The sequence below is a fragment of the Mercurialis annua genome, linkage group LG1-X (genome assembly GCF_937616625.2).
Source record: "Mercurialis annua linkage group LG1-X, ddMerAnnu1.2, whole genome shotgun sequence".
NCBI lineage: Eukaryota > Viridiplantae > Streptophyta > Magnoliopsida > Malpighiales > Euphorbiaceae > Mercurialis > Mercurialis annua.
Genome location: NC_065570.1, coordinates 46,954,991 through 47,026,146, shown reverse-complemented (window position 1 = coordinate 47,026,146; position 71,156 = coordinate 46,954,991). Strand labels below are relative to the sequence as shown.

The 71,156-nt window shown below is 36.3% G+C and overlaps 6 protein-coding genes across 8 annotated transcripts; 5 read left to right on the top strand and 1 right to left on the bottom strand.

Annotated features, from left to right (window-relative positions):
- Positions 1-14,535: 14,535 nt before the first annotated feature.
- LOC126671737 (uncharacterized) lies at positions 14,536-27,947 on the top strand. Its single transcript, XM_050365529.2, has 5 exons — positions 14,536-14,855; positions 24,495-25,029; positions 25,076-25,291; positions 25,349-25,975; positions 26,055-27,947. The coding sequence occupies exons 1-5, from the start codon at positions 14,536-14,538 to the stop codon at positions 27,945-27,947; spliced, it is 3,591 nt and encodes a 1,196-aa protein (XP_050221486.2).
- A 916-nt stretch (positions 27,948-28,863) lies between these two features.
- On the top strand, positions 28,864-35,063 carry LOC126685687 (GTPase-activating protein GYP1). The gene is made up of 10 exons (XM_050379617.2): positions 28,864-29,044; positions 29,781-29,937; positions 30,038-30,227; positions 31,531-31,601; positions 31,973-32,110; positions 32,193-32,284; positions 33,043-33,314; positions 33,727-33,812; positions 33,989-34,090; positions 34,680-35,063. Exons 1-10 carry the CDS (start codon positions 28,962-28,964, stop codon positions 34,839-34,841), a joined length of 1,353 nt encoding a protein of 450 aa, XP_050235574.1. The 5' UTR covers positions 28,864-28,961; the 3' UTR covers positions 34,842-35,063.
- Positions 35,064-35,873: 810 nt separating this feature from the next.
- On the bottom strand, positions 35,874-39,648 carry LOC126685697 (protein GAMETE CELL DEFECTIVE 1, mitochondrial). Its single transcript, XM_050379627.2, has 4 exons — positions 39,532-39,648; positions 38,478-39,258; positions 37,230-37,419; positions 35,874-36,516 (listed from the first exon to the last, which is right to left on the bottom strand). The coding sequence occupies exons 2-4, from the start codon at positions 39,221-39,223 to the stop codon at positions 36,298-36,300; spliced, it is 1,155 nt and encodes a 384-aa protein (XP_050235584.1). The 5' UTR covers positions 39,224-39,258; positions 39,532-39,648; the 3' UTR covers positions 35,874-36,297.
- Positions 39,649-42,163: 2,515 nt separating this feature from the next.
- On the top strand, positions 42,164-47,446 carry LOC126685674 (uncharacterized GPI-anchored protein At1g61900). 2 transcript variants are annotated; one of them, XM_050379596.1, is made up of 8 exons: positions 42,164-42,406; positions 43,169-43,304; positions 43,443-44,297; positions 45,514-45,759; positions 45,876-45,890; positions 46,257-46,397; positions 46,496-46,543; positions 47,166-47,446. In XM_050379596.1, the coding sequence occupies exons 2-8, from the start codon at positions 43,271-43,273 to the stop codon at positions 47,237-47,239; spliced, it is 1,413 nt and encodes a 470-aa protein (XP_050235553.1). In that variant the 5' UTR covers positions 42,164-42,406; positions 43,169-43,270; the 3' UTR covers positions 47,240-47,446. The 2 variants fall into 2 exon arrangements, with proteins under 2 accessions (XP_050235553.1, XP_050235562.1); XM_050379605.1 differs by having other exon boundaries at positions 42,164-42,461.
- Positions 47,447-56,350: 8,904 nt separating this feature from the next.
- LOC126671723 (uncharacterized) lies at positions 56,351-57,849 on the top strand. The gene is made up of 2 exons (XM_050365511.1): positions 56,351-56,449; positions 56,494-57,849. The coding sequence occupies exons 1-2, from the start codon at positions 56,351-56,353 to the stop codon at positions 57,847-57,849; spliced, it is 1,455 nt and encodes a 484-aa protein (XP_050221468.1).
- A 9,133-nt stretch (positions 57,850-66,982) lies between these two features.
- LOC126685655 (uncharacterized) lies at positions 66,983-70,690 on the top strand. 2 transcript variants are annotated; one of them, XM_050379583.2, is made up of 6 exons: positions 66,983-67,186; positions 67,430-67,486; positions 67,580-67,613; positions 68,001-69,621; positions 70,071-70,151; positions 70,267-70,690. In XM_050379583.2, exons 1-5 carry the CDS (start codon positions 67,092-67,094, stop codon positions 70,130-70,132), a joined length of 1,869 nt encoding a protein of 622 aa, XP_050235540.1. In that variant the 5' UTR covers positions 66,983-67,091; the 3' UTR covers positions 70,133-70,151; positions 70,267-70,690. The 2 variants fall into 2 exon arrangements, with proteins under 2 accessions (XP_050235540.1, XP_050235538.1); XM_050379581.1 differs by having other exon boundaries at positions 66,985-67,186; positions 70,064-70,151.
- The last annotated feature ends 466 nt before the right edge of the window (positions 70,691-71,156 follow it).

The window sequence follows — 71,156 nt, the reverse complement described above, 5'->3', positions numbered from 1 at the left end:
TAATCTAGTCGTCAAGTCAATTTTTGTAGCCAAACTATCCCTATTTACCTACCCCTTAACCCCTAGCCAAGTTAGAACCCATACAAAATTCCATATGATAGCAATTGATTACCGAACTGAGTAGTGGAGAATCGGACTAAGAGCAAGCCTATGGTGAATTAGCGTATTCTTGAGTCTAAATTTGTTCACCCCAAACACTTGTGTGTTAGAGTGAATCTTGTGAGAATTAATATGCTTTTAATTGATGCCTATGTTTGCTATGCCTTGATTGCCCTCTTATCACTTGACCAAGTAGTGCATGTCCCATAGATGAGCTTAGTGACTTGATTTGTTCAACAAGAACCTTAAGCCAATGCAAGTGTAGTCTAATTGTCATCAAAGTTTGTCATTGAAATTGCATTCATCTTTTGTGTGCATCATTAGCGGTTGTTGATTTTAGACTATAGCATTTGAGCCATTGTTGATTGGGAGTTCGTTTGTTGATACTTGTTCAAGATCGCCATGATTAGTTATCGTTTAATATGCTTTAGTTCATTTCTTGCTTGAGGACAAGCAAAGATTTAGTGTGAGGAGGTTTGATAGGAGTAAAATACTCCTATATTATAGAGTGTTTGTGATGGATTTTAATGTCTTTTGTTATGCACTTTGAGGTGTTTTTATATCTTATTTGTGTGCTTAAGCGTTTCAGGATAACGGAGCGTTATGATGCATCTTTGGTGTAAAAAGAGGAAGATTCAAGGAAAGGAAGCAAAGAGCAAAGCCGGAAGTGAAAGAAGCGGAGCTTTCGTGAAGACAGAAGGCTGCACGAATCGTGCAAGCTCCATTCAAGCCTTGCACGATTCGTGCATGACAAATAGAGAGGCAGATTGTTTTCCAACATTCTGCACGGATCGTGCAAACAGGGATAAGTAGGGTTTCACGATTCGTGCAAAGAGTTAATTGAAGAATCGAAAATCTGAAGGAAAAAAGGACAAGGCTTTTGCACATTTCCTCTTTTGGCCCAACACTCATTTGTAGGATGTTTTATTTCCTTTTTGAGAATACTATAAAACTACTTTATGATTCAAATTAGGGTATGCAACATTCATTACTTTTATTCCTTGTGTTGCCTCCTAGAATAGCTTAGAATCTCTTTAGAATTTAGTGCTCCATCTTTTCCATCATTGTTGGTGAAGTTGAAGCTTTTAAGTTTGATTAAACAATATCTCTTATTAATTAATGCAAGTTTATTTATTGTGGAATCTTCATTATCTTGTATGAGTTATTGTTCTTCCATTTTACTTAAGGTAACCTTTCTCTACTTTTTAATGCTATATTGTTTTTATTCATTGTTTGCTTGTGTTGCTTCAAGCATGAGTGGCTAAAACCCCCTTGTTTGAGGGTTGATATGAATCCTAGTTACTGCATGATTGGGTTAGGGTTAGGGTTTGTGTGGATGTTCTAATTAATAATCCTAAAGCTTGCTTAGATTAGCTACCTAAGTATTGTTGTTAGATTAAGATTCACCTTGAGAGAGGGTTTGTTAATTGGAAAGAATTGATTAGATGCTTAAGTAGTGACACCATGAGAGTGGGTTAGTAATTAAGTGGCCTTTGAGTTATGATTATTGCAATTACCCTAATTGTGTTTAGTGCTACGAGAGTAGGTTAAGCTTGATTAGTTGTGATTTTGTAGCTCCTTGAGGCTCGAGAGAGCGGGAGTTATGATTTAGGAACGCTCGGCCCTCGTTTTATGACTCTAATCCCGAAACCCGTGAATGGATGACCTAGGTGGATTGTTGACCTCCAAACCTCTTTTATCATTTGAATTCTCGTTTGTAGTTAATTGCTTTTAGTCTTTCAAAATTGTTAAATTAATTGTCAATTCTATTTGTTAGTTGCACATTAGTGATTAGTTGAATTGTTAGTGTTAATTTGACTCTTGAATCTAAAACCAATTGTTTGTTGCGCTAAACGAATTGAAATACAACTATAATTCATTCTCGTCAATCGCTCTAAGATTCACTCCTCGTGGGATCGATATCCGACTTCCGGATTATTACAAGTTGGGTTAATTCTCAACACGTAACAGTTCTGAAATCAGGACAGCCCAAGTTAATAAGTTAAGGGCTAGTTTTCGACACCTTCGGGTGCTAGAATTAGTCCGTGACCTAAACAGAAATCGAAGATGAAATTTTGAACTATTAAGATGTCAATTTCGTTTAGAGGTCGGACTATTTTACGGTTAGCAAACGTAGTCGATTACGGGGTCGATAGTACGACAAGTTATGTATTTGTTTATTTTTAAGTCTTATACGACTATCAACTTCAATCCTAACTCGATATCTATATGATTTGTCCTAAGTTTGACAAGGCGACCTATTAGCAGACAAGGAGCTCGGGGAGCTCAAGGCGACATATTAGCAGACAAGAAGTTCGGGGAGCTTACGTTATAAATCAAAGATTATGGATAAGCAAGCCGTGAATTTATAAATGTTTACATTTGACTTATTAAATGTGCATTACTTTTAAATGCAAACTATTTATATGAACTGCATAATCATTGTTCTGTGCCAAAATGTTTATGTAAAATGCATACATCATTGGTTTCAAACCAATATAGATCTGATGAAACGAGCTTTCCTATTTAGCGGCAATAGGAACTGAGTGATCACCAATTAAGCTTAACGAATTTGAAGTACTTCAATTGTACAAGGGTTTGGCGGAGTGTGGAGTGATATGAAATTGACGTTGTATTGATTGACCTAGCATGAGATAACCCGGTTGAATTACCTCGGGACTCATGACTAGAATGTAACTCGATGGATTTATCTCAAGTTTAAATGTGGAGTGTTGAAGTTCCATGGGATATAAGGAAATGTGTTATATGGTTAGAGAACTCGGTAGAATTTTCCCGAGACTGAACCATAATGATTATGATAAGGGCAACAGGAAGTTACGAAACAGCAAGTTGGCATCATCAGGATCCAATTTCAGGATTAAGGTTTCATTTGCAGACTTGTATTTGGGATGCATGTGTAAAACTGTTTATGCATAGTTTTATTTTGTATACTCATATGTAAATTATGAACTCGCTCAGTATCAACTGATTCCCCTATAATGTTTCATTTCAGGTGAAAGTATCTGAAGTGCCAGACTTCCATTCGTGTTCCGGAAGTCTTTAAGTTCAGTAAAGCAGAGTTGATCAGTAGTGCTGCAGGTAGTCAAGTCCTAGTTTAGATGATATGGATAGTCCGTCAAACGTTTTTTAAAGATGTTGCGTAAACTCTGTTATATGGTATATGTATTTTCATAGTTTATAAAAACTATGTTTTAACCGTTTGAATGTTTTACCAATTCCTTATGAATGGAATTGGTTTTGATATGTTTTGTATAAGTTGAAACAGGGCGTTGCTGGATATGAGATATCACTTTATAAAACCCTGGTTTCCAGAAAGTGTGTTTGGTATCAGATTTGAAAACACATTGGTATACATCAAACCTTGAAAGGTTTTATGAAAGGTTTTATGTTTTGACTGATGGAAAGTTTACAAAAAAATTATACGTGTTTTTAAAGGCTTGCTACGGGTTTTGGAACTACCATTCCCATTCCCTAGCGCCGGTCGCGGCCCGAGATTTTGGATCGTGACAAAGTTGGTGTCAGAGCAATGTTTAGATTCATAAGCCATTGCTCATTTGTGATTGAGGTTTGTCCATACCTAGGTTTGACATTGTCACCAGGATTAAACTAGGAACTACTGCAACTATAGGATTCGAGTCATGTCTCCCCACATATTCTTAGGTTTCATAGGTTCTCAGCCATCCCTTTTTGGATATAAGACTGTGATATACGCGTGCTTGTGGTCTAGAAGATTCGATATTGATGCTTGCTATTCAAGCATGAAACAAAGTGAAGTACTGTTGATGTCATTTGACAGTAATACGAGGCAACTTGCAGAAGAAGTGAAGTAGTACAGAGGATTCTTACTGTATACGGAGTTTAGGATCCGGAAGAAACTTACAAAACTGAATGGTATGACTTGTTATGGCTATTCATTCAAATGGTTTTAAAAGTATATTTGTGCTTAGACATGGAATATACGCGTATAAATGTCATGGCATTGACAGGGAATGCATCACTACATATGTATGATACACGCATTAGTAGAACATGCATCATTCACAGAAATATGATAGGTTGTGACAACTCTTTGGGGATGAGAGGTATCATCACCCTATGCACAATTATACATTTATTTGTACAATAAGTTTTAAATAAATTGTTTTGAAAGTGATCACAAAAGATTGAAATGTTTTAAACAAATTTATTTTATTGTTAGTATACCTAGACCGGAACTCTGTAACGACAGTAAATACTCGAGATCAAGTAGTAAGCGATTCGAGGGGGCAACTTTAGGGTTTTTGATTTTAGAGAAAGGAATTTGGGGATTTTAGAATGTAAATGAAAAAAAATAGATAGGTGGTGATGTCAAATATATTAATTGTTTGTGTGTCTAAATATATCGCCACATCACTAATTTAACAGCAACTATGTGACACCGTTAATTTGATGTGTTTTTTTTGATACGTTTTTAAGACTTCAGGATCATATTTGAGATTCGAAAAACATTAAGTGCCAACAAGAGATACGAGGTATACATAAGGGTCATTTTTGCACCTTTTCCCAATTTTTTATAATACATAAAAGGGAAAAGGGTCATTTATACCCTTATGGTTTGTCTATAAGATCAAATGAGCCCTTAACGTCCGAAAAGGTTCAAATATGCCCCTAACGTCTTACAAAATGAACAAGCAGGCCCCTATTTTAACTTATAAATAAGACGTTGGGGGTCTGGTTGTCAACATCGGAGGGCCTGAATGTTCACTTTTTAAGACGTTAGGGGCATATTTGAACCTTTTTAGACGTTAAGGGGTCACTTGATCCTTGAGTCGAACCATAGGGGCATAAATGACCCTTTTCCCTAAATAAAATAAACTGAACGCAAACTAACTAAGATTTAGATAAAAGTAAACTAATTAAGTTTGATTGAAAATAAGCGGAATGTAAAACCTTACTTGGTTCACGTTTACTTTTTGTTATTATAAAAATTTGCTAAATTTAATTTAATTTCAATTTAATTTTAGTTTAGTTTAGTTTAAGTGTTTTCAGTTTTAAGGGGTAATGTAATAAAAATTCACCAACTTTGTACGTTTTGTCATTTTAATCACGTCGTTTAAAAATCGTCATTTTCATACACCAACTACCAATTATTTTCAAATCGATACACCGTTTCAAAATCAGGTGAAGATCGCTAAAGTATCATGATGGAAACCGAACTCCAGAATAATACAATGGACCGAGTCGTATAGGATCCGCTCGCTAGAGCAAATCCAAGGACTCGCCCAAAGCTAACGATATTTGAGTCATAGAGGCCCTGCCGTGACTAAAAACAACTCAAGAGGATTCGCTTGAATCTCTAGAAAGGCCAAATCCCGTAGGATTCAGTGAAACTAGGAATCACATCCAAAGCGTGTTGCCAACGGATTTGATTACCTAAGTATTTTAACTGCTAAAAAGATTCTAGAAGATCAGATCTTGTGAAATCACTTTCTTACTTGAAAACATATTCGTATATGGAAAAGCTAATCCTATTTAGGAAAACATTCTTAAATATGACTTTTGCTAGATAGGAATCCTTCATACAACTAAATAGAAATTCGTTTCCTATTCCAAACTCTAAAAGGTATTCATCATGCTCACTATATAAAGGACTTAAGGTATGCCTACAACACATAATTACATTCAATACAATTCCCTTAAGTTTAAAGATGACTTATGCATCAGAGTGCTAATCGGACAACTACTGTCTGATAAACCATCTATTGTATTTTGCAGGTTTAAACTACGTTGAGAAGGCAGACTCCATCATATCATTATCCGGCTCGTTCTGACATGTAACTATATGGTTTCCAACTCAGCAATTTTCATCGGACTTTCACTTGGTGTATCAATTTGAATAAAATTGGTAGTTGGTGTATGAAAACGACGATTTTTAAATGACGTAATTAAAATGACAAAACGTGTAAAGTTTGTGATTTTTTATGATATTAATCCTTTTTTTAATGCAATAATTTTGTAAATATAACTTTTGTAGTATTTAAAAAAAAATTCCATGCCTATACTTTTGTAATTTGTTCTGCAGTTATGTAAAAATCCCTATTTCATTCAAAGAAAGCAAGTAAATAAGAACTCAAATGGTATAAGTGTTGGGGAGCAACTACTGGATTGTAGATTCAATTCCTCCCAAAAGCGCCCCCCCCCCCCCCCTCTCAATTATCAGAAAAATAACACTTATGCAATGCAATAAGAATGAGAGGTTGTTCTGCCCCTTGTCCGCGAAGATGGGTAATATGTTCTCAAACGTCGGATATCAGCTATGCGAAAAACATAAACTGAAGCGGAAGGTGATTTGGATTTTTATAAGTTAAGTTTTGAGCCCTTAACTCGTTTTCAATTGATCTGGATGTTGCCGCGTAGTTCCAAACTAATTTAGCCTTATTCTAGATCTGACTAGTTTTAGGTCAATTTCGGCCCGATCCATGGGTCAAATAGGTTCGTGACCACCTCTAGTACAAATGATATTGAGAAATAACACTTTCACCTTTATAGCGTTTTTAATACGCTTTGCGAAATGTATAGTAGAAAGATTCTACCTTTTATTTTCTAGGTAATAAAAAATATAAAAGTGAAATTATAAATAAAATATAAAAATAATTTTTTTAAATAATATATAATCTTTTTATTAGCAAAAAAAATAAAGAGAACATTAAAATTCAATGTCAAAGTCATTAAACGCGCTAGTGAGGCCTAATCTAAGTGATTAAGGCTCTTCAATACATTTTTGAAGTTTCGATTTTAAGTGTTAGTATGACCAGTGATTTATTTGAAAAATCTAAAAATTTATCTACTAAATACTAATGTAATTAGATTCTACCTTTATCAAAAAAGTCATTGATTAATACTAAAATTGAAACAAATACAAAGTTAAGTATTTAGTCCCGGTTTCAAGTCTTAATGTGACCGGTGATTTATTTAAAAAATCTGAAAATCTAACTACTAAATACTAATGTAATTAGATTCTACCTTTATCAAAAAAAATTCATTGAACAGAATAACTGATACTAAAATTGAAACAAATACAAAGTTAAGTATTTATTTGGCAATTGAGCCAATTTATGAGAAAATTACAAGAAAATTTCAAACATGGGAATTCTTTTCTCAAATGCCAACTCTCTAAAAATATTGCATTCACTCTCTTTTTCTCTTTATAGTTTTTGCCCTTCCAATAAAAAATGACAGTGTCGTGTAGTGCCAGTCATGTCAAACGCTTCATTGCATCAGACGAGTTAGTTCGTCGCGTTAGCACGCCATCTCATTAGTAATGATACCTCAATGAAATTAGAGATACATTTTAAATACCTATTTGATACATATATGATATGAAATACTTTATGGGTTACAAGGCAAACCGGTTTTTGAGTTGTGAATCGGAAATTTAAATTCTTTAAAGCGGAAAAGAGAATTTAAAAGACACAAGATATTTAGAGTGGTTCGGATCACAAATCGATCCTACTCCACTACTCAATCTAAGATTGAGATTTTAGAATCCACTAAATGGGATTGTGCTTTATAGATAAGCACCAACTTTACAAAGAGATTTCTTAGAGATAATCTCAAACTCACAATTGATTTTTCAAGGATAATCAAGAACCTATAAGGATTGAGTTTTTTCAAAGCTAAACTCTAACTCACAATGATTAGGAGTTTCCAAGATTACTCCAAAACTATAATAAAACTAAGTGATTTGAAAATGTGTGTTTGTTGTTTCAAGGTGTGTAGATCATTAACCTTGAAACATTGTAAATGGGTTTATATTTATACCCAAAGCAATCCCCAAACAAAGCACTAACAAACAAAACAAATTTTGCTTTCAGCAAAAATATCACCCCCGAGATGGATGGATCACGGGCGAGATATTTGAATATGCCAAAAACCTTCAATGGCTAGTGCCACGTGTCAATGCTTCATTGGGTCTTCAAAAATATATCTGTTGGATCTTCAACGGTCAGATTTATCGCGCCCGAGATGCATTCGTCGCGCCCGTGATTCGTTCCAACGGTCGACTAGGGTTTTGTCAGCTCAAATATCTCCCCCGTGATATATGTATCACCCCCGAGATATATATCTCCCCCGAAATGGAAATCCATCACGGGCGAGATATGCTACTGGACAGCTTTCTACTCAAAAACTCTATTTTTGCTAGAGAGCTCCGAATTGACTTCCGATTGTTCATATGAGTTCCTATACACTAATAAACAAGATTAGATCACTCATAGTTGATTGTCAAAGTCAAAACAAAGGAGTTTGAAAGGACAAGGGTCCAACATGATACCTATTTGATACATCTCAGATATGTCTCGTATACATCACAAATACATATAAGAAACTATCTTTTTCTCTTTATATTTTTTACCCTTCTGGTAAAAAATGACACGTGTCACGTTTGTATCAGTCATGTTAGACATGTTAATGCCTCGGATGCGGTAGCGCGTCAGCTAGCTAGCTTCTTCAGCACGCCATCTCGTTAACAATAATACCTCAATGCGTTAGAGATACATCTCAAACACATATCTGATACATCTCAGATATGTCTCTCATACATCACACATTCATATCAAAAACAACTTAAATACATTCTCTTTCATATATATATATATATATATATATATATATATATATATATATATATATATATATTAATTTTATGAACATGTCTAAGATGTTATTTTAGATTTATCGATACGTTCTCGATATATGATTTATATATGATAAATATATCCTTGATCCATAAATACAATTAATACATAATTTACGCATTTTTGGAGCATGCGACACATATATTTTGGTTTGAGATATGCTATAAATATATTACTGATACATATAATGGTTTAATCACCAACCCCCCCCCCTTCCCCCACCTTTTAGCCCCTTTTCAATTTCACCCTGACGTTTTTTCAGCTGCACCCTAATAGAACACTGACACAAATTAGCTAAAGGTGGCACCAGACAATAATTAAACACTAGAAAAAGAATACAACCCTGGAATTAGGGGAGCTAGGAAAAATTATCGCAGACACACATAAAATTAGTCAATTCCAGTCTTGAAAACAAGCTAAACGCTTTAATTACTCAAGAACAAGGTACTATGCATTGATCTGAAGATAGATACCATATTTGGATTACTAAAAAACGAGCCAAGGACTCAGAACAGGTTTTCTGAGGACCATATCTTTATCATTTTTTATGCCATACTGTTCATAATTGCTTAATAATTGTGATCAGGATGCATATTTAGTCTATTTTACCAATATTTTCCATAGCTGCTAATTTTAATATTTTTGCTATAATTACAATAAAAACTTATTAGAAGCATGTTTAGGGCTTTTTTAATGCATTATAAAACTCAATTCCCGATTTCATTCGATTCTGATGTGTAGAAAGCATGTTAGGATTGTTTCATGCATTTCTTGCCATAAGTGTATTCTAGCTTAGATCTTCGTGATTTCATGTCTAAATGGTGTCTTTTAAGCTGATTGAGGATGTTTTATTAGCTTTATATTGATTATAGTGCATGCCAATGTGTTTCTTGTACGTTTTTATAAATTTGTTGAGTGATTTTTCATGAATTCCCGAGCCAAATGACAGACTGCTGCCTTTCCGGCGGTGGCAGTATAGAGTGGCACTGAGTTCTTCATTCCTCTAATCCATATTTTGACTCCTAAATCATTTCGGACCCGATCTGACCTAGTTTTTGTATTTATAGGCTCGTTTGAGCTCGAAATTGGGCCCCATTTGAGCCCACGTGTACTGTTTATTTATAGATCTATATTATGTATTATAAAGACCAGCAACTTCCAGGAGGGATTTTAGGTTCATTTGAACTCGGAATCGACTGCGGTTCAAGCCATTGGAACTGTATCGACGAGACAAATAACTTTTGTATCTAACCAAAACCTAGTTCCGAGCACATCGACGGTCAAAACACATTGAGTGCTAGACACTCTAGTTGACGAGGTTAAAAGGTATTCCTAACCTTTTATGTTTACCAACTGCACAAGGGTACGCTGATACTGTTAAAACTGCTTTCCAAAAGCATGGCAAATCCGATAGGCTAAAGAACTAACCACATTAAATTGACAATCAATCAAATCAAATCCAACAAATCACCTACATATCTTAGGGTTTGCACGAAAAAGTAACTAGAGGTTGTATAGGCTATTCAAGATGACTTGATAAAATCAATCACACCTAGAAATCCAGTTTTAGGCTTTATGCATGTAAACTGCCAGACCTTCCATTTATCCGACTACTTGATAGAAACCGCCAGGTTTAGATGTATGCTTAGAAGTAAGTGCTACTTGACTCAAATGCCAGAATCGAGTCATATGCGCGTCTTATATGGGTCCTTTACCGCTTTCATACGTGTTTAATTTCCAGAAAATTATACCATGAACTGCACGAATGTTGAGATGAGATAACCAAATATGTCTAGTAAATAAACTAGTAATTGATAAGCCAAACACACAAGTCTCGGGGAGGTCCACGAACCCAGTTTTTTTGGTGCGGCGTATGATAATCTTACCCATAAGCGAGTAAGGTTTTTCAATCAGTATAAAAGACATTTTCTAGTTGAACTAGGAGGTGACTCCATTATTTCAAACTTTTCTAGATCCGAAATCAGCCATAAGTTTGAGCGAGCGGCCCATGAACCCTGCTCCGCTCACAATGCGTTTTTCCATGACTGACGTGTCTGACCCATGCGTTGTCCCATGCCTGACGCGTTGATGCACGTGTTGTCCCATGACTGATGCGTCCGAGGTGTTCTGATGTCAAATGATGTGTCATCAGTTTATTGTTAGAGTAAAAATGTAAACTTTTCGCATTTTTTGGTATGGTGTAATATTTGGAGAACAAAGGATTGCTTTCACCCCCGAACTTCTGTCAAAGTATCAAAAAAATCCAAAGCTGGAAAATAGGATCACTTATACCCTGAACTTGTGTAAATTTGGTCAAAAAACCCCTCCCCACTCTCACCCTAGAAAGTGGGGTACACTTTCCGGTTTTTTATGGTGGTTTTTTTTGGAAAGTGGGTTTTAATGGTAAAAAGTTTAAAAAGGTACTTGATATTTTTTAATTTTTTAGAATAACACATAATATCAATAATATAATCTTTTTTATTTTTAAACTTTATATATTAAATCAATTTTAATTAAAAATAAAGAGGACTTATTTGTACTTTTTATAAAAAATATTAATTTTTTAAGAGATAAGCAACTGCCGGACTTCTTCTCCGGCAGCTGCCCATCAGAGACGACGAGCTTCGTCTCTGAAGCTCGTCGTCTAGTCTCTGTAACAGAGACGAACCCAGATGGATTCGTCTCTGATATAGAGACCATCTTTGTCTTTGTTCGTCTCCAACAGAGACGATGATGGTCTCTATAAGAAGATGAACCCAGATAGGTTCATCTCTATCATAGAGACCAGTTGGTCTCCATTGGAGTTGGATAGAAAAATCGATAGGTATGTGGGTTTAGAGTTTTAGGTTAATTTGATTAGGTTAATTATGATTAAGTGTTTAATTAGGATGTTTAATTTAATTAGATTAGGTTAATTAGGATTAAGTATTTAATTAACATGTTTAATTAAATTAGACTTAAGTATAATTAAGTAAAGTTAATTTTGAAATTGAAATCTCACTCTCTAATTAAGGCGCCAAATCATCTAAGGAGCCTTTTAATCCGGTTTACGCAAGTTCAAGGTATAAGTGATCCGGTTTTTCAGTTTTGGACTTTTTTGATATTTTGATGCAAGTTTGGGGGTGAAAGTAATCCTTTGTTCAATATTTGGACCTAGTACGTACTTTGGTAAAATAGAGAATGAACGAAGGATCACTTTACCCCCTGAACTTGGCACAAAGTATCAAAAACGTCCAAATTAGCAAAACTGGATCACTTTTACCCTAAACTTGGCAAAACCGAATCAAAACCCCCCCTATGCTAATGTGGCACCTTAATTGGAGAGTGGATTTCTAATTAATCTTAATTTACTCTAATTAATTATACTTAAACACTAATTAATCACAACTAAATTCTAATTAAATTAGGGCTCTTTTAAAGCCTTTTTTAACTTTTTTTAAATTTTTTATTCTGGCGAGGAGGAGTCTGCTCGCCGGAGAAGCGGAGCTGCTACTCCTCTTCATAGAGTAGCAACAGCTCCTCAAAAATTTATTTCTCGAGAAGCAGATATGCTCTTCGAAGAGCGAATCTGAACAGACCCAGATGGGTCTATTTATCACTTTCATTAGGAAGTAAAGAAAATTAATTCTTCACTTCCATTAGGAAGTAAGGAAGAGACTCATAACAAATTTATACGATGGCAGGTAAGTCTCCAAAGAACCCTAACCCTAACTACAAGGACAACCGGACTCCGGCAACTAGTTATGTCAGGCCTGCATCTTCCATCAACGTGGGTATTAACAGGATTGATGTGGTGGATAATCCAACCAATTCAGTTATTTACTTTGAGAATTTTTCTAAACAATGGAAAAACTTTGATCTCGAGAATGTTTTTGCTCGATACGGAGTGATCGGACGGGTATCGCTTGCTACAAAGGTTACAAAACGAAACGCCAGTTTTGGTTTTCTGAGACCGGAAACCAGTAACCAAACGTCTTGAATTATTAAACGACTGGACATGATCTGTATTGGACAATTCAGGCTTAGGGCTTATGATTCTAGGTTTCCTGAGAAGAAAACTCCTGCCATGATTGCCAAGCGACCTATGCCTGAACGACCTGTGCCTGAACAACCAAAGAGGATTTCTTCGCCCGCTCTCAGAGATAATCGTTCTTTTAAAGAGGTGACTTCAGGAGAACAAATGTGGTGGAAAATTCTCTTCAGCAGACGAAGTACCAGACCAAACGTATCTCTATTCATCAAGAGATGGAACCAGCTAAGATGGAATGGGTTAATCGGTCTGTGATAGCTAGGGTTTCTGACATTGCAATGGTACTGAGATCGAAGAAGTACCTTATAGAACAGCAGATTCAATTCGAAAAACTTGCGCTTCTAGGCAGTAACTCAGTTATTATCACATTCAGTTCTATGTCTATGGCTGGAAGGTTTATATTGCATATTAGCCCAACATTATTAGGGTTTTTTCAATCCTTTTCTTGGGTTGAAGACTACAACTAAGCATACACGCGCTTAGTTTGGGTTTCTTTATCCAGAATACCCATCACTCTTTGGTCTCCAAAGACTTTCAGGGAGATCGGTAATTCTATTGGGGAAACGATTATGGTACATCCGAGTGTGACTCAGGGGGAACGCATGGATATGGGTCTCGTTCTTATATCCAGTACGTGCCATTATATTAATCACCCGCTGGGATTACAGTTGGGAGGGAAATCTGTCTCCATATTTGCAATGGAATCCACATTGCCGGTGATTTTCGATAACCTGGAGGAGGATAGTTACTTGTATACATCGGGTTTTGTCAAAGATCTATCATTGATGGAGGGCGTTGTCAAGTCTCCGTTGATCTTAAATTCTAAGGGCAAAGAGATTATTGGAAAAGTCTGATTCTTTGATGGTTTGTAATAGGTTGATGTATTGAGTTGTAAGGACATTAACAACTCAACTAGGGGACTTGAAGATGAGGGTTTTTTGACAGGAAATCATCTTCAACTTCAGTTCCCTTCTCCTATTATAGGACAGACCTCTGAGAAGCCTCAAAAGCAAATTTGTGTTGAGGCTAAAACCAACCAGGCGAGGACATACTCAGACCAAGGAATAATGCAGCAGCAGGTACGAACTGAGGTAACCAGCAGTTTGAGCTCACACATGACAGTAGCAGGAACAATTCAGCAGCAGGTACGAGTAGGAGATGACAGCAGTTTGAATTCGTATAATGCAGTAGCAGCAATAGTTTAGCAGAATCAGCAATTTCCTTTGGCAGAAGTTGGTATTGACAAGAGGTTGAAACGGAATCAGTTCAGCAGTTTCTTTGATTGATTTCGGCACTGATATGAGGGTTGAGTACTTAGGAGTTCGCAGTCCAGTAAAGAAAATGGATTATTTGAGCATTATTCATTCTTGCTCGACTAGTCAAGTTGAAGAGATCAATGAATTATCTGATTGCGATATAGAAAACATGAATAGGCAGAATGGGTCTATTATTGAGGTTGATGATACTCCAAATGTTGAGGATGAAGTTAGCAAGACTTGGAGGATTGGGTTCGATCTAGGAATCTTCAAAGAAGGAAACAAGGCAACCACAATGTCGGAGTTGGCTAAAAAGGTTTACGCTAATTTACAGCAAGTCTGAGCTCTGTTGTATCGAGGTTTTTAAATTTTTTATGCTGATGCCTCTTGTCTTTGTTTCATGGAATTGTAGAGGAGGACTTTCCAATATCAGGAAGCAAAAATTCATTAAAAAATGGTTGCTACTAATAATTTAGCGTTCATTGGTTTGGTGGAGTCGAAAAAGGAAATTGTTGATTATTTTGTTGTTAAAAAGATTTGGCCTAACTTGGATTTTTCTTTTGATTGGGTTCCATCTATTGGAGCTTCGGGTGGTTTACTTCTTATTTGGAATACTATTTTATTGAATAATATTTCAGTATCAAAAGGTGCGAGATGGATTTGCTTGGATTTTGTTCATAATAATGCCTACAATCGTCATATCCTTATTTATGCTAGCAACTTGGCTTCAGAAAGATTATTATTGTGGCATGAGTTGAGTTTACTTGCAGCTGGGTTTGTGTCACGACCCAATCTCAGAGCCGAGACCGGCGCTAGGGAATGGGAGTGGTTGCTCCGAAACCCATAGCAAGCCTAAAAACGTAAAATAATTTTTCGCAAAACACAAACGTCATGCATGACATAAGCAAACACGTGTCATGCAGAAGCACACATGCCAGGTACACATATCCTCTGGCAGCCACAATATATATAACGCAGCAAGCGTAAAACGTTTAAAACTTTAAAACGTTAAAGTTATATTTACAGAAAACTATACATACAAGCTGACTTACAAAACACTTATCTACTGCAGCTCTAAGAGTAAAGTACTGTTTCTTTACATACTCAAAAATACAGACTTCTGGAAGTAGGATAGAAGTCCGTTGCTTCAAAGCGTCTTTATCCTGAAAGGAAATCTGTGAGGGGTCAGTATATGGGAATATACTGAGTGAGTTCATACATTTACTAATAAGTATTCAAATAAAACATAAAGTCGTAATCAATCATATGCAGCCAAGTACAAGATCCGATTGAAACCCTAATCCTCAAATATGTTAACCGTATATACTCAGAGGAAGACTTATCCAATAGTCCGACCCGGGAGTATTCACACTCTACCACGTCAGTCGCGACACTTCTCTTAATCCCAGTGGTGGGTCTAACCCACTAGATACGGGGCTCAGGTTACACTGTAACCGAGTTCACTCTCGTATCACCATCATACATCTACCTTCAGAATTCATGTACTTAATCATATTCACAGCTGTATCAAATCAAAACTGGTGATCACACAGTCCTATTGCCGCTCAATAGGTAGCACGTTCCATCGGATCAATACTGGTTTCAAATCAAGCATATGTGCAACTCACTTAAAGATTTAATATATAAATCATGCAATTCAAATATAAAGCAATATAAAATAATTGCTTAATTAAATACTTTAAAAGCAAATCGTATAAACTCACTGAAAACGCTTATCCAAAAATACGTCGGGGCTTTAGAAACGTCAAGCTTCCCGAGCTCCTGGTCCAGCTCCTTCTTGCCTCGCTGGATCTAGAAAAATTTCAAAACATTTGACTCACATCAGAATCCTATTCTAAGATTGATTCTAGACTCGAGACTCGACACATTGAACTCTTATTAATCGTCATGCTTCTCATGCATATCCCATTAAACGATATCAAACTCGTTTACGGATCGCAAATTACTTCCAATTCAATCTTCTTATAACCTCATTAGGTTAACTACTATTCGATTTCCGATTCAATACGTGAATTCCATTAATTCAGTCGAGGTACGAAGATTCAGGGTGCGAGAATCGAAGGGTGCACGCTCGTGCAGGGAGGTACACGTTCGTGTACATTGGTACACGTTCGTGTACCATATGATGGTACACGTTCGTGTACATTAGTACACGTTCGTGTACCATTGATGGTACACGTTCGTGTACCTCAAGTACACGTTCGTGTACCACAGTACACGATCGTGTACTGTCGTGCACGATCCCCCGGAATCGATTTCCGGGGTTTCCGACCTGCTATATATGTAAAAACGCTCCAAACTCAGCCAAAACGCGTATTCTAAGCTCAAAACGCTATATATCAATCCTATACTCGATAAAACGATAAAATCGTTTCGTGGCCTAAAACTTTGAATCGATATAACTCAAAATATAATCAACGAAACGGTAAAACATCAAGCTTACCGTGATTCGCCTCGAGAGTACGATCGATTCGAGCTATTAAACGTCGAAAATGGACAAGAAACTGAATCGAGCGACGGAACCGTAAGGAACGAGCGAGAGAATGAAAGAAGTGAAGGAAGAGAGAATGAAGTATCTGGATCCTTCATCTGAAGGAAATGTTATATATATAACGGCTAATTTGCACTTTGGTCCTTGAAACTTTTCAAAAGTTTCAATTTAGTCCAAAACCTATTCAATTAATCTTTCTATTAATTCAAATACGTATTATTTATATCCGAATAAATAATACCAACTCAAAATACATATTTCCATCGAAAATCCTCAAATCTCTATTTTCGGGCTTAATTGGCTAATTTGCACTTTAGCCCCTAAACTTTTCAAAATTTACAATTTAGCCCTAAAATGCTTCCACATCCAACTTTTCATAATAACTCCTTTAATCCCGCTAATTGACTCATCAAATTTTTATTCTAAATTTCCGATATAATCAAATTAAATTCTCCTTAATTTAATTTATCGGAAATCTCGACACGTGGCACGACTTAATTACCTTAAAATATTTTGGGGTATAACATTCACCCCCCCTTAAAATAAATTCGTCCTCGAATTTAAAATTTAGCCACGTACCTTGAGTGAATAGATATGGATACTTCTGCCTCATATCCTCTTCTGTCTCCCACGTGCACTCTTCTACGGATTGACTCCTCCATAGAACTTTCACCATCGGAATTCTCTTTGTCCGTAGTTGTCGTATTTGCGTATCGACAATCTGTACTGGCCGTTCTTCGTAAGTCAGTTCTTCGCTCACGTCCACCACTTGCGGTTGAATTATTCGAGAAGGGTCTGGTACATATTTCCTAAGCATGGAAATATGAAAGACAGGATGAACTTGCGACATCTCCTGTGGCAAGTCTAGCTTATAGGCAACTGAGCCTATACGCTCCACGATCTGATATGGTCCGACATATCTCGGAGCCAATTTACCCTTCTTTCCGAAACGAATAACTCCCTTCATCGGTGATACTTTAAGAAACACGTAATCTCCGATCTGAAATTCGATATCTTTCCTCTTGGGGTCCGCGTAATTCTTCTGTCGACTAGAAGCAGTATTCAAACGCTGCTTTATCAACGGAACTTTTTCTGACGTAATCTGGATAATCTCTGCTCCAGTGAGCTTTCGCTCACCGACTTCGTCCCAACAAATAGGAGATCGACATTTTTGCCCGTACAATGCTTCGTAAGGAGCCATCTCGATGCTTGAATGATAGCTGTTGTTGTAGGCAAACTCGACTAGAGGTAGGTACGTATCCCAACTACCTCCGAAGTCTAATACGCAAAGTCGAAGCATATCTTCTAACGTTTGAATCGTCCGTTCAGACTGACCGTCTGTCTGAGGGTGAAACGCAGTGCTGAAATTCAATCGCGTTCCTAATGCGTCTTGGAAGCTCTTCCAAAAATGAGAGGTAAATACGGAACCTCTGTCTGAGACGATTGATACGGGAACTCCGTGTAGGCTTACGATCTTATCGATATAAATCTCCGCCAACTTTGCTGCAGAATAAATTGTCTTGATAGGAATGAAGTGCGCTGACTTCGTCAAACGATCCACGATTACCCAAATAGAATCAAAACTTTTCTGCGTCTTGGGCAATCCGATTACGAAATCCATCATAATTTGCTCCCACTTCCACTCTGGAATGGGTAAGGGCTGAAGAAAACCGTAAGGTCGCTGATGCTCTAATTTGACTTGCTGACAAGTCGGGCATTTCGCCACGAACTCTGCGATGTCTTTCTTCATTCCGCTCCACCAGTACGTTGCCTTGATATCGTGGTACATCTTCGTGGAACCAGGATGAACGCTATACATCGTTCCATGAGTCTCCTCCATGATCTTATGTCTTAAGTCTTCCACATCTGGAACGCACATTCGACTGCCGTATTTCAGCATTCCGTTGACGATACTGAAATCTTGACTCTTTCCTTGTTGAACTTCCTCAATTAGATGCTTCAATTGAGGGTCGTCTGCTTGCAATTCTTTGATCTAATCGATCAACGTCGATCGTATCGTTAACTGAGCCATTAGGTTTCCGAGAGATGAAATCTCAAACTCAACCCCTTGGCTAAACATCGTATGAATCTCGTTAATTAATGGCCTCCGCCATGTTGTTGTAACGTGCACGAGACTTCCTGCCGACTTCCTGCTTAAGGCATCTGCCACTACGTTGGCCTTGCCTGGATGGTATTGTATCGTACAATCGTAGTCTTTCAGTAGCTCCATCCATCTCCGCTGTCTGAGGTTTAACTCTCGTTGGTCAAAAATGTACTTCAAGCTTTTATGATCTGTAAAGATCTCGCACGTAGCGCCGTATAAATAATGTCTCCAGATCTTTAGCGCAAATATCATTGCTGCTAGCTCCAGATCATGCGTTGGGTAGTTCGTCTCGTGCTTCTTAAGCTGTCGCGAAGCGTATGCAATCACTCGACCGTGTTGCATAAGGACACATCCTAGTCCAATTCTTGATGCATCACAGTAAACTGTTAATCCTTCCGTTCCTTCTGGTAGCGCTAAGACTGGTGCCGTCGTCAGACACTCTTTCAGTTTCAGAAAACTGAGTTCACATTGGTCCGTCCAATTGAATTTCGCGTTCTTTTGAGTTAACTTCGTCAAAGGTACAGCGATCTTCGAAAAGTTCTGTACAAATCGTCTGTAATATCCCGCTAAACCAAGGAAACTTCTAACTTCCGTAACTGATTCAGGCCGCTTCCATTCTATCACAGCTTCGATCTTCTTTGGGTCAACCTTAATGCCGCTTTGTGAAACCACATGACCTAAGAAAGCCACTTCCGTTAGCCAAAATTCACATTTAGAGAATTTGGCGTAAAGCTGATGCTCTCTTAGCGTCTGTAGTACTATACGCAAATGTTGAGCGTGCTCTTCTTCTGAACGTGAATAGATCAAAATATCGTCAATGAACACGATCACGAACTGATCCAAGTACGGTTTGAATATCCTATTCATCAAATCCATGAAGGCTGCTGGGGCGTTCGTCAATCCGAATGACATAACGAGGAACTCATAATGTCCATATCGAGTTCGGAAAGCAGTCTTTTGTATGTCATCGTTACGAATCTTCAATTGATGATAGCCTGATCTTAGATCAATCTTGGAGAAAAACTTCGCTCCTTGTAACTGATCAAACAAATCATCGATTCTAGGTAACGGATACTTATTCTTAATCGTCACCTTATTCAGCTGTCGATAATCGATACATAGTCGAAGCGATCCATCCTTCTTTTTCACGAACAACACTGGTGCACCCCACGGGGATACACTCGGTCTAATAAAACCGCGATCAAACAATTCTTCTAACTGATCCTTAAGTTCTTTGAGCTCTGCTGGCGCCATTCGATAAGGAGGTATCGATATTGGCTTCGTGTCAGGAGACAATTCGATACAAAATTCAATCTCGCGATCTGGGGGTAATCCAGGTAATTCCTCTGGAAAAACGTCTGGATATTCCGACACAACTGGCACGTTACTTAAATTTATACTTTTCTTCTCCACGTCTCGTACTACTGCTAAGAATCCTTGACATCCCTTCTTCAACATACTACAAGCTTTAATAGCTGAAATAATACTCGTAGAAGAATTCCATCTTATCACCCTGAATTGAAACCGCTTCAATTCCAGGCGTGTTAAACGTCACCGTCTTCTTCCGACAATCCACGTTGGCATAGTGCTGAGCTAGCCAATCCATTCCTAATATAACGTCAAAAGCTAATACTTCGAGTAAAATTAAGTTGACTAACAAATCTCGTCCTTGAACTTTCACAGGACAAGACGGGTAAACGATACTAACTTCCACACTTTCACCAACTGGAGTAGCTACAGATAAGGGATTCCTAAGATACGCTGGTTGCACTCCTAATTTACTAGCAAAACTAGGCGAAACAAACAAATGCGTAGCGCCCGGATCAAATAAAATTAGTGTGTCTTGAGAAGTGATAGAAAAGGTACCTTGCACCACCGCATTGGAAGCCTGAGCCTCCTGAGGATTCAGTGCAAAGACCCTAGCTTGACTTCCGCCAGCCTGCGAAGTCTGGCCAGTACCACGACCTCCGCCATTTCTGCCTCCTCGATTCGCATAACCACGGCCTCTCTGGCCAGTAAAGGTACTTCCTGTTTGATCATATCCTGACGCTATCTGCTGCGCAGTTCTCTGCTGCTGATAGGAAGGCTGTACTACAGTAGTCATTGAACCTTGGGGCATCTGCCTTGGACAATCTCTAGCAAAGTGACCTCGTTGACCACAGTTAAAACATGCTCCATTAGCAGTGTAACACGCGCCATAGTGCCTCCTATTACAGTTCAAACATAAAGGAACTCCGCCTCCCATGTCACTCATTGATCTGGCACTAAATCCGGTGCCTGAGGTACTAACTCGTGTTCCGCGTCGAGGTCTTTTGCGTTCTCGCTGACGTTGTGTGTATCGAGAATAATTCCCAACATATGACTGAGTAGGCGCACTCTGTACGCTACGAAACGTATTATCTCTCACAGGTGCAACATTAGAAAGGTCAGGAATTCTTCCAAAACGGATCAGAGAAACTTCCATTTGCCTAGCGCTATCAATCAATTGCACTAGGGTTCTTCCGATATCAGACGTCAGACTCACAAATTCAGCTCCTAGACCCTCTACAAACCTTGAGTTCACTCTAACTGGGTCTGTAGTCAGGTCTGATGCAAACCTACTCACTCTGGTGAACTCCGTTACATACTCTTGCACAGACCGATTGCCTCTACTCAGGGTCAACCACTGACTACGATAATTCTCCGTCACCGCATATGGTAAAAAGTACTCCCTAAAGTGGTTTGCAAATTCAGCCCAGGTCATAGTATCCATGGTTGGCTGAATATGCTGCTGAAACCAATCTTTCGCAGGTCCTTTCAATGACATTTCCACCATAATGATGGTCTGTCTCTCATTAGCTTGCAGGCGTCGAGCATTACGTTCTACTTCTTCGAGGAAATCGAGAGCATCGCCTGTACTGTCAAACTTAGTTGGCTTGAGGCGCATATAAGCCAAAACGATATCTCGATCAGTGAAAGCCACATTACGCAACTGTTGCTGCTGTAGTTGTTCACGATGCATATTCTGCACTTCTGCCTGATTGGCTTGCATAGCCGCAATTCCCGTAAGGAACTGATTCAGATCAAAACCCACAACATTAGGTTGTTGGGCTTGCGCTTGCACTCCAGGTGCCTGCGCCTGGGCCTCTTGGCCACCTCCTCCTCCCTGAACAGAAGACTCATCTTGAGCTTCTGGATGGACGTCATGCGCCCCTTCTATAACATTTCGTGCTGCAGCGGCAGCTCGCTCTACTACTTGTCGTTGGTCAGACATCCTGACCAAGACAAACAGCGTTACTTAGCCACATAATCGCATACTATCGCAAACGCATACCGTATTAAACGCGCATCTCATCACATGCGAACACACACGTATAACAGACTCACATCCTAGAGGGAAAGCTGAAAGTTTGAAAATCAATGAATACGTAACAAAGACAAGACTCGAGTCCTATGTGCTGCAGTAGAACCCTAAGAAAATCAATCACTCTTCTAACATAAGCAATGGTAACTGGACCATGCTCTGATACCAACATTGTCACGACCCAATCTCAGAGCCGAGACCGGCGCTAGGGAATGGGAGTGGTTGCTCCGAAACCCATAGCAAGCCTAAAAACGTAAAATAATTTTTCGTAAAACACAAACGTCATGCATGACATAAGCAAACACGTGTCATGCAGAAGCACACATGCCAGGTACACATATCCTCTGGCAGCCACAATATATATAACGCAGCAAGCGTAAAACGTTTAAAACTTTAAAACGTTAAAGTTATATTTACAGAAAACTATACATACAAGCTGACTTACAAAACACTTATCTACTGCAGCTCTAAGAGTAAAGTACTGTTTTTTACATACTCAAAAATACAGACTTCTGGAAGTAGGATAGAAGTCCGTTGCTTCAAAGCGTCTTTATCCTGAAAGGAAATCTGTGAGGGGTCAGTATATGGGAATATACTGAGTGAGTTCATACATTTACTAATAAGTATTCAAATAAAACATAAAGTCGTAATCAATCATATGCAGCCAAGTACAAGATCCGATTGAAACCCTAATCCTCAAATATGTTAACCGTATATACTCAGAGGAAGACTTATCCAATAGTCCGACCCGGGAGTATTCACACTCTACCACGTCAGTCGCGACACTTCTCTTAATCCCAGTGGTGGGTCTAACCCACTAGATACGGGGCTCAGGTTACACTGTAACCGAGTTCACTCTCGTATCACCATCATACATCTACCTTCAGAATTCATGTACTTAATCATATTCACAGCTGTATCAAATCAAAACTGGTGATCACACAGTCCTATTGCCGCTCAATAGGTAGCACGTTCCATCGGATCAATACTGGTTTCAAATCAAGCATATGTGCAACTCACTTAAAGATTTAATATATAAATCATGCAATTCAAATATAAAGCAATATAAAATAATTGCTTAATTAAATACTTTAAAAGCAAATCGTATAAACTCACTGAAAACGCTTATCCAAAAATACGTCGGGGCTTTAGAAACGTCAAGCTTCCCGAGCTCCTGGTCCAGCTCCTTCTTGCCTCGCTGGATCTAGAAAAATTTCAAAACATTTGACTCACATCAGAATCCTATTCTAAGATTGATTCTAGACTCGAGACTCGACACATTGAACTCTTATTAATCGTCGTGCTTCTCATGCATATCCCATTAAACGATATCAAACTCGTTTACGGATCGCAAATTACTTCCAATTCAATCTTCTTATAACCTCATTAGGTTAACTACTATTCGATTTCCGATTCAATACGTGAATTCCATTAATTCAGTCGAGGTACGAAGATTCAGGGTGCGAGAATCGAAGGGTGCACGCTCGTGCAGGGAGGTACACGTTCGTGTACCTTGGTACACGTTCGTGTACCATATGATGGTACACGTTCGTGTACATTAGTACACGTTCGTGTACCATTGATGGTACACGTTCGTGTACCTCAAGTACACGTTCGTGTACCACAGTACACGATCGTGTACTGTCGTGCACGATCCCCCGGAATCGATTTCCGGGGTTTCCGACCTGCTATATATGTAAAAACGCTCCAAACTCAGCCAAAACGCGTATTCTAAGCTCAAAACGCTATATATCAATCCTATACTCGATAAAACGATAAAATCGTTTCGTGGCCTAAAACTTTGAATCGATATAACTCAAAATATAATCAACGAAACGGTAAAACATCAAGCTTACCGTGATTCGCCTCGAGAGTACGATCGATTCGAGCTATTAAACGTCGAAAATGGACAAGAAACGGAATCGAGCGACGGAACCGTAAGGAACGAGCGAGAGAATGAAAGAAGTGAAGGAAGAGAGAATGAAGTATCTGGATCCTTCATCTGAAGGAAATGTTATATATATAACGGCTAATTTGCACTTTGGTCCTTGAAACTTTTCAAAAGTTTCAATTTAGTCCAAAACCTATTCAATTAATCTTTCTATTAATTCAAATACGTATTATTTATATCCGAATAAATAATACTAACTCAAAATACATATTTCCATCGAAAATCCTCAAATCTCTATTTTCGGGCTTAATTGGCTAATTTGCACTTTAGCCCCTAAACTTTTCAAAATTTACAATTTAGCCCTAAAATGCTTCCACATCCAACTTTTCATAATAACTCCTTTAATCCCGCTAATTGACTCATCAAATTTTTATTCTAAATTTCCGATATAATCAAATTAAATTCTCCTTAATTTAATTTATCGGAAATCTCGACACGTGGCACGACTTAATTACCTTAAAATATTTTGGGGTATAACAGTTTGTTGGCTATGTTTTTATTAGTGAAGATTTTAATGAAACCATGACTCCAGAGGAGAGATGGAATGGTTCGGATTATACGGCTTCTATGTTGGCACTTAGAGATTTTGTTAATAATTCGGAGTTACTGAACTTACCCTTACATGGAAGGCTTTTCACTTGGCAGAACTCAGTTTCTAAATCAAGAATTGACAGATGTTTGGTTTCGGCAATCGCAGGTACTCTCTGGCCAGACATGTCTTTAATTGCACTTCTTAATGGTCAATCAGACCATATTTCTATTTGTTTTCGCTCTGCAAATGGTTTTGATTGGGGTCCAAAGCCTTTCCGCTCGGTGGATGCTTGGTGGGATCATAGTGAGTTTGCTGACTTTGTGAAGAACAGCTGGGATGTAGCTTGTGGCAACTCAACAAATCTTATTCAGAGACTCAAGGACATTCGGCAAACAATAAAATGCTGGAACTCTGAGGTCTTTGGGGATCAGAAAAAGATTATTCAGGATCTCTCTCAGAAGATTCAGGAGAAGGATTTAGCAACAGAGTCGCGAATATTGTCAGAGGTTGAGAAGACTGAATTGAGCAACTTAAAAGTTTCTTTTATGGGAGGCTGAAAAGAGAATTGAATCTCTTTGGATTCAGAAATTCAGAGTAAAGTGGAACTTGGAGGGAGACAAGAACACTAAATTTTTCCACAGCATAGCTTCTAGCCACTATAGAAACAACTACATTTCTTCAGTGGTAGTGGATGGTACAATTTTTTCAGAGCCTAAGGATATCCGCCTACACATCAGAGAATTTTATAGTAAGCTTTACAGCCTACAGGTGGGTGTGGATTTTGATATTCCAGGCCTTAACTTTGCTTAGATCAGTAATCTGCAGGCAGATGCGTTGGTTAAGTCGTTTCAGGAGGCTGAAATTTTCAATGCTCTCTGTTCTTGTGCAGTTAAGAAAGAGCCAGGACCAGATGGTTTTAATTTTTATTTCTACAGGAAAGCTTGGCCTGTGATGAAGAATGCTATTATGGAATTGTTTTTGAATTTTCACAGATTTAATATCTTGCCCGGAGGTATTAACTCTTCTTTTATGGTGTTGACTCCTAAGGTGGCAGGTTCAACTAATATAAAGGATTACTGTCCTATTAGCTTATTCAATGGCATCTACAAGCTACTTTCTAAGGTGCTTTCTCAAAGGCTAGCGCCTATGCTTTCATCGGTGATCTCAGATAATCAGCATGCTTTCCTTAAGGGTCGAAGCATTTTAGAGTGTTCTATGATAGCAAATGAGCTAATTCATATTGCTACTAGGAGGAAGGAGAAACTACTTGTTCTAAAGCTTGACTTTCATAAGGCATTTGACAATATAAACTGGGAGTATCTGTTCTCGATAATGCGTTGTATGAATTTTTCAGCTAAGTGGATTGAGTGGATATCATGTGGTTTATCTACAACAACTACGGCGGTGCTAGTTAACGGTAGTCCTGTTGATCCTATTCCACTTAAGAGAGGTGTGCGTCAAGGTGACCCAATTTCGCCTTATCTGTTTCTCATTGCTGTGGAAGGTCTGAAATGTTTATTGTGTAAATCAGAGGAGCTTGGGTTCACTAAGGGGTTTTCTTTCGGAGGATCATGATCCGTCCTCTTTGCTGCAGTTTGCAGATGACACCATTCTTTATCTTCCTTATGATATTGAACAGCTTAGGAACTTGACTCGGTTTATTCACTGTTTTGAGTTGATCTCTAGGTTGACAATTAATTACCATAAAAGTTTTATTATGGGAATTAATGTACCGGAGGCTGGTTTGTTAATTGCGGCACAAGTAGTTGGGTGCAAAATTGATTTCTTTCCTGTCAAATACCTGGGTTTGCCTTTGTCGAATAGAAAGCTCTATGCTCGTTCTTGGAACTCTGTGGTTGAACGCTTCAAATCCCGCATGGCTCTGTGGAAGGGCTCTCTGCTTTCTCCTGCAGGACGGTTAGTTCTCATTAAATCGGTCCTCTTTAGCATTCCGGTTTATTTCATGTCTTTGTTTAGAATGCCTGGCTCAGTTCAGAATCAGCTTGAGTCGTATATGATACGTTTTTTGTGGAAGGGTGATATTTCCTCTCGAGTGTTGAGTAAAGTTTCTTGGAAAGTGATTTGTAATGACTTTCAGAGTGGCGGTTTGGGTTTCCATAATTTAAAAATTAGAAATCAAAGTCTTCTTTTTAAATGGGTTTGGAAAGTAAGAATTAACAATAGAGCCTCTCTTTGGTTTAATATTGCTTCAACTTGTTCCAATGTTGTGGATTGGAATTCTTTGCTGAATGGTGATGTAAAGAGAATGTCCTTTATATGGAAAGGCATTAAGAAAGCTTGTTGTGATGATAAACGTGCTTGGGGTGTTTTAATTAGTAATTTGAATTATAATGTTGGTGAAGGCACTTCAATTTCTCTTTGGAATGATAATTGGAGCGGTATTAGTACGGCAAGTATTTTATTTCCTCGGTTCTATAAACTGTCGAATCAAAAGCAAAGTACTATTAGTGTTATTTGGCGGGAGGGATGGTGTTGGAGGAGGCGTTTGAGAAATGATAAATTATTATTGTATAATAATTTATTATCTCTTTTTAACATGATTTCCTGTCGTGTGGGTCAAGTTGACATAGTTTCGTGGAATGGTAAATCGGGACTGTATACGCCATCTTCTTTTTATAGGGCCTTAACTGCTTTTATTAATTTAGAGGGAGGTGTTCAAGCTGCTGGGTATTCTTTTGAAGCTGCCACTGTCAACCGGAATTCTACTGTCAATGTTCTATCTATTTCTGGCCGACATTTTTTGGCAACTGGTGTTGTTTCTGCTGTTCCTGCTGCCTCTGACCGGAACTCATCTACTGTTTCTGCTGTTCAACTACGTCATGCTGCTGTTTCTGTCCGGAATTCTCCTGCTGTTGTTTCTGGCCAGAACTCTCCTGCTGCTTTTGATCTTAAAATTCAACCTGCTGCTGCTCTAATGGAAGCTGTTGCTGCTGTTCCTGGCCGAGCTGATGTCCCTGTTGCTGCTTTCATGGAGGACGTTGCTTTTGTTCCTGACCCTGCTGATGTTATTGAGTCCAGCAATCATTCTTCAAGTGTTGCAGCTGGTCCTTCGAATTTTATTACAGAAGAAAGACGTGTTGAGGCAGCCGCTAGTGAGGTAACTGTGAATATGTTTTTAGAAGTGTGGAAATCCAAAGCGCCGCCACGAGTCAAGTTTTTTATTTGGTTAGCTCTGCATAATAGAGTCCCTTCTTTGGAGTTTTTGTCTCGTCGCTCAATCATAACGATTGATAACTCCTTATGCATTCTATGCGGGTTAGTGGAAACTCAAGACCACATCTTTATTCATTGTTCTTTTGCGAGAGGCATTTGGTGCGATATATTACAGAAATTTGACGTGGTATGGACTTTCCCCTCTACTTTTGTTTTATTTTATGGTACAATGGCAGTTTATTATTCCTAGAGGTCCCTACTGGCATTTGTGGAGGATTTTATGGTTTCTTGTGGTTTGGGATATCTGAAAGTGTCGCAACGGGAGAGTTTTTCAGAGTGCGTCGAATGATAGGGAGAGTGTGCTTTTTAATTGTTTCTCTAAGGCAGTTTTTCTTTACAAGCTTTGTAATAAGGAGTTTTCCTATTCGGGTTCGGATTTCTTTCGGAATCCTCATTGTATTCTTTTCTTAGGTCCGTGATCGTTTTTTTTAGCCTTTCTCTTAGTCGTAGCCTATAGTGAGCCACCTTGAGTGTGCCACTTTTGTGCGAAAGCTTTGAACTGACTTTGCCACTTCTTGTGGCCTAATATATATATTATTCATCAAAAAAAAAAAAGACTCATCTGGGTCTCTTCTTCACTTCCATAAGGAAGTGAGGAAGTGAAGAATTTTTCTTCACATCCTTAATGAAAGTGATGAAAAGACCCACGGGGTAGTTATTGAGCAAGAACAGATCGGTGGGTTTATTCTTTAAATTTTGAAAAAAAAAGTTATTAAATTATAAAAAGTTGTTGAGTTAATTTATTATATATGTAAAATTTGAAGGGGTAATTTGTTATTTTAGGTTTTTAATTAGAGGGATTAATTTATTTATTTTATGTTTTTAGGTATTGATTTAAAATGTTTTAAAAAAATTATGACTACTTTTTTTATTAAAAACCACCTCGGTAAAATAAAACTACTCTCAAAATCAGAGAGTGTATCTCACTCTCTTAGATAAGAGTGGTGAAAGGGTTGACGTTTCTGATATTTTGTGCCAAGTTTGGGGTAAAGTGATCCTTCATTCCATAGAGAATATTTTAGGATTTTCCAATTTTTTTTTTTAGAAAACATAATTCATAGTAATATTGAGTTTAATTAGAATTTAATTTAAATCGTCACTAAAAAGTTAGAAGAAAAAAAAAGTCCGAATAGAAGCTCAAATAAAATCATTGTGTTTCTCTTTTTAGCAAAAATCAGTGAAGAGAAGAGAAATCAGGGAAAAGATGAAGAACATGAACAACCACGACAACAATAACAGTTCGACCCTGGATTCAAGATTCAATCAAACTCTCAAAAATGTCCAAGGGTACGCTTTCCAATTTTCTAATTTTGTATTTTTGATTCAGAATGAAAATAAAATAAGCTTCAGATCTCTTTAATTCTTGAGAATTTCAACTCTCAGCTTCTTGGTAAGTGAATTGGATTTGTTAAGAATTCGTTTGTTTGCTTTTTTTGAATTTTGAATTACATATATTTGTGTGCTGTAAGATGCAGATCTCTTAATGTAGATGCAAATTCCTTAATCATTACATTTGGATCTCCCAAACAATCGAAATTGTATTCAATAGACATTAATCATAGCTATTGTGGAAGCCAATTTTTAATCTTTATGCTCTCCAAATGATGTTACTGCATTTGATTTTTTATATAAACATGTAAAAAAATGTAGGTTTTAGACTAGAATTTGATAAACTGTCATGTCTTAAAGAGTCCGAAAGCGCAATAGTTCAATCCAATTCAATTTATTTAATTTTCATGTTTAATGATCGAGGTTGTTATAATTCAAGACATTTTTGAAAGAAATGAATTTATGCCGCAAAGGACATGATTATGCAAGATTGTATAATTAATTCCAAATAAGGTCTTAAGCATTTGGTTGAAGTGACATTGATGATCTTTGTACTTGAAAAGTGTTATCTTGTATTAGTTCTAGTGGTTAGGCAATATTTCGTGACATTTGTATAGCTGAAGAAGGTGCTTTTCTGACTGATAGTAGGGATAAAAATGTTGTCTTTAAAGAAAAATTGATTTTCTTTATAAAGGTTGCTTAAAGGTCGCAGTATTCCTGGTAAAGTACTATTGACTAGAAAAAACGATCCACCAGAGGATCCAAGCTTACAAGAAAGATCTCCTAGTTTTGGAAGAAGCTTTTCAGAAAATGATGCCGGCACAAGTGATCGAATGGACATGTCAAAGCAAGTAAGATATATGATTGTTATCTACTTTTTGTAGAAATGTTTTCTTAATTGCGTTAAGTCACGCTAATAAAGATTTAAGTAGCATCCTATTTCTTTTATAGGCAGAAACTTGGGGTTCAGGAAAGAAAAATGATAATGCAGCAACAAACAAGCTGAAACCTTCAATGTCTAATATTGAGTTTGAATCAAAACCCAAAGACATTCACAAGTCCCCTATTGGTGCTAGAGCTACAGATTCTGCAAGAATTATGAAGTTTACCAAGGAATTATCAGAAACAACAGTAATATTAGGTACGTTTCTATGCAGTTATTTATACGTCAGTGTTTACTTTATATTAAAATTCTCGAGATGTCTTCTCCATAAAAGTTTGTACACAAGTCCTCAAGTCTCCTTTGCACCGTCTTCCTCTTAAAATCATCCGGTTTGACCCCAAATGCCAAAGATCATCTCGTATCACGTCAATGGACACGAAGATAGACACGTGTGATGCTTAGGCATAAGATGAATATAACCCATTATAAACGTAAATGGCACCACAATTACACATGGAAAGAGTTATGTTCTTTAGTGTCAGTCAATTAAACCATTACATAAATATTCAGGAAGTCATTCGACGCCTCACATGAACATTCTGAGATGATTTTTAAAGAAAGTTACATGTGGGATTTTAAAATATATGTGGCGTTGTCAGCTTATACTTTTAACCATGAACTTAACCTCCCAATGATCCCCATTTTTACTGCTTAATAGTGTGCAAACCTTTAATACTAGGTGTTGTTGGTCATGCGAACTTTGCATAATTTAATGATTAGTCTACAAGTGCTTATGAACTGTGTGATTTTCAAGCACATCTCTGTGCATTTAGAAATCAGTTATGAGGCTTAAACTTGTTTATTTGTTGTGGGGTTTCTGTAGTATTCTTAATTCTATTCTTACATTAGCTTGCCGCCTCCTCCTTTTTTTTTTCTTCTTATTATTCATTTAATGTAATATGTTCATCGCAGTGGCTTGTGTGGCTGTTTTGGTTGATAATTTAAATTTCTATTTTCTCGTGGATGATTTTCAAGTATGTTTGTGGTTGTTAAAATAATAAAACTATTGTTGAAGCCTCACCCTACAACTTGAGCTATTGGGTGAATTGGTTATTTAACATGGCATCAGAGCCTCTATGATCGAAAATTCTACAGTTCGATCATTGGCAGTCCCTATTTGGTTAATTAAAATATTTGAGTATACGGTGAGGTAGGCATGATTGCTTGTTTGTTCGCGCTTCAAACCAATGGGCATTTGCTTACAGGGTGTGTTAAGTTAATAATACTATAATTGAAGCTTCACCCAACAGCTTGAGCTATTGGGTGAATTGGTGGCACGCCTGATGGGACATTCGCGTGCGCGGGTGTGTCAAGATAATAAAACTACTGTTCAAACTTCACCGAACACTTGAAGTATTGTGTGAATTAATTATTTAACTTGGTTTAGATTGTTTTTCTCCATCATTACCTGTTTTAATCTTACTTCAATATTTTTATTTGAAATAGTAAAGCTATTCATCTGCTAAAATACTGTCATTTTCTTTGAAATTTTATTGTTCAGAGAGATTGCGGGAGTTAGCTTGGAGTGGTGTACCACCATATATGCGCCCCAATGTTTGGAGGCTTCTCTTGGTAAGCTTGGTTATCATGAAATTGTTCTCTATTTCAAAACCTGATATTCTTCAATTCTTTACTTGGATCTCATTTTGTTTTTGTATTAAATATCCGACAATCACATGTACAACATTTTGAAGGATAATATTATTAGGCGTTGATATTATTGATATAAGGCCATGAACATTCTCCTCTTTTTTGTGTTTCTACTAAATTCCAAAATCCAGTGATTTTGCTAATATTCAATCATGGGACTACTAGCACATATACGGAATTATTACTTCGGACTTGTTTTGCATAGCCTAATACTGCCTCTTTATAGTTGTAAATATTTCTTCTATGGATATTTTATGTTACTTGTTTTGCATTTAAATATGAGCTGACAACAGGGATATGCACCGCCTAATTCAGATAGAAGGGAAGGCATTTTGAGAAGGAAGCGGCTTGAGTATCTTGATTGTGTTGCTCAGTTTTATGATATTCCAGATACAGAACGTTCAGATGATGAGATCAATATGCTTCGCCAGGTTTTCCTTTTGAATAAACATAATTATTGTTGTCAATCATACGTTTCTTGTTCTTTACACTTGTCTTCATTTTGGTTTTTAGATATCTGTTGATTGCCCAAGAACTGTACCTGATGTGACCTTTTTTCAGCAAGAACAAGTTCAGAAATCCTTGGAGCGTATTTTGTATACATGGTCAGATATTAATTTTGTCTTTCCATTTCTTGTATTTGAATGTGGTTTTGCATGCAATAGAATAATTAGATGATTCGAGGCCTTGCCGATGATGGTTCAATTAAATATAAGAGCTATTTTGACATGTTCTATATTTTACTATACATGATCAGATCCTCTATTATTTATGAAAGAACTTCCGTTTTGATACCTCTGTGGGATAGAAACACATGCACCACAAACATCTGCTAGTCTTTTTTGATGGGAATTGATTTAGAATTTGTCAAGTTCCCACTGTTAACATAAAAGGTAGAACTTGGATGAGATAAATATGTTTAACTGAATCTTAAGATAAGTTTTGAAGTATATGTTACTAGTGAGCTCAATCCTAAATTTCAAACAGGGTGGGAAATCAAAGAACACTTGAGAAAAAGCAAAGTCCAATCCCTCTGAAAATGCATCCCCATCCAATTATTGGTAGATGAGTTCATTTCATATAAATTCCTAACATATAACTGATGACGATATTGAGAAATTTTGCTGTACAATTATCATGTATGGCATGCATCACCTGCATTTTCATTTTAACTTGCATTAAACATTCATCTTTCTATTCCAAAATCTTGATTTTCCTGTTGCTGGCTGTTAGATGGCAATTTTCAACAGTTGAAAAAGTGTGGTTCTGATGTGATGTATGTGAGCGTCCCTAGTCTAGTGTTTCATTGTTGTTCTAGTGGTAATCTGTTTCTCTTCAGTTATGTTTCTTGATTTCTTTCCAGGGCAATTCGGCATCCTGCAAGCGGATATGTGCAGGGAATAAATGATCTTGCTACACCTTTCCTGGTTGTTTTCTTGTCAGAACATTTACAAGGAAACATCAATAAATGGTCCATAACTGATCTATCTCAGGATAAAATCTCCAATATAGAGGCTGATTGTTATGGGTGCCTATCAAAGTTATTAGATGGCATGCAAGACCATTACACGTTTGCTCAACCTGGAATTCAGAGACTTGTGTTCAAGTTGAAGGAACTGGTTAGGCGGATTGATGGTAAATACTGCCTCTTTTCTTTTCTTTTTTGAGAAATAGTCTTCATTGGAACCTGAGTCCCCATTTTTACATCATGCCTATGGGTATCAACTGGGTCTTGCGCAAATAATTTTTTACTTTCTGAGAAGCACCTCCGATTTTCATGGTTGAGGAACAAACATCCTTTGATTCTGCAGGAAATTAAAATAACTTCTCGGTTTCTTCATGCCATCTGGAAGTGTAATCATTTTTCAGGAGTTTGTCAGCATTAGTAGTAGTAAGCTGATGTGTCACTAGGCATGCATTTGATGCAGACAATTATTACAAAATGTCGCTAAAATTCATAAACCCGCCTTATTTTTGCAATTATTTTATGCTTCCTATGGTCAAGAATTCATGTTATATCTAATATGCTTCTTTTAATTTGCACTAGAACCTGTTTCGAGGCACATGGAAGAACAAGGGCTTGAATTTCTTCAATTTGCTTTTCGCTGGTTCAACTGTCTTTTAATACGTGAGGTATAATTTCTCACTTTCACTGCTATTAAATGCTACTTTTTAGAAAAAATCACGCTAAGTTCACGTTTTTTTGAATGTTGTGAACATTTCAGTTTTAATGTCCAACTCAGATAATTTGCAATATCTGTACTTTCATTTTCTGATTTTGAAGCAACCTGACATTTTTGTGTCACTAGATCCCTTTTCATCTTGTTACCCGCCTGTGGGACACCTACCTTGCTGAAGGAGATGCATTGCCAGATTTCCTTGTGTACATATATGCCAGTTTTCTTTTAACGGTTAGTATTACGATTGCCTCCTCTGTGCTGATGTAATATACTTGTTCATTTTTCATGTTTGAAAATTGAAATGCACCAACTGCTGCAACATTTTATGCTCCCTTTCAATGCCTGCATGAACAGGAACAGCAAGAGATGCCATTTATTATTCCACACAACATTTTTGTTTGCTCGAATTGCTTACTAGCATACAACTGATTACCACTTTCTTACATTTTAGAAGTACTCCCTCTGTCCCAACCTAATTGACAAGATTCTTTATGCATGGCTGCATGCTATTAAAAGTAAATCAATATTTCCAGTTATATTTCCCAAAAAATATTCTCAAAATATATTAATTGAAGAGGATAAAAAAGGAAGAATTAAGTAAAAAATATTTTTATAAATGAAATGTTGTCAATTAGAATGGGATATCAAAAGATGAAAATTTTGTCAATTTGATTGGAAGATAGTCAGTTGCGATTTCTTTGTCCGTTGAAACTACGAAATCATTAACTTACTCTTTTCATTTTCAATCATGAAGAAATTCTATGCATTTTTTATTTGTTTTGAGCTCTAATATCTATGTTGTACCATGGTTTATCTCCAGTGGTCAGACAAGCTTCAGAAACTTGAATTTCAAGAAATGGTGATGTTTCTACAACATCTTCCAACTCAGAACTGGACACACCAAGAGCTGGAGATGGTACTTTCTAGAGCATATATGTGGCACAGTATGTTCAACAGCTCCCCCAGCCACTTAGCTAGCTAGATACTCTCAAGTCTCAACCTTTAACAGGTCTTTTCGTATCCTCGTCGACGTCTTTTTTATTTATTTTTTCCGAATTCCTTGAAGCGGCTATGTATCCCATTTTTCTGGAGGTGATTAACCGTGTTGTGGCTTGTAATATTTGTGTATACCATAGATTGAAGACGAAACAGAGAATTTTTGTGTAATGATTTTATTGGAATTAATGAATGGAGGTTAATAGCATGCAACAATACCTAAATAGCTTTCGATATTTAATACCTGCAAATCCCTTGGAAGTTGTAACACTCTAGTCTGGCATGTCTCTTTCTATTCTGTATGAGGATTATTCAATGATTGTGGATGTTACATCTTTTCTTCCACCTGAATTGTGAGCTTTGCTAAAATTTTACTTGTTGAATGGTGCTGCATACTCCGACGTTACCGATTAATGGTAACCTTCATATGATTGAATTGTGGATGAACGGTGAAGTGGAAGTGCATGGTATCATGAAGTAGCTAGTTAGTTATGCTTGCAATAGCGTCATGGAATGCGGTGGAACGAAAACCTGAGCCATCGAGTATCAAGTTGATGCAGACTATCATTTAATATAGTTTTGTCGTCTTGGATAGAGTTTAAAAGAATTTGAGTATTAGCATTCGAATTGATTGACGTGTATCAGTAAACCGATCTTGAATTGGATAATTATGCATTTGATAATTTAGAAGTGGTAATGAAAAGATTGGGTATGAAGTCATAGCTTTTGGATTAGAAATTCTTCTTTGACTGTTCATCGGAGCTGACTGTAGTAGCTGCATCTTTCAGTGATCTCAAATATCACAGATACATATAGGAGCAGATACCAAAATTAGTAGTTTAATGATATACTTTTTAATTTTTTTACAACTTCAGGCATAATATCAAAAATTTGGTGACCGAATTCTAATGTCATAAGGAGCTAATATTCGTATAATATGACTACCTAAGAATTTCTCTAATATAAGATCAACATCAGTTGATACATAAATAAGACCTATTAGCAAAGAGGAAAAATATGAACTTAAATAGTTATACTGCATCAATATAATTTAACGAAGATAGTAAAAATATAACAGTAAAAATATAAGATTGGTGTCACGAATTAAAGTTGACGGAACTAGAAGATCCTGGATATGCAAGTTTCTGAAGATTACGTACCAGTCATCAACGTAACATCTGCCTCCCAGTTGAAGGAGCAGTGACATTCTCACATAATTGCATTATAAGCTCCATTACTACCAATCAGGGTTTCAATTTCCAAGTTCCTCGGCTACTACCATCACCATCATAATGGTAAAGAAAACAAAGCATTTCTCACAAACATGCAAGAAACTACAACATGATAATCTCATTCCGATTCTTCTAATTTATTTTCCTATCTTTTCAAGACCAAGAAAAGCAGACATTTCTTTGACATCTATCTGACGCTGCAAATTATGATCAAGGAAGAATCTTGCGTCTGCGTCGGGGAGTCTCTCGTCTAACATACATCTTCTCCATCTCATTCAGCGGTCGGCTGGATCCATCTGGCAAGCTTACGAACTTCCAGCCACCGCTACCGCCGCGCTTCCCTTTTGCTCCCATTTTCTCTACTGTGAAGTTCCATCCCTCCGAAGGACGCCTCCTGCTATACTTGTGGCATTTTACCTTCCCTGCCAACTGTAGGCATGGGGAAAGAAAAACATATAAAATTAAATAATCGTATGTAAAATCACTCTTATACAAAGATCGATTTATTTTTAATCAAAAATAGATTCCAGGACAGCATATGTAACATAGTTCACCCCTACACTCCTACACCATATAACATTTCATGTGAAAATACTCTAAACATGCAAGTTTAGCCGTCTTTTAAAATGTAAGCTCTTTGTGGTAGCTGTGGTGGGGAAAGGGATGGTGGGGCCACGAGGGAAAAAGAGTTGGGTGGGGTAGGTGGAACAAAATAGTAGGGGTGTGCAAAAACATAACAAAACCAAATCGACAAATCAAGATTGGTTCGGTTTGAAATTATATAAAAAGAGGATTTTTAATTTGGTTCGCTTTTAGAAGTGGAGAAAATTCAGTTACTTTTGGTATAAACCAAACTAAACAACCAAACCGAATCGACAAATTCCGTTTGAAATATTTTAAATCCTTGTAAATTTGTTCATCTTGGTTCTGAAAACAAAAAATAAAATTTTGATTATGTTCCGTTCGGTTTGAACAGAATGAACACCCCCACACGATAGTGTAGTAAGCTTGGCCCCAACAAGGTAACAAGTAAATACAGTAATTAAATATACAAAACCATAGACCATCATCACTGAAAACAAGCATCTAACTCATGTTAATTCCAACTTCTTCTTCCCAGAGTAAATCCAAATCAGAGTTACCTTCATTTTATTGAAGTTCATCTTCTGAACAAATTCTTCATAGAGCATCTCATCCTCCTTCTTGGATATCTCATAGTGGACTTCATCCAAGTCTTTGGTGACACCATCCCAACCCTCTGGCATCACCTTGAAATCAGGCTTGTAAGGAAGGGATGCTACATGAAATTCTCGGTCATGAGAATTAAAGAATCTGGAAACCAAAAAAAAGAATTGCGAGAGAGATAAGTCAATGAAAAATAATTACTCTCGTGCTCATCAGTTTGTGATGTCATTCTTTTTATCTAATAGAACTAGACAATGAAAAACAATTTTAAACAAAGAGGACGTTAAAAAAATTAAAAATCCAATGTCGCATTCTGTAAAGATTTATGATACATGTATAGGGTGTACTCAATGTGTCCGAGCATGCCCCACCAATGTATTAGAAATGATACCTTGGGATGGGTGTAAATCTAAGCAGATCGCTTCTGCTCCAAGAACAGAAGACTGCTCTATAAGTAGTTGATAGATAAATGAAACGCCAATTGATGGCAGATGAGAGTATATCGACATGAAAAACTCAGTAGAGTAAGACTTCAAGAAAATGTTTACTTGGAAACATGGGACATGTAGATAGAGAGTGGTAACTAAGATGCTTCTGCAATTGAGTTGAGTAAAACTTCAATATGTTTTTTATACTAGTTTTTTTGTAAGAAAAGGAACTAGAAGATTATTCTTGTAAGTCTAAATTCTCAAGTCTGTCGGTCCTGGTCAATAATACTTAACAGGAGCATTGCAACATTTAAAGCAGTCTTTCTTGCAATTAAATATCTAAAGAAAAAGAAATTATTGCATATAAAGACAATAAATTTAAAATCCATACAGACATTTCATGGGCAAAGCATCCTTCGATCAAAAGCTGATACAAGACTAGTTACATGTTGGTCTTAGCAGCAAGATAACATATGAATGTAATGTAGGAAATGTGTTAACTTAAAAAATAATAGACAATGTTGGTATGGAAATATAAGCTGTAAAATGGGAAATGCTAAAACAGAAAAATGGTGAACCGATATATTTCTACAAATATGAGCTATAAAAGGTTTTGGAGATTCACAAGTGTTTCCAAAAGCAGAAATGAAATTTCAAAATTTATGGCTCGATTTAGAGCAATATAGACAATAGACATGACATTTCATCAAGTTAATTCCCTATATGAATGGACATGCAGATACATGAATATATAACTTCCGTATGTGTATAACTTACTCCGGGAAATTATCAAGCAAGAGTTCAACAGAGTTATCCAAAGGATGACCAAGTTTTTTCTCCTCTTCCTCCTCGAGTTGTTTCAGCCAGAGAATAGCATGCACCCGCTGTCTCATAATCCTATAGTCCTTAGCAAGCTTCTCAACAGTGTAAACTTCAGGATTTTCTTTGTGCAACCGATACATCTCATCCTTCTCCGAGTACTTCAAGAAAGATCCTCTAGCACCAGGCTCCTTCACTTGTTTCAACAGCACACTAATCTCGCGCATCTTCTCACCCCAACCATCAACAAAAACCTTTCCCTTCTTATTTTCTGCCTCAAGTTCTCTTATCCTATCTTCAACTTCCTGCAAACTATAGACCAACGCATTCTCAGAAGTATTCAACCCACTGCTAACGCTAGCGCTAGCGCTAGAATCCGCCTTCTGACCCACAAACTCTCCATCAAAATGATCCTTTGTCATTCCAGTCGACCACGATGAAGCAGAATCCCAACCCAAATCATCAGAACCAGCTCCAACACCGAAAGATCCCCCAACAACACTCTCCCAATCATTTTTCCCTCCGTTCTCACCACCACCACCCGACTTTTCCGAGAAAACCCGCGTGCTAACAACTCCGTAACCTCCAATAGAATTGTCTAATACCTTTGTTCCATTTCCAAAACTGGGTTTACTCTTTTCTTTCACAAACCTCACAACATTGGCCGACGAAAAACGCGACACAATCCTATGAATATTTTGCATTATTGCAGACAAAGATTCAAACTTTTTTCCTAATCCTGAAAGCAAGAGAACCCCAAAAAAAACCCAATTAAATCATGGAAATTTTCACTACTACATATGAAGAATTAAACACGGCTACCCATTTCTATAAGCACCCAATTGAATCACTCAATAGAAAACCAAAAAGAAACAAACATTGAAGCTGATTTTGGTGGTAAGTAAGCATATAAATGGATCAAAATGAAAGGTAAAGAATAAACCAGCCTATAAAATGGTTATATGAAACAACAGTGCATTGCTGAAGAGCAAAAATAAATTTGAGGACTAACCTGGAATTAAAACAGAGCGCTCCAGATACTGTCCACGACGGCGCCGATCGTAGTTTAGCACTTCCACTCTTGTTTTATGTTTCGGGCCGGGCTAGCCTTTGCCTGATACGCTCTCTGTCTGTTTACAATCAATTTTTTATAGTACCAATTTAACTCAAATATAATTACAAAAATATAAATTTACTATAAATCATAAATGAAATTTATGTATAAATCACCTTCTAATTAAATATTTTAAAACTAAATAATATCATTTAATTTATTTTTAAAATCTTCTAACAATTTTAATGAAATATAGAAAGATATTTACTTTCATGAAAATTTAATTCAATTCTAATGATTTAATAAAGAATTAAATTAGTAATTTTTCTAATATAAATATCATAAAATAAAATTTAATATTATCTATATTTTTATCATAAAAATGTATGTATTCTAACTAAATATTTTAAAATTAAAAAATATCATTCAATTTATTTTTAAAATGTTCTAACAATTTTAATGAAATATAGAAAGATATTTACTTTCATGAAAATTTAATTCAATTCTAATGATTTAACAAAGGATTAAATTAGTAATTTTTTTAATATAAATATCATAAAATAAAATTTAATTTTATCTATATTTTTATCATAAAACTAATACTATCTATTAACTTGGAAGTAATTTGCTAAACGTGTTAATCTATTTATACTATATATAAAAGTACGGATGGGGGGCAGACAAATTTACTGAATAATCCTTTTCAATTTATTACTAAATAAAGGTTTTATAGTCATTAACTAATTAGTTATTTAATTAATCACTATTGTAATTAAAATCTCAATTAGAATAAGTAGTTAAATTATCTCCAATTTAGTTTTTAATATGTAAAAAATAACTAAATTGTCTCCAAATTAGTAGGAATACCTATCTTTTAATTTGTAACTAAAAAATTAAAATACTGTATTTGGTCAATATATTACTATTTAAATTTCTATCTTATTATTTTTAAAGATATTATTAATAAAATTAAGTTAATTATTTAATTATGATTATTATAAAACCAAAAGAACAATAAATTCAGTATAGAAAAAAATTTAATAACCGAATATATTATCTATATATATACTATATATAAAAGTACGGATAGGAGGGGACATGCAAATTTACTGAATAATCCTTTTCAGTTTATTACTAAGTAAAGGTTTTATAGTCATTAACTAATTAGTTATTTAATTAATCACTATTGTAATTAAAGTCTCAATTATAATAGATAGTTAAATTATCTCCAATTTAGTTTTTAATATGTAAAAGATAACTAAATTGTCTCCAAATTAGTAGGAATACCTATCTTTTAATTTGATTTAACTATAAAATTAAAATACTGTATTTGGTCAATATATTATTATTTAAATTTATATCTTATTATTTTTAAAGATATTATTAATAAAGTTAAGTTAATTATTTAATTATGGTTATTATAAAACCAAAATAACAATAAATTCAGTATGGAAAAGAAATTAATAACCGAATATATTATATTTACTTTTACAAAAAAATTCTTAACTAATTTAATATTAATTATAAATAAAAAATTGATATAATTATAATAAATTTACTAATATGTACATTGACGAGTTACGTTACGAGCCACGTGCATAGCACGTAATGCGAAACTAGTTCCATATAAAATCACCACCTTTATGTGTTTTTTCATTTTAATCATATCCTTTAAAAAGTGACAAATAAAATCATCGGCTTTCAATTTTTTGCAAATCTATCACGAATGTGAAAATTCGGTGTATCTTTGTTGCCTTAATAACCGAAACTAACAAGAAAAGAGTAAGAGAAATGTATTTTGTGTGTTAATAGGACATTAGTCAAATTATAACATTTATTTGGGAGGAAAAAGATATCGAATTTTACTCATCGATGATAGATTTGCAAAAAAAATGAAAGGTGTTGATTTTATTTGACACTTTTTAAAAGACGTGATTAAAATGAAAAAACGTATAAATGTGGTGATTTTATATGGAATTAACCCTATATATATTAAATATCATTGCTACTTTCGTCTTAAGACAGTTGTTCATATTATTCTTTCATTTTTCAAATATTTATTCAATTTTAGTAAATTATAATCTTCAAATTTTTTATTTTTATATTATCTTAATTCAAAACTTATTATTTATTGCTATCATTATAAAAATTGATCTAATTATAATTTTATTAAGGATATATTAAAAATAATGAAGATACAATTATTAAAATTAAAAACATTAATTATATTTGTTTAAATTATGTGAAAATTGTAAAGTGTAAATTTAATAGATTTTATTTTTTCATTATTTTGATTAAATTGAAAATTTCAAAAGTAAGAACTTTTTAAAATTAATACTAGAAAGCGTATGCTAATGGTTAAATTTTTATTTTTATTATACATTTATGTTATTCTAACAAAGGTTATATATAATAAGGGGCTAATTTGTATATTTGACTAAATTAAAGGAATGTCTTCGAATTTTACCTCAAACAAAATATCGCCCCAATTGGAAAACAGACGATAAATTGACCCGGACAAATCGGGTTTGGGGTCTGGGTAAAGTGGAGCTACTCCAATCCAAGTACTAATAATCCTACCAAACAAAGCCTAACAAACATAAAAAAACAATCATCAGAGATACCAAGAGATCACCTTTTGTACTAACCCAGAAAATCTCTAATTTTTAGGGTTTCTACCCATTTCTTTTTTACCTTTCTTTACTCAAAACCTGCAATTTTAAACCAATTTGATCCATCTCCAACTCATAATTATTTCTTCCAGTTTTTCCTTTTTTTTTTTAGCTAAGTTGGTTTCAAGCTTATTGTCTTCACATGGCTTCTTCATCTTCAGGTGCTTTTTTTTGTTCTTTTCTTTTTGTTTGGTAGCTGAGAAAATGAGGGAAATGGTAAGGAAAATGTAGTTTTTAAGTCTCTAGATTTTGCTTAAAGTAGTGAACTTTCTAGTTGATTGAGTTATTTTTTCTCTTGGGTTTGGTTTGGTTTTAGAAATGATTTGATTTGATCCTTCCTTTAGTAGCTTAGAGATTCAAGTGAAGTTAAGATTTTATAATATTTTGTTTCTTGGTTAGTAGTATGATTTATTTAGCACAATCAATTGTTCACTCTTTGTTAACTTTATTTTTTTATCAATTATTTTCTGGTAACTAAAATATAAGCTCAAACTCTCTTAGATCTTTTTTTTCCTTTTTGTTTTGCTCAAAATATTACTTGGTTATGTAATGAAAACTTACTACCTGAAAAAATAGAATAACTTGCTGAATAAAGGCTCTGATTTTTATGAAGCTTGTCAAACGCAACGATCTCGTGTTTTGTACAGCAATAGGGTTTGTTTTCTATGTAAATTGATGGTAATCATACCTTGATTCTTTATAGAGTTGAAGTAATTTGGTATTTAAGGCTGTACCTTCTTTGATGATGCAGCCTGGCGTTTTGTGTATAAATAAATTGAAGTAAATAGATGATGTAAAGTTTTGGTGAAGTTTGATTATTTTTTGGGGTCCAATCTTATTTTCTGCTTATTTTTTTTTGGTCAAATTTAGGATTTTGCCTGATATATGTCATTTGATATCACCCCCATTTCTACTCTATACAGGTATCGCTTGCTGCTGTTCTGTGAGCAAGTTCTGGGTGTATATTCTTGTGTTATAGGGTTTTGTTTCTTCAAATCAATGGTGCCAGAAGGCTAGTGGGAATTATGGGCTGTTTCTTGACTGTTAATCGACTCAATGGTAAGCCACATTAATTGTCCATGGATGATGAGCACTTCTAGTAACTGATCTTTTGCTGTCATACGTTAAATTTTCTGCCTTTTCTGTGCCAGGGTAAATGACCAATATTTATTTCCATGGCTGGCTTATATATTGCAGGTTCATCGTGCCAAAAGCTCTTATTGTTTGTATTTTGGCTATCCAGTTTTCAAGATGTTGCATCAATTCAGACTCTGCTTAAACCTAGTCACGTTTCTTCTACATCTGAGTTAGCTACTCCACCTCTTACTGGTCTTTTTGATCCCATAGAAATATCACCGGCTGTTTTCCCCCATTACCCCTATCCTAATGAATCTTTGCCACCTATGTACCCAACTTTTCCCACCACATATGAACCAAATTTAACTGGGAATTGTCCTGTAAATTTCTCTGCTATGTCAGATCTCATATTTAAGACAGCATCTGACTGCTCTCTGCCCTTAGCAGCTCTTGTAGGAAATGTTATATGTTGTCCGCAACTTAACAGTTTACTGCACATCTTCCAGGGATATTACAGCATCAACTCTGATAAGCTGGTTTTGGGGAATGTTGTTGCTAATGATTGTTTTTCAGATATCATTAGTATCTTAACCAGCAGAGGGGCCAATAGCACAATACCTAAACTTTGTTCTGTAAAGTCAGCAAATCTCACTGGTGGGTCTTGTCCTATAAAGGATGTAGCTAGCTTTGAGAAAATAGTTAATACAAGCAAGTTACTGGAAGCCTGTATGTTTGTCGATCCTCTTAAAGAGTGCTGCAGACCAATTTGCCAGTCTGCAATTATGGAAGCAGTTCTTCAAATTTCTAATACACGATCGATGATCAATGAGAACAAAGAGTTAATGAATGAGCCTAGTCGTGTTGATACTGTCAGTGACTGTAAAAGTGTGGTTTATTCGTATCTCTCTAGGAAGCTCTCAGCAGATGCTGCCAATAGTGCATTTCGAACATTATCTGCCTGCAAAGTTAACAAGGGTACAGTATTTATCCAATTTATATATATGTATGTATTTCGACACTTCCTGTTTTCACATGATCTCTAAACATTTATAGTCTATCATATGTGATGTAGGACAGGTTTTTAACAAATTGGTATTACTGTATGTTCAAGCTGTAAACGACGGAAGCTAACTTTTAGATATGAAGTTTAGGTCTGAAATTTAAAACAAATTAAGAGAAAAAATAGATAGATTTTTAAGAAATCACATTTAGACTTAGAAATAGTACCTAAGGAACAAAAATGAGAGAATTGAAATTGGCAAGCATCTTTGATAACTTAAGTCTAAACCGAAGTTGATATACGGTTAAGTATATATAGAGAAATGATAATACAAGTCTAAGGACTTCAAAGACTAACCCAAACTCGTATTAAAAAGATTATTCTAAAAGCAGATAAGGCATAAAACGGAACATAATCCAAGAAGGATTAGAAACCATTAATTAAAGAATCCGAAGACATTATAATAATTTTAACTTTCTGTAACTTTTAAAATTGCCAAAATACTCCCTGATCAGATAAACCAGTATTCATGCAGTGAATCAGTTATACTACATTGTCAAAAAAAAAAATAAAAAAAAATCAGTTATACTTGACTGTTAATTACTCATTCAGTTTCACCATCATCCCTTATGTCCCAAATTAATGCTCGAGAATTTGACTCTCTTTTGTTAGGATGTGTATATGCTTGTTGCAACTTATCTTCCCCATCGATTTGTTTGTATACTCTAACCATGTCTAGTTCCTGGGTCTGTTTTATGATGTGTTGATGGCCCAATGCTTATTATGAAGACAAGATTAGAAGTTTAGGATCTTTAGATATTATCTGATTGGCTATGATCCCAAGGTTTCGATTATGTGCTTGGCTAAATGTTTTTATACTTTCCTTTGGTTTTGATTTATTTTCTCTTTCTCTTGAGGGAAGGATAAAATTACAATCCAAAGGATCCCTAGAACTTCAGTCTATTGTGCCCAGATCAAAGGATTTAGGTTCATTAAATTGATAACTTGTCATCCCGTTAAACTTATTGTACCACTAGTTTATGTAGTTGAACTCGCATGTAATTAAAGGTGTAAATTTGCGTTGTTTGCATGCAGACATTGTTTTGTTAACTGTTGTGGAAAATAGCATCACTTGTTGTAATATTAAATGAATTGTTTGGTTTGTTTGACAAGTTAATATTGTCTTTGCAGTTTGTCCTTTGAATTTCACAGAGCCATCTGAGGTAATTGAAGCATGTCGCAATGTTGCTGCTCCTAGTCCTTCTTGTTGTAGCTCATTGAATACTTATATTGCTGGGATACAAAAGCAAATGCTAATTACAAACAAGCAAGCCATAATCTGTGCAACAGTGTTTGGGTCCTTGCTACGGAAAGGTGGGGTCATGACAGATGTATTCGAGCTCTGCGACATTGACTTGAAAGATTTTAGCATCCAAGGTTATTTTCTTACTTTGCTGTATTTCAATCTTTTTTTTACTATTGCTGCTTCCTTTTTTGTGTTTCCTTATCTCTATTCTGTTTTCTGATTCATGCATGGATTAATGTTGGAGCAGAATATACTCAACAAGGTTTGTTTTTTTTCTCCATTTCAATCCCTCTTTTCATAGTAAAATACATATATCATATATGTATATAAGGATCCCCTTCGTGAAATTCTGGCACCGTGGTGTTGAATTGACAATCTGTTGCACAAAAATCCTTTTGTTTCTCTTTTTGGATCATGAATTTTATAGGGTTGCACCAAGAGGGAAAAGTGTTGTATTTTCTCTCTTTTTTTTTAGGACAGGAGGATGTCATTCATTTGAATGCTACTATGAAGAAGAGAAGTGGAATGTTCATTTTATAGTTGAAGTTTTTGAAGAAGTGATCATTTGTCCTTCTTTTTGGTCCATTGCAAGATTTTCTGATAAATTCCGACCCTTGCTCAAATTTAGGGTGTCTACTTCGTAGCTGGCCTGCAGATGTTGTATTTGACAATTCAACAGGATTCAGCTTCTCTTGTGACTTGACTGACAACATAGCAGCCCCATGGCCGACTTCATCTTCCATGTCAACCTTGTCTCTTTGTGCTCCAGGTAGCTTATGAAAAAAAGAAAAGTGCAATTAATTGTTTGCTCGTGCTGTTATATGATATTGCATTTTAATACATGTTTATTAAATTATTTTTCTGTAGAAATGTCTTTACCTGCACTGCCAACATCAGAGACATTAAAAAATCCTGGTATGCACCATATCCCTGTTATCTTCTTTGTTATCAGTTGTAGTTAACATGCTTTATACTGGCTCAACAAATTAATCACATGTACAGACAAAGTGTTTATAAGTATCGAGCTCCTAAAATCTTTTGAAGTACAATTCCTATTACTGCAGCTAGTTTATTTGTAACTGCATAGTATAATGGTTCTTATATGTCTAGGAACTTTAATCCATCTACCAATAAAATATGCACTTAGTTTAGTCGATCTTACGTAATGCTATGCTATAAGTTGGTCGGAATCCAGATTCGATAATGGTTAAAACCAAACAAATCGGATTTTATGTGAACACGATCGTTTTAGTAAATTATGTGAAGAGGGAGGGAAAGAGGAGTGGTTTACCAACTTTAATTTTTTTAAGGAAAAGATACTGGATATCTTTAAGTTATATGCGAGTTTGCTTTAGTTTATATAGCATTATTTTTTGCTGTTGTTTCTCCTATAGGTTTATTCAGCATGATATATTTGATTGGTTGTTAATAAGAATGATAAAAAAATAGATTCAGGGATTTCAGCTGGGAATCAAAAATGATATTGGAAAGCTTTTTTTTTTTATCACTAACGTCATCACGTGGATGTATAATGCAGGCAATCGCGATGGTGGATTGGAGTTTGCGGTGCCCATTTTTTCATTTTTTATTTTCAGTACATTGTTGTACTGAAAAAGACTCGAGTTGAGGGATGAAAACGAGTTTGGAATAGGTACTTCTGGGGAATTGATCATGTCCGGGAATCTTACATGTATTATATGTTGGGTAGCTTCCATGTATAGCATTTTTTTCTTTTTTATTTACCTTGTGTTTTTTCTTTCAAGCTATTTTTGTCCTTGCCTCTCTTTCCTTTCTAATGTCAATTGGTTTTGTTTAGAACTTTGAGATGCTTCCTGGCTGCTATTTCTATAGGTGCTGCTTGGTTTATGATTGGCTGTCTTGTGTTTCTAATAAGTTGTTTAACAGTTGGCATGTTAAAATCATATGTATAATGGGCTGGTTTAGATCGATCCTAATCGGATGATTATGAATTTTTTTTCTATATTACTATTTTATTTATTTAATTACTATTATTAAATATAAATAATAATAATTAATAGAATATTAAATTTAAGGCTTAATGTCTTAAAAAAACCCCGACCTTTCATTCCCTTTTTAATCCTACCCTAACGTTGAAAAATTGTCAATTTTATTCCAGATTGCATTTTTTCATTTCAATTGTACCCTAAAGCATGAAATTGACCTTTATTTATTTGACAAAAGTTCAATAAATTTTCTTAAAAATGGTCAATTTAATATAAAAAGTTAATCTAATGCAAAAAGGGTCAATTTAGAGAATTTTTTCTAAATAAAAAAAATGCAAAATAGGGTAAAATTGACAGGTTTGCAACGTCAGGGTAGGATTGAAAAGGGGATGAAAGGTCAGGGTTTTTTAAGACATTAAGCCTAAATTTAAATTGAGAGTCCAGTAAGAATGAAAAAAAAAACCTCCGATGCTTAATAATAGTACCTCTAGGTATGAAGGTTGCTTCTTCTTTCCACTGGACATCTTATATTCTACAGAGGGAATATGCTTGGAATAAAGGATCACTGCTTAGGTAGCTGACAAAAAAAAAAAGATGGAAGAAAAGGGGCGTAGCATTTTAAGTGCTTTTTCTTAAGTTGCAGGATAAAGGTTTGAGTTTGCCTTACTTATTCCTTTGAAGCAGTTAGAGTTAAGCTCATACCAAGCATTCCCTTACAGCCCTTATTAAGTAAAGTGGTAAGCCGGATAGGGATGCTACAAGGTGCTATGAAAGAAGCCGAACACTTAAAAAGAGAGAGACGGGGCTTGGTAGATTGCAGAATAATAAAGGTGGTAAGTGCTTCCAGTGAGAAAACCAGATTGAAAACCTTGACCTTCTCTAATAGGAAAAAGTACAGACCCAAGTCTAGGGATATACGAGCGCCATTCTTCAGATGGATCGCTGTTCGATAGTTATTGTAGTCGGGATAAGTAGGCACGAATTTCCGTATAGCGAGTACTGAAATCGGTCTAAGGGCTCCGCATTTCTGGGCACCTCTCAGTTCAGTTATCCGGAAATGAAGCAGGAAGTATCACACGTGCAAAATCTGAGAAAATACCACACGAATTTTCTAATATAGCAAGTATTCAATAAGTAACCTCAAAATGGCTCTATTTTATTATATTCCATTCATATCCCAATTCCATTCATTTAATATCCTCTTTCTTTTGGTGCCATTGACATAAGAGATGTTATTTCTAGTCTATCTCTTTCTATTTCTATATTCTATTTTTATATTTCTATATTCTATTTCTATATATATGGAAAGTTTAAAAATCATCATATAATAATCCAGAAATTGCAATAGAAAAAAAAAGGGAGGTTTATAATGATTTTTAAATCTTTTATATTAGGTAATCTAGTATCCTTATGCATGAAGATAATCAATTCAGTCGTTTTAGCAGCATAGCACACCTCTGAAGATAGACTACCACATATTCTGGACTTTAAGGGAAGAGAGAGTGATAGGTCGGACTTCATGTCAAGGAAAAGAATGTCTATTAAATCCTAGTTAATCTCGCTCTGGAAGATTAAACTACTTTAGCTATCGGGCGAGTAATGGCCACTTCGTTCTTCTTCTGGGTACTCAACAACTGTTTTGTTAATGCCCACTTGCTACTTATTTTATGTCTAGGAAGGGTGATAAAATTAACCCTTTTCAACTTTTTATGAAAGAATATTTATATCTTTAAATTTTAATACGATTATTTTCAAAATAGCTCATTTTAAAACATATTTACAACAATGTCCATCTTTTCATAATTTCCCACTCTACACAAATAATAAATATATTTATAAAAGTATATACTATATATAGAAGCCTTATTTCATTTTATATTAAAATTTTACATAATCACTCTCTTTCTATCTTCTCTCTCAAAATTCTCTCTTTTTTTCTTTTTCTTTTTCGTTTGATTTTTCGTTTGTCTTTTCCGGTTGTTTTTCCGATCGCTTTTCCGTTCTCTCTTCCATTCGTCTACTTCCGTTGGACTTCTCATCGTTTTCGGTCGTTTTTCCATTCGTCTCTTCCGTTCGCGCTAGTTCGTTCATCTCTTCTGTTCGCGATATGGATTTCTCGACATCGTTTTTAGATTTGTGTAATTTTTTTGATTTTTTATGATGATTTAAACTGTTTGTAAATAAATTATTGTAGATCTATGTTTTTTTTGTAAAATTGTTCTATTATTCATATAATTATCTTGTCTTTCTTTTATTAATAGATTTGTTTATTTATCTTAATGCTACTAATTTTGTGAAAAACGAAATGATGTATGATGTATTTGTAATGTTTTTATAATGTATTTACGTTATAGTGTATTTTAAGTGTATTTATAGTCTATATCTGGTGTTTTTCGGTATATCTATGTTTTTTGGTGTATTTATGTCGTTTTTCTAGTATATTTATGGTGAATTTGTAGTGTTTATGGTGTATTTGCAGTGTTTATGGTGTATAAATTTGCAGTATTTATGGTGTATACACCATAAAACACTATAAATACACTATATATAAACTATTATTACATTATAAAATATCATAGTTTTACTAAAAAAAACACAATAGATACATTATAGTTACACTAAAAAAATTAAAAAAATCTATAAAAAAAGAGAATAAATCATTAAAAAGTGAAAAAACATATTTGTGAAATTAAAAAAAAGTAAAAAAAGTAAAGTAAAAAAAATAATGTAAAGTTGTAAATAAAATAAGAAATAGTATATTGTAGGAAATTCCCTCAATTTTAATTCTAATTATACCTCCTCTAACTTTCAAATTTATAAATTTGATGCAAAGCAGATGAAATTATATAAATTAGTTCGAAAGGTTGATTTGAAAAATTGTGATTGTACTATATTTATAAAAATTGAAAGGCGGTGATTTTATATTACAACTTTTAAAGGTTGTGCTTAAAATAAAAAAAATGTAAAGATATTGATTTAATATGGAATTAATTTTAACAAAATGTGATTGTACTATATTTATAAAAATTTACCAAATTTAGATTTACTTCAAGCATAAATATAACTTATTTATTTAAAATAAAATATATGTTATTTAAGATTACACAAATAAAAAAAGTATTTTTACGGGACAATATGTTATTTATTAATAATAAATAATTAAATTCAAAAATATGAAAGTATTAAAGTATTAAATAATAAAAAATATAGTTTATTTACTACTAAAATTAAATTAATTGAGATACATAACATTGTATTATTAATAAAATATTAATTTTATAAATTTTTAATAAAAGGGTTGATATTACGTGATAGTTAATATATACTTTTAATAGTTTTTTGAGAATATATACTTTTAATATAAATAGAGCAGAAAGTGTAAAAAGGACCCTTTTAATTTTTTTAAAAAGGTACATAAGCTTTTAAAAAACTTTATGAGTCATCTTGCTGTTTTTAAATGGTGCAAATAAACCATTTCACTTGGAAAAAAACTCATAAAAATAACTAAGACTTTGAAGGGTTAAGGATCCAAAAAAATAAACAAAAAGGGCTTGATATTTAAAAAAAATTAAAGGACTTTTTTGTACCATTTTAAAACATTGATGACTCGAGTGGTCCAAAAAAACTTAAAAAGTATATGTGTTCTTTTTGAAAAACTTAAAGGTTTTTTTTTGTACTTTTGCCCTATAAATAGATATGAAAAAAGAAAAAAAATATCCATGAAACCTTCTTAGTTTTCAAAAATTCTAACCAACCTTAAATATAACACCAGCACATAAAAAGCTGAAAATTTACAAAAAAATGCAGCGTTAAAAAAAGCGTCAAAAATGTGTTTGAAAAGTGCCTCAATCATGCGACAACGCATGTTCACTCCATACGTCATTGCGTTAGAGATATTTAAATAAAAATTGATGAATCATTAATGTATCTCTAGTCTTTGTATCACGAACATATTTCAATATCATTTTTCACATATATCTAAAAATATAAATATTATATATATATATATATATATATATATATATAATTCATATTTTTTGAACAGCTTTGTTAGGAAGTTGTTATTTATGGATCAGAACATCATATGGGCTCATCAGGGGAATCAGGCCCTACAAAAGCCTTTTTAGATCAGTTTTGTTAGGAAGTTGTTATTTATTAGGAGTATTTCTCTTTAAGAATACTAGTTCTAACTTAATTAGAAATCTTGATTTTGTAGAGCTATAAATAGCTCAGAACTTCATTAGTAATTTTATCAACAAATCAATCAATCAAAAAACCAAGTCTAGTACTTTTTATCCCGCAATCCCCGGATTGTTTTAACTTAGGAGTAGTTTTTCAGTATCAATCTCGCCTGAGTTCGTAGCTCCCAGATTATTACTATTTAGATCACGTGGTTAAGTGTTTTTAACCAAAAAAAGCCCTGTGAATATCTACACAGGTTCGTTAAAGTATCAAACCTAAAACCGATCCCGATTATAAATTCAAAGATTCGAGTCCGGATTATTTCCAGGCGAACATCTTTTGGCGACTCCACTGGGGACTTAGTTTATGGTTAGCACAAAAACGGACTTTAAGGACGATTCCAGGCACGCTCGGTCTATACGCCGACAACAACTGAAGGAAGGTGACGGAGTAGAAGAATCTGACTCGGATAAATCTGAAATCATGGCCAAGGACAAACAACAGGTGAACCAATCGAACAAAATGCCGAATACTTCGGACACCGATAGGAACCTTCCGAAGGACAAGAATGATGATGCAACCGACGATGGGATGGATTACTCGCGCCAGCTTCCTCCATCTCGCCAATCTTTATCACAGGCCGATTTTCGGCCATGAGGGGCGAGATTGCTCAGGAGAACAAGCAAATGTTCGACGGTGCTATGCACCAGATGTCCGAAGTGATGAGGAACATCATGGCCGATCAGACATCGGTCCAACGGCAGATCCAGGGTAATTTAGATGGCCTCAACAAGGCGATGGAGAATCTGGGACGACTCTTTTCAGGGCAGCCCACTGCCGATCAGGGTTATAGATGGGCCGAACAAAACCAGACACCGAATCGTTTCGGATATCCAGGCAGTTCGGCCGAAACAGCACGGCAACCCAGTAAGTTGGGGTAATACCTATGGATCGGTCAAGCTCCTGACAAGGCACGAGGCCAAATCTACTGGGAGGGCCGATCACCCGGGGGCAAGCACTTCAAATCCCAAAGGCGAGCCCAGACCACAGGGAGCTGCCACTGGAGCTAACACCCAAGAGCTTAATATGGGCGAACGCTCGGCTTCCGAAGGAGGCGAGTCGAATATTTACAACCAGAGGCAGCTTATGGACATGCTAGAAAAACTTGAGGTAGATTTGAGACCAATGCCTCGCCCGTCATACATGAAGCCCTATCCAGATTGGATCGATAAGTTATACCCTTTCCCAAGGGGATACAAAGTACCTGAGTTTAGTTTGTTCTCAGGCGAAGAAAAGGGACAATCGACGGTCGAGCATGTCTCCCGGTTTTCAGCCCAGTGTGGCGAAGCTGCGGCGCACGACTTTTGGAAACTTCGTTTGTTCGCCAGTTCTCTAACCAAGATGGCATTCACGTGGTACTCAAGGTTGTCACCAAACTTGGTGGACACCTGGAAAGATTTAGAAATCCTCTTCCATGAGGAATTTTACAGAGCACCACCTGATGTCACCCTCGCCGATTTGGCTCGAATTTCTCAATTACCGAGCGAATCGGCAGAAAAGTACATCGGCCGATTCAGGAACCTTAGAACAAGGTGCTCCACTAAGATGTCTGAGGCCGATTGTGTCCCGATGGTGGTGAGAGGAATGAGCTTCGCCATGAGGGAGCACTTCGAGGGTCATCGATTCCGAGACTTATTTGAACTGGTAAACAGGGTGACGAGTTACGAAAGGCTTCTCCAAGAGAAGGAACAGAGCCGAGGCACTTCGAAAGGAACCTGCTACAAGGACCAACTAGACGTGGCCGTAGTTTCGGACAACGAAGACATCAGCTCCGAAGGTGAAGTCAACATGGCCGAATTCTTAGGAATTAAGCCTTTGGAATGCTCGGCCTTGAGAAAGCCGAGGTACGTCAAGATAAACAAAACCGCGGTGGTACGGAAGGAATACTCCTTCGATTTAACCAAGGCTGATGAGATTTTCGATGCCTTATTTAAGGATGGACATATCGCCCTCAGTGAGGGTCATGTAATCCCACCGCCGGAGGAACTGGTCGGAAAGGATTACTGCAAATACCATAATTCCTGGAGACACAGCACGAACAATTGTGTGAACTTCAGAAATGTGATCCAGAAGGCGATCAACGAGGGAAAACTCTTGTTTCCTACGAAGAAAGAGGTCGATGCAAAGTACATCTCCATTAATACTTTTCGGCCTCACTTCGATAGTTTCCTGGAGCAGGGACAGATCTAGAGCAAGTGGAATCTGAGGAAACCTAAGCCCAGAGTTGAGACCGATGGCTCTAGATGGCGAGGGGAGATTCGCCCACTGCAGAGGTAACTTGCCCATCATGTAGTACTTGTTTCGAAACTAAGAGGGCCGAAAAAATAAGGGAGCACTCCAAGACATTTAAGCCTAGATCGCCCACAGAACAGTGGCAGAAGCATCAGCCACAGCGGGAGTCCAAGACAACCGTGTTCAAAAGGATTTTTCGGCCAACGGAAGAGACCCCTCGTATGAAGATTGAGGCAAGAGTCAAGGGCAAACCACAACGCGGCACGGTCGCCCGTACAACGCCAATTGGTACCAGAGGCCGAGCAGGGGGGGCAGACCCATAACCGAGAGGTTGGGCAATAGAGTTCGGGTCGAAACAACTGTTGAGCCACATGAACGAAGAACCTCAAAAGTGAGAAAGATATGGGTCCCGAAGCAAGTCGTCCAAGAAAGAGAGGCGACCATCGCGACTAGAGAGAAAGAGGCCTAGAAGAGCGAAACGAATACTTGCGAGCAACGATCCTACAAAGACATACTGGTTTCCCACCAAGACGGTCAGCTGAAGGCGATGGTGCCTAGGGATCGGGAAGTGATCGTTTCACATAGAAAGGGAATGCTCAAGGCATGGGTCCCGGTTGTCAGGGACGAATTTGGAGTGAAAGTGGTTACACTCCCCGAGTCTTATAGAAGTAAGCCTGGACAAAAGGCGACGTTGGAAGGCGATGTGATCGTTCCAGAAGACGATAGTGCCGATAGCACGGCAGTAGTGTCACTCAGCAAACCCCCAACAAGGATGACCTGTCATATTCGGCCACTTTACATCAAGGCCGATTTAAACGGGGTAACGATCAACAGGGTTCTTATTGATAACGGGGCAGGTATGAATATACTCCCGGCGAAGATGCTCAAGAAGCTCGGTATAAATCGTGATCAGTTGGACCCAACTGATGTCTATATGACCGACTTTGCTGGAGGCGAAACGCCAGCTGAAGGTTATATTACCCTCAGAATAAAAGTCGGACGAGTTGAGACCGAAGAAGGTTTTTTCGTGGTCAACGCCCGGAGTAACTATAACATATTACTCGGCCGAGATTGGATACATTCCAACATGTGCATACCATCCACCCTGCATCAAATGCTATTTTTATGGCGGGAGGATGGTGAGGCCTAAGTTGTACAGGGCGATCCTAATCCCTTCGGCGAGGACCATAACATCCTGGAGGCACGTTTGTATAACGAAGAGGTGTGGAACATATAGTCCCTTAGTTCCAAAGGGGAAGCGAGCGTGCCCCGCTTGTTGGTCAATTCAGATCGGCCAATGTCAATGACCCTTGGGGGCAACGACCGACCCACTATCATCAAACTTTTAGAATGATAGCACGACATAAGGAATAAAGGGAGAAGATTAGACAATTGGCCTCTCTATATGACGTTGCATCGGCCGAATGCATTTACGAGGACCAGGATCAAGACCCAACAGGATCGCTGAAAATCGGGGATATAGAGCTGGCAACAGGGAAACTGGAAGATGATCTCGCCCAGGTACAAGATGACTTGTTAGAAGTAAACTTGGGCACAGATGAATCGCCCAGACCTATATATATCAACGTAGGGTTAGGTGGAGAATTCCAAGGACGGCTGATCGCTTTACTCATCGAATACCGCGACTGTTTTGCCTGGTCGTATGATGAAATGCCGGGCCTCGATCCAGAAATCGCCGAACACAAGCTCCCTCTGAAGAGCGGATTTTGGCCATTTCGAAAGCCCCCCGACGAATGTCAAGAGAAGTGGATACCCTTATCCAGGACGAAATTAAACGGTTGGAAGATGCCAAATTTATTCTAGAAGCTTAGTACACCAAATGGCTATCTAACATCGTTCTTGTGATGAAGAAAAACGGAATATTGAGGGTATGCGTAGATTTTCGAAACCTCAACCTGGCCACGTCTAAAGACGAATACCCAATGCCTGTGGCCGATATGCTGATAAATAGAGCAGCGGGGCACACGGTGCTCAGTTTCCTTGATGCACACTCCGGGTACAACCAAGTACCAATCAGCAAGGAAGACGTATCTAAAACAGCTTTCAGATGTCCTGGGCCGATCGGAGCTTACGAATGGGTCGTTATGCCTTTCGGTTTGAAGAATGCGGGTGCGACCTACCAAAGGGCGATGAATAAAATGTTCAGAGGACTGGATTGCCTTGAAGTATACATCGACGATGTGGTCGTAAAGTCGAATACCGAGGAGGTTCATTTGGCCGATCTGAGAAAGGGGTCGAGCGCATACGGTCTAATGGGTTAAAAATGAACCCTCTTAAATGTGCATTCAGAGTATCGGCTGGAAACTTCTTGGGTTTCTTGGTTCACCAGCGGGGAGTAGAGATAGATAAAAACAAGGCCAAGGCAATCATCAATGCTGACCACCTAAAACCAAGAAACAGCTTCAGAGACTAATCGGTCAAATAAATTTCCGAAGACGATTCATAGCAAACACAGCAGGCCGACTTCGCAGTTGGAGTGTTCTACTACGGGGAAAAGAGACCGATCAATGGATATGGACGGACGAGCAGCAGAAGGTGTTCGACGATTTAAAGGAGTACTTGGCCAAACCTCCGGTCATGACCCCTCCAAAGCCGAATAAGCCACTGTTGTTGTATTTATCGGCTGCACATGAGTCCCTGGGGTGTATGCTCGCCCAAGAGGATAACAGGGTCGAAAGAGCGGTCTACTATCTGAGCCGTGGGCTGACCGATACGGAGATTCGCTATACCGACATAGAAAAGATGTGCTTGTGTCTGTACTTCAAGTGCTGCAAGCTACGGTATTACATGTTGCCAGTAGTAGTGTATGTACTATCCCAGACCGATATCATTAAGTATATTCTGACAAAACCATACTTAAGAAATCGGATTGGGAAGTGGGCGATCGTTATGTCTGAGTTTACATTGGTGTACGTTCCTCAGAGAGCAGTAAAAGGACAAGTGTTGGCCGATTTCCTGGCCGATCATCCTGGTATCACCCTAAGAGAGGAAACAATTAGTTGCTGCGACATAGCCATATGGGAGATGTGGTTCGATGGGTCCAGGACTAGCCAGGGGGCAGGCGCCAGAGTACATATCGTCTCGTCCTTGGGGGCATCTTACCAACTATCGTTCAAACTCCAGTTTGAATATACCAACAACCAAGCAGAACACGAAGCCCTGATATTCGGTCTCGAAATTTTGGCCGAACTGAGGGCAAAGGCAATCAATGTTAGAGGCGATTCGTTGTTGGTCATCAAACAAGTGATTGGGGAGTTCAAGTGCGAGTCCGAGCTATTGGTAAGGTATTGTAACAAGGCAAAGCACCTGATCCAAGGTTTTCAAGATACAAAATTAGAATACACCGAGAGGGCCGATAACGGTATCGCGAATGATCTGGCTCAACACGGCAGTGGTTACAAGATGAATCTCCAGTTCGACACAATCGAGAGAGAAAAATCGAATCTCCATACTGGGGGCATCACCATCGACGAAAGGAATTTTTCGGTCTACCAATTGGATATCACCCAAGATTGGAGGACCGAAATCTTAAGATGGTTTGAAAAACCAGTTCAGGCGAATAGGAGACTAAGGACCTTGGCCCTAAACTACGTTGTCCTGGCGGGCGAATTATATAAAAAGGGTTTTGAAGGGCTACTCTTCAGATGCATCGGACCAAAGGAAGCAATGTTAGCAATGACCGAAGTACATGAAGGGATAGCGGGCGCTCACCAGGCAGGCCCCAGAATGAGATGGTTGATCCATAAATATGGCTTCTATTGACCGAAAATAGAACAAGAATGCATAAGATATGCTAAAGGGTGCAAAGCCTGTCAGAAATGTGGCCCGATACAGCACGTCCCGGCCGAGGAACTCCATTCCATCATTAAGCCGTGGCCATTTAGAGGATGGGCGGTCGACCTCATAGGGAAAATATATCCTGGCTCGTCAGATGGCCATACGTTTGTCATCATCGCCACTTGCTATTTCACCAAGTGGGTCGAAGCAAAGCCCCTAAAATCACCCACGCAAGAGGCTGTGATCAAGTTTTTTAAAGAGTACATCATTCACCGACATGGCTTATCTGAATCAATAACCACTGATCAAGGGACGATGTTCACATGAGGCAATATAGTTTGGTGGGCTTCTCAGATGAAGATCGAAATGCTGCACTCAACACCATACTATGCGCAAGCCAACGGACAGGCGAGGCGATGAACAAGGCTATTAAGCTTATCGTTCAGAAGATGATTGAAGAAAACTCAAGACAATGGCATGTGTTCTTGTCAGAAGCAGTTTGGGCGAATAGGACTAGCCAAAAGTCGGCCACAGGAACCTCACCTTTCCGGATGGTGTATGGGTATGATGCGATGTTGCCAATGGAGCTTACGGTAATGTCTACTCGCCGTTTATACCAGAATAAATTATCCAAGGACGATTACTTTGACAAAATGGTGATAGACTTCTTGGATCTCGACGAGGAGAGATTGGCAGCATTAGATCACCTTGAAGCCCAGAAAAGAAGGGTTGAAAGGGCATACAATAAGCGGGTAAAACCGAAGTTATTTGCCATAGGCGATATGGTATGGAAGGCGATCCTACCTATTGGCCATAAAGACAAGCGACTTGGTAAATGGAGTCCGAACTGGGAAGGTCCGTCTATCGTAACTACCAAGTTGACAGGCGGTGCATATGTCCTGGCGAATATCGACGGTGAGGAACACGACAGGGCGGTCAATGGTCAGTTCTTAAAGAAATATGTTCCTAGCTGTTGGGAAAACATTGACCGACGATTGTTTGGAGCCGACGAAGAATGATGCCTGCCACAGGCGTTTACTGGACGTTCTAAATCGATAAGTGTTTTCATCAAGGCCGATAAATGAAAAATGTTTTACATTCGGCTGATTATTTTTCATAGTTTTTATCGAGGCCGATAAACGAAAAGATTATTGTCATTTCGGCCATATATTGTTACAATTGAGTTTTTTCAACGGGTCCTCCGTTTTTCTCAACTATTTAATGTAATGATTTATGAAAAATACAAGTTTATAATATCGGCGATATCAAAAACCGATAACTCGATGAATAATGATGGAAACATAAAACACAAAGGTGAGCAATAACGAAATATTCGGCCCATTGGCCGATTAACATACAAAACTAAAGCAACGTTTAGAGTATAATAAGATACGGCCACCAGGCCGATCAATGAGTATTAATATTCAAACATTACAAAGCAAAAACAAAAATTGTTCTGGACTTGGAATTATTAAAAATGGTTAAATATATCGCCCATCTCGCTACGAACGGTGCTGAACTACTTACGCGCTTCTTCAACCTTCGGCTTCGTCTTGAAAATGTTTTGCTTCAGGGCGTCTCGGCACTTCTTAACGTCGATACCCTCGAGCAGACTCTTGTCCATAGAGACCTCCAGCTCGCCGATTGCCTTCTCTTCAGCCTCCAGTTCCAACCTCATCGCAGCGATTTTGTCTTGAAGGTCTTTAGCATGGTTGCGACGGGTCGTCAGTGTTGAAACGGCCAACTTCACAGTCACCTTGAGCGCTTCCAGTTTTTCTCTAGCTTCAGTTTCTTGGGCTACCAGCTTATCATGCTCGGCCTGAATCAACGTCGATTCGTCGTAGATCTTTTGGAAGGCCGGAAGAGATGCGGACAACCTCACCATGGCACTGCGAGCCTTTTTGTTAAGTACTTCTGGAGGAGCATCGGCGAGCGCTGTAACAGACTTTTTTAACTTCTCAACATCCTGGGACGATTTAAAAAGAGAAGTTCCTTGAGTCTTCATCTCGGAGACAACGTCCAGATGATCCCCCCCAATTCTCAGAAGGGCCGCTGCTCACTTCTGCGTGTATTTCACTTTTCGGAAGGACAGGCGAATCATCGTCTTCACTGTCCGAGTTCAGGAAAGCAGTCGCTTTCGCCGCCACATCGTCCTGATCTATGGAAGTGTCAACAGGAATCTGCCAAGTTTTGCCACAATAAAAAAATCAGCTGCTAGTCTACTATTAAGGCGATATAAAACAAATATGAGGTACCTTAGTTTTGGCAGCAAGCCGTGCCGGTAGGTTAGCCAAAGATGAGCTCAATGGAAATAGCAGTGTGGGCAGCGGCGAGAAAGTGAGCATCTGCGATACGGTGGTGGTCACCTCAGAGGGAGTCTTTTGGGAAAGTGATTGTTGAACCGAACGGCCTTCATCCCCAGTGTGCTCATCGGCCGTTTCAGTATCGCCCCTCAAAGAAGAATGAGCGCTTGAGGGCTGGGTAGACGGAACTTCATTAGGAGTGGGGTCGAACATACGAGATCCTGAGGATTCCTTCTTCGCCTTCTTTTCCTTGGGTTCCCTCTTTGATGATTTTTTGTTCGCAGGGCGCTTATGTTTCGCCTTCTTCGACTCAGTGTTTTCTTCGCCATCAGTATCGAAAACATCGCCCTTGTTCCATCGTGGGACGCCAACTGAGAAAGAAAAACCAAGTTAAAACAGCGAACTTAGTAGGATCTTAAAAAAGAAAAACATTAAATTTACCTGGTATTTTCTATCATAGCCGACTCTGACAAGTTCGGCTATCGCCTCGACATCAGAAGGGCATCTGATGCCGGTATAAGTTACGCCTTCGCTCGTTATTTAAGGTTTACGTTTTTTCACTCTTTTCTTAGGAAGTTTTATTGGGTCAACGGTGGACATATTGACTTTGGGTACTGGTGGACTCTTGTACTTAAACTTAGGACGAATATGGGCAAGATAAAATTCATATGAGTATTTATGTTCGTAGTGTTCCTTCCAGACTTTCTTCATTTTTTCGTCATATTTTAGCCTAGCTATTCGCCTATGTTTTTGCATTTTAAGGTTCATACCAGGGCGATCTGAAGGATCATATTTAAACTTATAAAAACGCTCAAATTTAGCAATTTCGAAAAGATGAAAGAGATTAGCTTCAAATTTGGAACGTTTTGGTGCCTGCAAAAGAAACAGATCGGCATGAGTAGGGTTTCGTGATAAAGGAGGTAATGAAAAATTATGAAGACTGAGGATTTCTTTTGGCGAGAGGTCGAAGTAAGACTCTATGACTGAAGCCCACCAGCTTTCGTACTCAGGGGTATAAGTTAGAGATGCAGAAGGGCGAGATATTTCAAAAATAAGGGGGAGGTAAGCCCTGTTGAGGCGACAAATGAATTGAAAGTCCGGATAGTTTTCTAATGAAGGCTTATAGGTCCCGCGATTATTGACGGAGATCAATAAAGGACAGGGAATTCCTTGACTGTAGCCGAATTGACGGGCGACGTAGTTAGGGCAATATGCCTCAATGCTGCTACATTTGTACTCCAATCCGGCGATCAGGTTACGGGACTTCAGAGCACTGACCCAATATTGGCCGCCAAGTTTTAACTGAGGATCGGCTTTCGCTTCTTCAGTATCGTCGCTATCCCAGGGGAGATATAGCCAAGTAGGAGGATACTGCAGGGACAAAATGGGGCAGAATAACTCGGAGGCTCTGGCAGAATTAGGGAAGACTTCTAATACGTCTAGCACATGAGGAAGGCGAGTTCCAGCGGCGATCAATTGGTAGCCACATAATTCGGCCTTGATTTGGGGACCGACTTCAAAGAGTTCTGGAAAGTAGAGGGCGAGCCACAGCTGCAATACCTATAAGGGACCGCTTGGGCATTGGAAAACCCGGGTATCGCCATGAGGAGCGATTTCATTAAGGCTTCCGTACAGGTGAGCAAGCATGAATTCTCCAAGGTTGCACTTTCGGCCTTCAGCAAGGGCAGTGGCAAGGGTGAAACAGTCGATGGTGACTCTATAAGAAGATGTGCAGAGGACGAATTTCGCCATAAAGAAAGCAAGGAAGGCGATATGCTCTCTGGTATCTGGCTTGTAATGTTCTTCGCCCATAAAAAGCTTGACGAAGGGGCCGTAACTCCTTTGAGCCTTTGTCAGTTTGAAGTTAGGAACTTCAGCGTCCAGATTGGGCAAAATGCGTTCGCCGATGATTGGAATGTTGAGCATAGTCGCCATGTCAAGGAGGGTGATGGTCATCATACCGAACTTAAAGCAAAAGCAATGAACAACGGTCGACCAGAAGAGTGAGGTACCCATGATGTAATGCTTCGCTATTGGCCTGCTCGCCTTGCAAAGACCGATCATGTCGTATATACCGACCTCTTTCCATAATTGGCCGAAATGCGGTTTCAATCTGTTTACCCAGTCTTGATACCCTTTGTGTCCGGTCGGCCAGTTTCTAAACATGGTGTTAAAATCAAACGGAAGACTAATGAGGGAGCGAAAAGCGTGGTGGGACTTCTTCATGGAACGGAGTGGCAATCGCGCACAGATGGCTGGGCGAGACAAGGATCGGACTGGCACATTCTTGATCGTCGATGGTATTAACTATTACCTGGAAATCTGTAGTTGGAGCAGCAGCACGGATCTCATTGATCTTGTCGGTGACTTGGGTGGCGATTGCGTCGTTAGGAGCGGCCATGATAATTATAGACAAAAGCACCTCGTTTAGGCGATATCTGAAAGGGCGATTTGGAAATGTAAGAGGCGAGTGCGGAAGCTTACCAGTGAGGTTGCTGAGAGCTTGAGATTGCTTAGAAGAGAGAGAAAGTCTTGAAATTTGCAGAGAGTAAGTAATGAGAAAGTGACGGGGGATTTTTCTTAAGAATGTAAAATGAATGAAAGCCGAAGGGTCATGTCATTACTACGTGTCATCGTGGGTAACAGCTGGAAGTGACGTGGACTGAAGGGGGTACCGAACGGTTTATAGATGCGCACCCCCTTGATTAATCTCGCAGTGGCATCTGGGCTGAAAATATGGATCATGCAATACCATATATGGGTCTAAGGAAGGAACAAGCCCAAAATGAGAGTTTTAGACTTGTTGGGGGCATTGTTTACACCGGCCCAGAAATAATATGGATCAGAACATCATATGGGCTCATCAGGGGAATCAGGCCCTATGAAAGCCTTTTTAGATCAGCTTTGTTAGGAAGTTGTTATTTGTTAGGAGTATTTCTCTTTAGGAATACTAGTTCTAGCTTAATTAGGAGTCTTGATTTTGTAGAGCTATAAATAGCTCAGAACTTCATTAGTTTTTTTATCAACAAATCAATCAATCAAAAAATCAAGGCCGGTGCTTTTTATCCCGCAATTCCCAGATTGTTTTAACTTAGGAGTAGTTTTTCAGTATTAATCTCGCCTGAGTTCGTAGCTCCCAGATAATTACTATTTAGATCACGTGGTTAAGTGTTTTTAACCAAAGAAGCCCTGTGAATATCTACATAGGTTCGTTAAAGTATCAAACCTCAAACCGATTCCGATTGTAAATTCAAAGATTCGAGTCCGGATTATTTCCAGGTGAACAATATATATATATATTATAGGTCTTTTATATATTATAGATCTCTGAAATGTATGTACAACATATCTCAACTCAAATATACATGTGTGTCAGATGATTTAAACATGTGTAACTTATATATAGAAAAACGTATCTATTATATGTTATGTATTAAAAAAATATGTATCTTCATTATAATGTATCAATCAAATACATTAAAAAAATATCTCAAACCGTCTCTCATAAATTAATACATATTTGAAAGAAAGTGTATATGAATTGTTTTCAATATTTTATCTTTAACGCATTGAGCAAATATAAATATTATTATTTATTATTATTATTATTATTATTATTATTATTATTATTATTATTATTATTATTATTATTTGTACTAAGATATATTTATAACATATCTCAAATATATATAATATATATTACATGCTTTAAAAATGTACAAATTATGAATTAAAGACGTATCTATCATATATTATGTATTAAAAAGTATGTATATATCATGTATAAATTACGTATAAATGATGTATCAATCAAATAAATCTAAAATTAGCTCATAGACATATCATAAAAATTAGGGTTAATTCCTAAAAAAATCACGAACTTTACACGAAGTTTCATTTTAATCATGACCTTTAAAAGTTGCCATTTAAAGGCACGAACTTTCATTTTGTTTCAAATCTATCATTTCAGTGTATTTTTGTTGACTAAATTTTTCAATAAACCATTAATGAAAGACCCAAATTATAAATCGACATTAAATTTTATTATTTTTTAGTTAGAGTATATAGGATTATGAATTTTTGCTTCGATAAAATACATCGGATTTTACTTTGGCGATAGATTTGAAACAAAATGAAAGTTCGTGCATTTAAATGACAACTTTTAAAGTTCATGATTAAAATGAAACTTCGTGTAAAGTTCGTGATTTTTTTAAAAATTAACCCTAAAAATTAATATATAGTTGAAAGAAAATGTATCTGAAATGTTTATATATGTATTTGCGACGTATCCAAGATGTTTATCGTATATAAAAGGCCAAATAATCAAAAAAGGGCAAAATTTTCATGAAAAAATGTCAAACCTTTATGTCTTTTGTCAGTTATAGTCAAATCTTTTAAAATCACCAGATTAGCTAATTTATTATACTATGTTTCTTTTTCAGCCATTTTTGAATCGAACTGAATTTGTTGCCTACATGTCATCCATGTCACTTCCAACTCAGCAATCTAGCTGACATGACAATACCCCAAAAAAATGCCAAACATTTACGTCTTGTGTCAGTTATAATCAAACCTTTCAAAATCACCAGATTTATCCGATTTTACTATATTCTGTTTTTTTCCAGCTATTTTTGAATCGAACTGTATTTGTTGCCTCCATGTCATCCATGTCGCTTCCAACTCAGCAAATTAGCTAACATGGCAACATCGCAAACCACTAACCTAACTTAACCAAACCAAATATTAAACTAAATAAAATCAAATCCAACTAAATCAAATAATAATTAATTAATTACTAAAACTCATATATATATAAATTAATATTGATTATTTCATTTAAATGGATATATAATTAATTTTTTACTAAATAAATTAAATAAATAAAAAATCGTAAAATTCAAACCTAAATCTATGCTATATATAAAAGCACGGATGGGGGGGGGGAGACAAGCAAATTTACTGAATAATCCTTTTCAGTTTATTACTAAATAATGGTTTTATTCACTACTAAAAAACAGCCATTTAGCGACGGATTTTTCCGTCGCTAAATGGCTAAATTTCGTCGCTAAACGAGTTTAGCGACGGATTAGCGACGGACAACGTCCGTCGCTAAATATCCGGTCGCCAATTTTGCAGCGACCGAATACTTTTTTTTTTGCGACGGATTTAAAAAAATTTGCGACGGATTTTGCGACGGATTTAAATCCGTCGCAAATTTTTAAAAATAAAAAAAAATTATTTTTTAATTAAAATCGTAAAATGAAATATTATTTAAACGGTCAACCACCGTCACACACCCACCGGCTATACAACACACACCCGCACTGACCCGCAAATATCGCAAATTTTCCAACTTCCCAGTAGGTCACCCATCCTTCACATTACTCCCATCCACTCCTCTTTAACTTTGTAGTTCCCTCGCGCATGACTCCAACTTATCCAGCTCAGATTCTTGTTTTATATCTATGTATATTATATTTAAATATAACAAAAAGGTACTCCCGCAATTTACTCCCATATTATATAAAATAATTATTTTTTCATACTAATTATATTTAAATAAAATAAATTATTTTTTAATAATTATTTTAAATAAAAACAACAAATTATTACTATTACACTTTACTACCACATTCTAATATAATAATTTTGTTATAAATAATTATTTTATTAATAAATAATTATAATAAATAATTAATTATTTTTAAATAAATAATTATAATAAATAAATAATTATAATAAATAAATAATTATTTTTAAATAAATAATTATTTTATTAATAAATAATTACAATAAATAATTTTTTAATAAATTGTTTTATAATTAATATTGTTTTTATTAATAAATATTTGTGTTAATAAATATATTTTTTAAGTATAATTTTTTTAATAAAAATAATACTTTTAGCGACGGATTTAGTAATCCGTCGCTAAAAGTAGACATTTAGCGACGGATGTGGTATTCCGTCGCTAAATGTATTACTTTTAGCGACGGATTACAAAATCCGTCGCTAAAAGTGAAAAACAAATTGGCGGGATGAATCCCGTCACTTTTAGCGACGGAATTTCCGTCGCTAAAAGTGGCGGGATTCATCCCGCCAATTTTCTTTAGGATTTAGCGACGGATTTTGAATCCGTCGCTAAATCCGTCGCAAATTTTGATTTTTGCGACGGATTTCAAATCCGTCGCTAAAATCCGTCGCAAATTGACTGTTTTCTAGTAGTGATTGTCTTTAACTAATTAATTATTTAATTAATCACTAAACAGATATTGTAATTAAAGTTCTAATTAGAATAAATAGTTAAATTATCTCCAATTTAGTTTTTAGTATGTAGAAAATAACTAAATTTTCTCCAAATTAGTAGAAATATCTATCTTTTAGTTTGATTGAACTACAAAATTAAAATATTGCATTTGATCGATATATTATTATTTTAATTTCCATTTTATTATTTTTAAAGATATTATTAATAAAATAAAATTAATTATTTAATTATAGTTATTATAAAATCAAAAAAAGAATAAATTCAGTATAGAAAAAAAAATTAATAACTGAATATATTATATCTATTTTTATAAAAATTCTTAATTAATTTAATATTAATTATAATTTATAAATATAAAAATTGATATAATTTTAATAAATTTGCTAATATATACATTGACGAATCACGTTACGAGTCACGTGCATAACACGTAATGCGAAACTAGTATACATACATACATACATAATTTGGTTTGGTTTATTAGATTTCAAGAAATTTTCTTTTAATTATTATTTAGTTTTTGTGGTTTGCCAAGTGAAATTCAGCAAGGAAAAAAAAAAAAGAAAAGAGAGCCGTTAAGCATAAAACCCTAAATCCTATCGGTCGTCTTCATCTTCTTCTGTGTACGTAAAGAGAACCCTAATTTGTAGTTGTAGACATGGACATTACTAAATCACGCAATTTTAAATCTGATTGCGACACAATTCTCTCACATCTTAAGCGCCAAGATAAGCTTCTTATACTCAAAAGAAGGTTCTTTCTTCACAATTCTTCATTTTCCTTTTTTTATTACTAATTTACTTTATGTATGTCTTTATATTTTCAAATTTAGCTGCCAATTCAATTAGATTTTAAATTTTTAGTACTGGTTTCCAAATTTACTTTAAAAGATGCTAAAATTTTGTAATTATTAAAAAATTGTGACTTTTCCCCTTATATAGCTTCGTTCTGTTTATTTTTTTCTTAAATTTCTAAGTGAATGGTGTGTTTGTGTAGATGGTTAATGGGACTTCCCCTGTCTAAATCTGAAAACAAGAAGCTTTTTCGATATAAGTAAGTCTATTTTTTCGCCCTTGCTCACCGTAACTTGTCTCTCTAGTTTTACTATCATAATCATACTAATTGGGTTGAATGTGTTTGATACAGGTCATTGCCGGAATCTTTGCTTAGGGAAGATGATGTAAGTCATTCTTTTCCATGTTTTTTATAGTAACTGCATATGTTGATTTTAAGTTCCTTTTATTTTTCATTCAATGTATATGTGTAAATGGTTGTATATGAATCTGATGAATGCACTATGGTTATAACTAAAGCACTAGCAGAATGGTAATAGGCAATTAACTTTACTCTGCATTAATGCATAGTCAGAGTGTTGTGAAGCTGGTATCCCCTTTTTGCCAGTCATTTCATGCAAACAACTTTGAAGGATAGAATTATGTCTAAGGGATTTTAGTTGTTAAGGTTGCATTCTGAATTATGTAAAAAGTACAGTGCCAACAGTCCCTTGGTTCACTACGGATATAGCCTGAGAATATGCACAATTTCATTGGTTTTACTTGTTCTGCAGATATTTTTTGACGACGTAAAAAAGCACGTTGAAGAAGCTTTTGGAGTAAGTGGTGAAATAGAGGATAGAATCATCCAAGAGAATAAACGATTGTTTGGTAGATCTGATTTGAGAGGAATCCTTCTATCTTGCCTTGATGCTTTGACAAACAAAGGACTCTTTTTTCTTGCCGTGTTTTTAAGAAGGGGCTCTATCAACTTTGAGAAAACTCGCCCTAAGTTGAAGAAGGTGATTAAAGAACTGATTCCGAGGTATGCTGGGGTTCAAAATCAGGAAGTTCAAATAGAAGTTATGACAAAGCTAGCTCAACTCTTCAAGGACCCGCAAAATGTACGAGACAATTGTTTGATGGACATGTTTCCCTCATTTCACTATCATCATGACTCTGCTATTAAAATAATGAATAGACTAGGGGAGTTGCCTTCAGAAACGCTGCTTGTTATGCGCAGAAAACTTAGAGGTGACCCAGCTCGCACTCATCTACGACAAATCAAATACCAATGTACGCGACAGAAGCTGATTTATAAAGTAAGGGAAAAAATCCGGAAAATGCTTTCAGAACTCGTTAGAAAGGATGAATTGCAAGCACCATTAGCCAAAGCACTTGATGTAGCAGGTTGGTCACTAAAATTAACGCCAGGCTATTCAAATTCTGCAGTGTCAGACTTTTACCAGGTCTCCTCGGAGATAAAAACTTTGCAGAATGAGATAGTAAAAGCTATATGTTTACTCAAGTATAAAACAAAAGTCAAAATGGGAGAGCTGAAAACCTTGCTGATTCTTTTAGACCCAACTGCTGATGTGCCAAATGCATATCTAAGAACAACAATAAAGAAAATATTAACCGAATACCTTTTTGACTGCAGTGATTTGGATAAGATTCCCAAATCCTTGTTAGATGCTCTTGCTATAATAAATGGGAAGTCTCAAAGTATGCTGATAGGATGTTTCCTGAAGGATGAAATTGAAGAGGAGGTGGAATGCGTATTAAATTTAAGTGCTCAAATGAAGCAAGTTGTATGGGATTTGTTTCCTGATTGTGACTTTGCTGAGGGTTTCACTGATGCGTATATGGAAGATTTAGAAGAAAGCGATGATAATTATGATTGCTGCGACACAGATGATTTTGTTGCTTCTGGTGAGGATGATGATGGTCTTCAACTGATGCCCATAAACATTTTTAGTACTAGTCGAAGTCATTCTGTTGATTCGGGCAGCATAGAAGAGAGTTGTGGTGATTATGTACCAGTTGATTCAAATCCATCAGTTACTAATTTTGAGGGGAATCATGAGGAAAAAAGCAATGTTGAAGAGAGGTCTAATGTGAATGCGACTCAGTTCGAAGTAGACCACATGAGAAAATTTGGAAATTTAAGCATCAATGTAAACTGTTTTTCTTCCCATTTTTCCCTCTCAGAAAGGTTAGATAACAATTCTGTTGAGGAAAATGAAATTACTAACTCATATCTCGGCGTCCAAGAAGTTTGCGATGAGACTGCAATGATTGCCTACAAACTCATTGGTTCTATGATGGATAAATTCGCACAAGAAGAAGGCTTGAATATGAAATCGACAGATAGGATATATCTCAGAGGACATGTCCCTACTCAAGAAAATCCAGGTATTGAAAGTGTTTTTTCCCGTGCTTTTGTAGATGTGCTTTTGCTCTGTGCTTTTATAAGTTGAGAATGAATAACCACCAGCTATAGTTATTATTGTACTATTGATTAAAATTTATAAATTATGGTTTTCCCTATAAAAATATATATTATTTTTGTGCAGGTTTGGCATTTTAACTGTTACTTTGTTGTCTCTCTATCTCTCTTAGCAAGTCAAATTCAAGAGTGGCTAGTCACTTTTTGTTTTGTCAAATTATACTTAAAAGACATAACAGATGCAGCAAAATTGTAGCTTCTATTATCATTTTTTTTAATTAAAATAGAAGTAAATTTGTATCAACTCGATACTAAGAAGTACATTATACTCGGAAGTGTCAGACTTCCAGAATTTCCATTCCATGTAATGTCATTTTGCTAAACATGTGGTTATTTTGTAAATTGCAGAAGAAAGGCAAACTACTACTGAAGAAAATTTTGCTGGTTCTGTTATTATTCAAGCTGTTGAAAAGCTAATGCCGGCCCTGTCAAAGAGGTACATTCCTTTGTCATATTACTGAACTGAGATGTATATTATTATAGTAAAGGGTATAAGTATTTCTACCTCGGAGTTTATTGATATGATATTAATGTTTTTCTCGTACCTGCAGTGGAATGGAAAAACTGAAGGAGCTAGTTGGCATCCTTTGATTACGCGAAATTAAAGCTAAACTCCTGAAATTCCAGAAAATACTGGCAATTTCTTGTACAAGCTGATTAATCCTGTCAATTTATCAGAGGAGCGACTTGATGAACTTCAAACAAGATTGTTCATTTGAGATGACTAGACGCCCTCATGAAGAATAGTTTAATCATTCTAACACTAACAGCGGCCATTGGTTCCCGAATATTTCAGATTCCTAAGAAATTCTAGAACTGTTGTAAATAGAAGTAGCAGATTGTCAGATGATAAAGATGTCTTGATTGTACAGTTAGAATATCAGCAGAAAGAAAAGAAGAGGGAAGGAAATGGAAAGTGATGAAAAACTTTAATTTCTTCAGTTGAGAGTATAGAATAATATCTGGTTATACGCATAGGAACTATCTAATTTCTACTGGATTGAGTAAAAATCAATTTAACCTTGAACTTTTTAAAAATAAATTAAATTGAAATTATTTTGGTTTAATTAAAATGGTTAAAATAATTAGTTGGATGTGAATGAATATAAAGTTTGATTTTTTTTTGTTTTAGATTGTTTTTAATTAATTAAATCAATTAATAATCAAATTTTAAAGTGACATTTATTTAACTAATATAATATTTGTATTTATAGATCTATATGTATTTGGTTCATTAAAAAGTGTAAAAAATGAGAATGAGAGCGGATGATTTTTGTATTTATTTTTATTTTAAAAAAATATAGACAATGATTACTCATCAAACAAATATTAATCTTTTGTCTCAATATCTTAAATTTTTTTTATTCATATGAAATGTAAATTAGAATTTAAAATTTGATTAATAAAAAAAAGAAATAATCTATAATTATAAAGTATTTTA

What these genes read in the sequence shown, in the direction of transcription:
- LOC126671737 (XM_050365529.2), top strand. Translation starts at nt 14,536, where the DNA reads ATGGTTGCTACTAATAATTTAGCGTTCATTGGTTTGGTGGAGTCGAAA. An exon ending in TTGAGTTTACTTGCAGCTGG is followed by an intron (nt 14,856 to 24,494) that starts GTTTGTGTCACG and finishes TGTTTTTATTAG; the next exon opens with TGAAGATTTTAATGAAACCA. An exon ending in GTAAGCTTTACAGCCTACAG is followed by an intron (nt 25,292 to 25,348) that starts GTGGGTGTGGAT and finishes AGTAATCTGCAG; the next exon opens with GCAGATGCGTTGGTTAAGTC.
- LOC126685687 (XM_050379617.2), top strand. Translation starts at nt 28,962, where the DNA reads ATGAAGAACATGAACAACCACGACAACAATAACAGTTCGACCCTGGAT. An exon ending in AGAAACAACAGTAATATTAG is followed by an intron (nt 30,228 to 31,530) that starts GTACGTTTCTAT and finishes TTTATTGTTCAG; the next exon opens with AGAGATTGCGGGAGTTAGCT. An exon ending in GAGCGTATTTTGTATACATG is followed by an intron (nt 32,285 to 33,042) that starts GTCAGATATTAA and finishes ATTTCTTTCCAG; the next exon opens with GGCAATTCGGCATCCTGCAA.
- LOC126685697 (XM_050379627.2), bottom strand. Translation starts at nt 39,223, where the DNA reads ATGCAAAATATTCATAGGATTGTGTCGCGTTTTTCGTCGGCCAATGTT. An exon ending in TTGCTTGATAATTTCCCGGA is followed by an intron (nt 37,420 to 38,477) that starts GTAAGTTATACA and finishes TTTGGTTTCCAG; the next exon opens with ATTCTTTAATTCTCATGACC. An exon ending in TGAACTTCAATAAAATGAAG is followed by an intron (nt 36,517 to 37,229) that starts GTAACTCTGATT and finishes CCATGCCTACAG; the next exon opens with TTGGCAGGGAAGGTAAAATG.
- LOC126685674 (XM_050379596.1), top strand. Translation starts at nt 43,271, where the DNA reads ATGGGCTGTTTCTTGACTGTTAATCGACTCAATG. An exon ending in TGCCTGCAAAGTTAACAAGG is followed by an intron (nt 44,298 to 45,513) that starts GTACAGTATTTA and finishes TTGTCTTTGCAG; the next exon opens with TTTGTCCTTTGAATTTCACA. An exon ending in AGAGACATTAAAAAATCCTG is followed by an intron (nt 46,544 to 47,165) that starts GTATGCACCATA and finishes TGTATAATGCAG; the next exon opens with GCAATCGCGATGGTGGATTG.
- LOC126671723 (XM_050365511.1), top strand. Translation starts at nt 56,351, where the DNA reads ATGAACCCTCTTAAATGTGCATTCAGAGTATCGGCTGGAAACTTCTTG. An exon ending in TAGATAAAAACAAGGCCAAG is followed by an intron (nt 56,450 to 56,493) that starts GCAATCATCAAT and finishes AAACAGCTTCAG; the next exon opens with AGACTAATCGGTCAAATAAA.
- LOC126685655 (XM_050379581.1), top strand. Translation starts at nt 67,092, where the DNA reads ATGGACATTACTAAATCACGCAATTTTAAATCTGATTGCGACACAATT. An exon ending in CTTTGCTTAGGGAAGATGAT is followed by an intron (nt 67,614 to 68,000) that starts GTAAGTCATTCT and finishes CTTGTTCTGCAG; the next exon opens with ATATTTTTTGACGACGTAAA. An exon ending in ATGCCGGCCCTGTCAAAGAG is followed by an intron (nt 70,152 to 70,266) that starts GTACATTCCTTT and finishes TCGTACCTGCAG; the next exon opens with TGGAATGGAAAAACTGAAGG.